The sequence below is a fragment of the Neophocaena asiaeorientalis genome, unplaced genomic scaffold (assembly GCF_003031525.2).
Source record: "Neophocaena asiaeorientalis asiaeorientalis breed wild unplaced genomic scaffold, Neophocaena_asiaeorientalis_V1.1 scaffold346, whole genome shotgun sequence".
In the NCBI taxonomy this organism is placed as follows: Eukaryota; Metazoa; Chordata; class Mammalia; order Artiodactyla; family Phocoenidae; genus Neophocaena; species Neophocaena asiaeorientalis.
The window spans coordinates 2,345,056-2,415,087 of NW_020175400.1; the positions used below are offsets into that span (position 1 = coordinate 2,345,056).

Consider the following 70,032-nt stretch of genomic DNA (forward strand, 5'->3'; position numbering starts at 1 on the left):
TTTCAGGATGAAACGTCTCCCTTTCCACAGCTCACTATCAATTATCTCAGTCTCAGCTATTGCCCAATTCTTTGTTTTCCCCACAAGGTCAGATTTGAGTGATACTGCTGCTAATCATCAAAGAAGTTATTTCTAAAACTTGTAGTTCAAAATCAGCTGTCTTTTATAGTATACTTGTGTGTTTGTTTTGTTTTTCAAATGACAAGGGCTGTTTTCCCAAAACTTGCTTTTAACAGTGGAAAAAAAAAATGGGGGGGAAACTCTAAATGTTCAAAGAGGTTAAATAAATAAATTATGTATCTTCATTTACTAAAATATTTGCAGCTACTATGATGATGTGAAATTTTATTTCTTAATACAGAAAAGTGTTCATAGGCATTATTGGATGGAAAAAAGGAAGTTTCAAAACACTATGTACAGTGTGATTCCAGTTTTGTTTGTTTTTAAAAAATCTTTTATATATTTTAACATACAAATATATAAATATATATATAAATTCTAGAATGATATGCAGCAAAATGTTGACAACAGTTATCTCTGGGATTTTAGGTCATTTTTGTATTCTTTCCTTTGTATTGGTAATCATGAGCTTTCTTTCCTTTATATTCGGGGAGAACAGTAATACTATTGTCATTTTGTGGAAAACATTAAAATTAAATGAAAGCACATTTCCCTCTAAGAACACAGCTCTGAAATTATGTGAATCAAATAGAAATGAGCAAGAACTAGACCTAATAAGAATTTGCCAGTCCTGTCTGTTCCCAAGCTCTCCCTTGGCCCCCAGAGCTGTCCACGCTCACTTGTCAGCCTGTGCCCATCCCAACGCCGCATAGTCCCAAGCTCTGATGCTCAGCAACCACCAGCCTGCCTGACCCCTCTCCCTGGGCTGGGCCTGCACGGGACCGGAAATATGTAGCAGCTCAAGTCCCAGCTGCTGCAAAGCCTGGGGTAGTGTTGCTGTTGATAAACCACGACCATCAAGCAGGGGTGAGGCTTGGGCATCTGTGTAAGCTCTGGGTACAGGAGTCCCTCCCTCCTGCCCTCCTCCCTTCCTTCTTCCCTCCCTCTCTCTTCCTTCCTGTCTCCCTCTTCAGTTCCTTTATCCTTCCCTTCCTCTCATCCTCCTTCCTTTTCTCTTTCCCTCCATTCCTCCCTCCTTCCTTCTCTCACTTCTCTACATCTCCAAACACCTACCAAGCACAAGGGACACAGTGATGAATCACCCTCTGTCCCCCCTCAAGAGACTAACAGTCTCTAGAAGGAAGTAGCCAAGTCCCAGAGTTCACTGCTGTGAACTCAGAGTCCTAGGGGAGGGCTTCCTGGAGGAGGTGGTACCTGTGGTGGATCCTGATAAATGAGGAAGAGTTGATCAGGAAAGAAAATGGGCAAGAGCTCAACCCTCATGGGCAAGTCTGTTGTAGCTTCAGGTTCCTGATTGGCCCTCCTGCTCCACAGAACCAGCCCTGCCCAGAAACCCTCTTTGGCCAGGGCAGGCTCCCTGGCCATCTCATGCCACTGCCTCCCTGGCAACCCAGCCCACCTGGCCCTACAATGGCAGCAGCCCTGACTACAGAGCTTGGCTTAGTTTCACTCCATAAATGCAACTGCATCAGGACTTGTCTTTGTGGTCAGGACTTCCCGGAAGGAGCTGGCCCAACTGCTCCTGCCGGGTCATGCCCAGGTTCTGAAGTTCTCACCATCAGTTTGGCAGTTCTTTTCTTATTTTAAGCCCAGATCCTTTCTGCTGCATTTAATCCAGTGTTCTTATTATTATAAGCAAAGGTTTAAAAACTGGTCTCTCAGCTCTAGATCCAGACCTTCTAGAAAGATGTGATTAGGTTTGTGTCTCCATCATTGTTAGCCACTTGGAACCACTTTAAGCAAAAGTGTGGGAGAGCAGGAATGTGTTTGGGGTTCTTTCTCACTACTTTCACCTCTGCCAAGGACCCTTCCTGAGTGTCCTGATCTACTTGCCATGTTTGGACCATAATTTGATAAAAGACCCATTCAGGGATGATTAGTCCATGTGGATAAAGCCACTACCCTCTCCAAATTTTCCTAGTTTTAAAAGGTGTTCCAAGCGAACATAGAGCTTGAAGAGATCAGTGTCAGTATGAGTCACCGTGGAAGCTCAGACATGGGAGCTGGAGACCAGGATGAGAGGTTTGGAACAAGGGCAAAGAGAGAGACCCACTGAAACTGTTTAAAGAAAGGAGAACAAGTAAACATGCATGGCTGTATGATTTAAATTTTTTTTGCCAATAAATTATATTCAAAAAGAGAGAGAGAGAGAGAGAGATGGATTGGAGGGAAACTGCTGGAGTCAACGAGAAAGGAGTGTGCACCATGGAGGCTAATTCAGAAAAGATGGAATAAGGTCGGAAGGGGCTTTCATCAGACGGGGCAGCATGGAGCAGAAACTACAGCTGCTGCCTGCGGAGACCTTCCACCAGGGCCAGCAGGGAAAGAGGGATCCTGGGCTGAAGGAGCAGGGCCCACGGAGTGTGGTCTAAGGTAGGGGGGATACGAAGGATGTTGGGGTCAGTGTAGCTACAGATGTCTCTATTTCTCTCCTTCCTTTATTCTATTATCACTGATGGTCCATCTCAAAGTCCTTAGAGCACATCCTGAATGCTCTCCAGTTTCAGAGCCCAACCTACCTTCCCGTAAAGGGAATTGGAGGAAAAAATGTACCCAGATCGTCAAACCACCCTAATCCCAGGCACAGCCTCACTCCACCAGGTCTCTGATCCCCAAGGCCAGAAATCCACTGGGAGTGATAGACAAGTAAATGTAACCTTGCAAGACTTACATGATGGTGTAATAAGACCAACCTTAAGTTCATTCATTCGTTCAGTGCTTACTGTGTGCTGCCCTGTGTCAGGCTCTGTTCTAATCTCTGAGGATAGAGTTGAGCAAAACAGACAAAAATCTCTGAACTTTTGGAGCTAACTTTTTTTTTTCTTTTGTATTGAATAATAATTTACATGTAGTGAAATGCATTAATCACAGGTGTAAAGCTTGATAAATTTTTATAAGTATATACGTCTGGGTATCTGTCATTCCCAGTCAATCACTGCCACCCCCTCCCCAAGGTAACCACTATTCCTAACTGCTTTCACCATCCGTTAATTTTGCCTGTCCTTGAACTTTATAGAAATGGAGTCTTTTGTGCCTATCTTCTTTCGTTTATGTTTGTGAGAGACATCTGTATGGTTGCATGTATACGTAGCTAGTTCTTTTTTAATTTCTATGTAGTATTCCATTGTGCAAATAATCCACAGTTTATTTATCCATTCTCTAAGTGATGTACATTTGAGTTATTTACAATTCGAGGTTTTTATGAGCAAAGCTGCTATGAACCTTCTGTATAATACATATCTTTTGGTGGACATACTCATTCATTTTTCTTTAGTATATCCAGTGGCATACCTAGAATACTGGACACTTGGTATTAATGATGACAAGAAAAACAACACAGAAAATGACATTTTAATTTTATTGCACTTCATGTATATGTCATCAACCAGTAAAAAAATTAAGAATAAAATAAATATCACCATAACCCCCCAAAAAGGATTAATATTTTTTAAGTATGTTAACTTTTTTTTAAAGGAGACAAAAACATATACCAGTTTATACTATTTTACTGTATTAAATTTTAAACACAGAAATGCCAATAGGGAATTCCCTGGCAGTCCAGTGGTTAAGACTTGGCACTTTCATTCACAGGGCCTGGGTTCGATCCCTGGTCGGGGAACTAAGATCCCACAAGCTGCTCGGCCCGGCCAAAAGAAAAAAAAAAGCCAATAATCACATAAAATAATGAAATTAAATTAACTTAGGCTCTGCTTCTTTGTCTTTAAAATCATTGTGCTACCGTTATTTATTTCAAATATATGGTTAGGTGCAGGAATATGTAATACCACGGGGAATGGAGAGAGGAACTGTGACTTGCAAAAGCTCGAATGATTCTGAATCTTTAGGAAATTACTCTCAAAATAAATACAGGTACAATGGAACATTATACAGCCATAAAAAGGAATGAAGTTCTCATGAATGTGATAATATGGATGAACCTTGAAAACATTATGCTAAGTGAAATAAGCCAGACATAAAAGGACAAATACTATATGATTCCACTTACATAAGGTACCTAGAATAGGCAAATCCATAGAGACAGAAGTATTAGAGGTTACCAAGAGATTGGGGAAGGTTGTAATGGAGAATTAATGTTTAATAGAGTTTCAGTTTGGGAAGATGAAAAAGTTCTGCAGATGGGTGGTGGTGATGGTTGCACAAAATCGTGTATGTAATTAATGTCACTGGATTGTACACTTAAACATGGTTAAAATGGCAAATTTTAGGGACTTCCCTGGTGGCACAGTGGCTAAGACTCCACACTCCCAATTCAGGGGGCCCGGGTTCAATCCCTGATCAGGGAACTAGATCCCACATGCATGCTGCAGCTAAGAGTTCACATACCACAACTTAGGAGCCCATGTGCTGCAACTAAGGAGCCGGCAAGCCACAACTAAGGAGCCCGCCTGCCACAACTAAGACCCAGTGCAACCAAATAAATAATTTTTTAAAAAATGGTAAATTTTAGAGTATTTATATTTTACCACAATAAAAACCTCACTAAATAAATAAATACACAGAATTCATGTGTGTTGAGGGTCAAGTGTGTATCTGGACATTCTCCAAATTAACTTCCATGTACAATGCAATGCTTATTAAAGGATAAGTACTATAGGGACTTCCCTGTTGGCGCAGTTGTTAAGAATCCACCTGCCACTGCAGGGGACACGGGTTCAATGCCTGGTCCGGGAAGATCCCACATGCCACAGAGAAACTAAGCCCATGCACCACAACTACTGAACCTGCACTCTAGAGCCCACAAGCTACAGCTACTGAAGCCCGCACACCTAGAGCCCATACTCTGCAACAAGAGAAGCCACCGCAATGAGAAGCCCATGCATCACAATGAAGAGTAGCCCCCGCTTACAGCAACTAGAGAAAGCCTGGGTGCAGCAATGAAGACCCAACGCAGCCAAAAAGAAGAAAGGATAAGTACTATAAATGTGCTAATTTGAAGCATATATATATATATTTAACTCAATGGTAATTGCAGCAATTGTTTAGAACTTAGACCAGGAAAATATGTTCTAGGGGGAAGAATATTTTGTAACTGACACTGTTTAGAATTTCTGGTCCTGGTGCATGGTGACAATAAAGCAGATTGACTTTTAGTCATTTTTATCACTGCCCTAAATTTTCTACAACATCATATCCCCTTATTGCCTGCACGCTGATTGAACTGCAGCTACTATCTCACCTTGGATATATGGCTAGGAGTGGAGTTTCTGGGACATAGGGTAGGGGTATATATGGTTTTTACCAATTTATTCTCCCACTAGCAATGTATGAGAGCTCCAGCTGCTCCGTATCCTTGACAACTCTTTGTGTTGCTGGTCTTTTTAATTTTAACCATTCTGTTGAGAGTATCATAGAATCTAATTGAGGTTTTATTTTGCATTTCCCTAATGACTAATGGTGTTGAGTGTTTTTTCATATGTTTACTGGCCCTTTCAATAGCCTCTTTTTCAAGGCTTTTGCCCAAATTTTTTTTGGTTTGGCTGTCCTTTTCTTATTGATTTGAAGAGATCTTTATATATTCAGGACATGAGTCCTTTGTCAGAGATATGTATTGTGAAAATCTGCTCTTGCCCTCTCACTCTCTTAATGACATCTTTTCATAAGCAGAGGTTTTTATCTTAATGAAGTTCAATTTACCAACTAGAAAAAAATTCTAGTAAGTGCCTTTTATGTCCTACTTAAGAGATCTTTGCCTTATCGTGAAGATCTCCTCCCATGTTTTCTTCCAAGGGTTTTATTAGTTGAGTTTCACATTTAGGTTATGATCCACGTTGAGTTCGTGTGTATGGTGTGAGGAAGGGGTCAGAGCTAATTTTTGTCCCTTATGAGTATGCAGAGAAAAATGCATTAGTTCCTCCCCAGAATTGCATAGGTGTCTTTATTGTAAGTCAAGTTACCATATATATGGATCTATCATGAGCAACTTCAGAGGTATTAACTTCCAGATCCTCAACTTCTCTCTGTCCTCTTTTTCTAAAATGAATCTATTTGCTTCTGCAGTCAAACATCAAGCCAGTTGTCCTTTCCCACTTCACTTACCTTTCCAAGTAAGGCTTACCTTTCACTCAATCTCAGTTGGACCATGGTCCATCATTTAGACAAGTGCAGACCACTATGGACCCAAACAAAGGAGCAATTAGAGAGTGCACACTTCTGAGGGAGAGATCCCCCTCAACAAAGCACAGAGAGCACTGGCTATAAATATTGAAGGGGCAGCATCTTATTCCATCTAAGGGACAAATGCTAGGTGACAAGGCTCTGTGCACTATTTAGCTTAGAACTAGAATATGAAAGTGAGATGGTTGTCACGGGGCTATGTATTAACGCATTTATTTGAATTGAAAAATGAATCCAGATTTTCTTTTGACAGATAGTAAATCTGATGGGGCTGACTGACTTGATGATGAATTCTGGCTTTGCCAATTAGCTTATATGGCAGACATTTCCCATAAATTAAATAAACCAAATCTGCAACCCTGAGGTTCTGGAGAAAATATATACAACATGCAGGAAATTATATTTTTACAGCTATTAAAACTATGATAAAAAAATTTAGATGTCAACTTAAAAATATGAAAGTATGTAGTTTTCCAAAATTCTTTTAGGGGATACACAGCATGAAAATTTAAAGAACACTGATCTAGGGCAGTGGTTCTCAACTCTGGTTGCAATTGGAATCACTTGGGGAGTTTAAAAGAAGACGACTGGGCTTCACTCCAGGCTCATTAAATCAAAGGAGTTGGGAGTGAATTTTTTTTTTTTTTTTGCAGTATGCGGTCCTCTCACTGCTGTGGCCTCTCCGGTTGCGGAGCATAGGCTCCGGGCGCGCAGGCTCAGCGGCCATGGCTCACGGGCCCAGCCACCCCGCGGCATGTGGGATCCTCCTGGACCGGGGCACGAACCCATGTCCCCTGCATCAGCAGGCGGACTCCCAAGCACTGCGCCACCAGGGAAGCCCAGGAGTGAATGCTTTTTAAAAGCTCCCCAGATTCAGCCAGGCTAAGAACCACTTGCTCCTTCCTCCACCCTGCCTTGTCTCTGTAAACACACAATCTAAACCCCTCTCCCTTCCTCACCCCCAGCACCCAAAGCTGTCTCCCTAACCCACACCCTTATCTAGCTCCAAGCCTAGACATTACCTCTTGGACATTCACAGGCCCTTCAAACACAACATGTCTCAAGCCAGCCTTGGCAACAGTTTTGATCGTGCATCAGTAGAAAATGTGGGAGGGGTGCACCTCAAAATACATATATTAAAAAATAAACCAGGAGGGTTCCCTGGTGGCTTAGTGGTTAAGATTCCTGGCTTTCACTGCTGTGGCCCAGGTTCAATCCCTGGTTTGGGGAACTGAGATCCCAGAAGCCTTGCAGCACAGCCAAAAACAACAACAACAACAAAACCCATATATGTATCCCTATGTTAATATGTCTATAAAATAGAAAATAAAAAAGCATGAGACTAGAACTTAATATAAATACAAGTTCTAACATTTTCTCTCCACATCTTATGGATGACCTCTGCTTTTGCACATGCTGGTCCTTCTTCCGGGAATTCCCTTCCCCCTTTGTCCTTCACTACAATCTTCCACTTATCCTTCAAGACCCAGTCCTCTGAGACTCCTCCACAGGTAGACCTTTCCTACCTCCATGGTGCCCCCAGGGGACTCTGTACAGGCCTCTACCTTTACAACTGCTGTGCTACGTGAATCGTTTGGTTGTCTCTTTAGTCCCTACGGGCCCAGGAACACGTTGAGAGCAGCACCTAGCATAGGACCTGGCTCATGGTAGGTTTGCAATAAATGTTGAATGATGGAGGGAGTGAAGAGGAAATAGCCAAAATATCTAACGGCCGGTATAGCAGTGGGGGGTGGCGGATGGGAGGTGGGGAGGAGGTTCTTGGAGGTTCTTCATTAGGAGAGTGTTAACCTTTTTTTTTTTTTTAATTTTTAATTTTATTCAACATTGGTACAGAAGTGCTAACATTTCCATAAAATAATTTCTGTGATACGGAAAGGAATATACTTTGCAAGAAATGTAGTTCATCTTAAGTCTCCAAATACTTTTAAAGGCTAATGCAGCAGCTGGCAAAATAACACACAGTACACAGTGGCTGGCTTGGGGGAAGCCAGGGCGTCCAGGTCAGCTGCGGTGGACGGGCACTCTAGTTTGGCCATACCACTGCTTACTGACTGTACTTTATTTGTTAACGGTGAATTCCTGGAGACCTGACTGTCCAAGGTCTCAGGGACTTTTTAAGTCTGAAGGACAGCATTTCCATCGGGGCTGCAGAGAGAACTCTGCCCTGTGTGGGTATGGAGGGGACGATCCCTGCGCAAGAGCCCTCCCTTTGGCACTCACTGTCTGGAATTCAGGCCTGGCCAGGAACCCTGAGGCCACAACAATGATCCATTGGGATTCCTCAAAGCAGTTGTGTTTGTCTCCGCGTTACAAGTGGGGACACTGAGACACTGGAAGGGGTGACCTTCCTAGGCCCTGCAAGTGATGATCAGGGCCTGGCCTGTCTCTGGCCACTCTCAGCTGGCCCAGGGGACTGCTGCTCACTGGACTCTCCAAGAAGAGCAGTCAAGGCAGAAATGGAGGCGAGGACAGTGTGGGAGGAGAAGCCGGGTGCAGCCGCAGAGATAGTGCAGAGTTCATGCCAGGGTTTGTCCACCTGCCCACCTCAGGAGGGAGCAGGCACAGCCCTCCAGTTAGGAGCAGAGCTAGGCCAAGAGCTACCCTTCAGCTTAGGGCAGGATGCAGATGCTTTACCCCAGTGGCTCTCAGCGGCAGGGATCTTGCCCCCAGACAAACGTCTGCCAATGTCTGGAGACATTTTTAGTTGTTTCAGCGAGGGGTAGAGGGTGCTACTGGCTACTGGCATACAGTGGGTAGAGGCCAGGGATGCTGCTACACATCCTGCAACGCACAGGACAGACGCACAACAGAGATGTATCTGGCCCCAAATGTCACTAGTGCTAAAGCTGAGAAACCCTGCCCACACTTTCCTCCCTCCACATCGTCACTCAAGCAGTCCCTTCATGCCTGGCAAGCAACAAACTAAGTCAGTTTGAGGGGACTTCCCTGGCGGTCCAGTGGTTAAGACTCCGTACTTCTACTGCAGGGGGCATGGGTTTGATCCCTGGTCGGGAAACTAAGATCCCACATGCTGCACGGTGCAGCCAAAAACAAAAACAAAACTAAGTCAGTTTGTCAAACCTCTTCATGACTGAGATCACGTCACCTCTTTCTCCAGATCTGCCATCCTCTAGCTGTGTGACTTTAGACAAGTGATGTGACCTCTCTGAGCCAGAGTTTCCACCTTGTTAAAAAAAAAAATCGCTCCTGCATGGTCAGCCACTGTGAAGAGGAGACACAGTGTTGTCCAGAGAAGGCCCAGCTCTGTGCTTGGCTCCTAGGAACGCCCAGTTCACAGAGGCTGCTGCTGTTGCTAATCTCTGCTTGTCTTCCCTGAGACCCCTGCATTTTGGTTTGTGTGTTTTTGGACTCCTGTACCCAGAACATACTCTGCAGTGGCATGAGCTGACCCCTCCATGAACTGTGCACACTGAAAGAGCAGGGGCTTGATGTCTTGGTGCCTAGTACAGAGCCTGGCATGGGGTAGGTCCTGAGTAAGTGCTGAGTCCCTGGTACATGCTGGCCCCTGTTCTGTACGGAACACAGGGAGCCCTGTGGGTTATGCAAAGTTTGAACTGTAATTGGGCAGAGTGTGTGGGTGGGACTCTCCTTGAGCCTATAACTCTGTGGTTTCTGCCCCAGGCCTTGGGGAAGCTGATTTTTCCTAGCAGATATCGGAGGTTCCCAGTGACAGCTACACAAGGGATTTACTTCAAACTTTTTGTTTACGAATTTTCAAGCCTACAGAAGAGTTGCAAGAATGGTGCAATGAACATGCATGTACCCCTCACCTGGATTCACCACTTTTGCTTCATCACACACACACACACACACACACACACACACACACATTTTTTTCAGAACCATTTGAGAGTTTACATCATGACATTTCACCTATACTCTCAGAACAAGGACATTGTCCTATACAAGTTGACGCTGATAAATCCCTTATCTAACCGTGGTTCTTGTTTAGATTTCCCCAGCTGTCCCAATAGTGGTTTTTTACAGGGTTCTTTTTGTTTGTTTGTTTTGATCCAGGAGCCAATCAAGGATCAATCAAAGCACCACATGTAGCTGTCATGTCTTTTTAACCTAGTTCTCTTTTTTCTTGTTGGTCATCCGGGACACCTACATTTTTTTTACGGAATGCAGGCCAGTTGTTTTGCAGAATGTCCCTCAATTTGGGATTGTCTGCTGCTTCCACATGATTAAATTCAGCGTGTATGATTTTGGTAGGAATAGCACAGATAGAATGTTGTGACCCTCTCAGAGCAGCCCACCAGGGAGCACAAGATGTCCCATGTCCCACTATCTGTGACCTCATTTTTGATCCCACAAGTTGTCATAGGGGAGAGAATTTTGCAGAAGCCTGCATCCTCTCCCCTTGCCCTGCAGGCCAGCCACATTGGAGACCGCCCCATGAGCGGGGAGAGGTGGCACTCTCTGTGGCTCTGAGGAGATGAAGGGAATGGGGTGTGGCCAGAACTGCTTCCCAGGGCAGTTCAGAATCACCTTTGCCCCCAAACCACAACTCCCCTCCTGCCTGCCCACGTGGCTGCCATGCCCTGCCTCTTTGGCTGGGAGGAAACCATCCTGTCCCGGCAATCCCCACTCATCCTCCCTACTTGTCAAGGCACTCACGTTTTAGGAGGAAGTGGCTGGCTCCTGTGGTAAACCTCTGCCTGGTCCAACAGACCTGAGCAGCCGGTGTCTTGAACCCTGGTCTCAGAGGAGAAGCCTAGAATCCCAGCCTGCTGGTGGCAAGAGAAAATACTGGGCCAAGACAGAGAGGTGGCCTGGAATCAACTGGTGGGATGTGGGTGAGTCAAGGGTAGCCAGAGGGCAGAGGCGAAAGGTCTACCTCTTAACTGCTCTACAAATCCCAGATCAGTTCTCCTCTTCCATGAAGCCCACCTTGATCACCTTGGTGCCCACCAAACTCTTCTCAACTGCATAGGAAAGTGCTTAATTCTGCTTTAACCACTGGGGCAAATTACTTGTGCCTCCTCTTGTATAGTACTAAACCTGAGGAGGCGGGGAGGGGGGTGCAACTTTGTGCAGCTATTTGGGCCTAATCCTGCATTGTGTATGCAGTAGGTGCTCAGTATATATTTTGATTAGCTAAATAAAATGAGAGTTCATCTATTCATGCATTCATTCACTCGAAAAATCATTAACGAGCAACTAACTACCTTGAGCTAGAATCTCTTCTAGGGGCCCTTGCTCTTGGGGACTGAATGTAGGGGGACAGACCACAGACAGATAAATAAGCAGATGATGTGAGGCCAGCGCTACAAAGAAAGAGTGTGTGAATGACTGAATGACTGACTGAATGAATGAATTGTAGATCGAGGAGAGGAGAAAGTGGATGAATGGCCCGGGGAGGGAGCTCCCATCCTCCTGCCATCACCCTGGGAGGACAGGCGCTCTGCAGAGAGTCTGGCCCTTGTCTGAGATGGGGCAGCCTGCTGGCCTGGCCTTATGTTAGCTGGAGAGAAGGTATTCTGGGAGGAGGTATTTTCCCTAGGCTTTTGGAGCAGTAGCCATTTCCCCCCAGGGGCACCAGAAATGAAACTGCTCGCCACTCGAGGGAAAAACAGAGCTCAGTTCACCAGTAAGACCAAGGGCAGCCAGTGAAGGGGACAGCTGCCCTGGGACATTCAGTAAAGTGCAATAGCATCAAAATGCTACTGAGGAGGTCATGTTCCCCAAGTTCAGGGGCGAGCTGAGACTAAAGGCAGCAGAAGAATCTCCTTCCTTCCTTCCTTCCTCCCTCCCTCCCTCCCTCCCTCCCTCTCTCTCTTTCTTTCTTTCTTTTTAACTGATGAATTCATAAAAGTGCTAACAAAAGATCAAGATAAAAAAAAATTAATTACATCGGACTGAGTGAAATGATGAGGATGATTATAATTTTTGTGACTTTCTGTTTGAATAAAATAAAAAAAAATCCCACAAGGACTCAGAGGCAAAAAATATACAAATCAATTTTCACTGCAAAGTAAAGGAGCTGTTACGGTGGAGGATTCCTGGACGGAATGTCAATATTATGACATAGTATGAGTGTGTTTCGTGTTTGGTAATTGCAATCATTGTTACTTTTGTTGTGGTCATCCATTTACAATGCTTGGTGTCAGTTGATTTATCTCTTGTAAAAATAAAATACAGTCTGTGTGTGTGTGAAAAAAAATAAAGGGAAAGCAATATTAAAAAAATAAGAAAATCAAATTTATTTTGACAAAATACGGACTAAGCAAAGATTTAACTTAAATTCCAAAGTTAAATTCTATCTTGACTCATATCAAGATCACTTATAGTAACCAATAGATAATGCCTGATCATAGTTAAATGAACTTGTGAAAAGCTCTTAAACTGTTCCTACAATCTTATATATATATTTTTTTCTTAATACCCTTTTCTTTGGGAATAATGTTAATTTACCTGAAATGTGCAAAGATAGTACGGAGAGTTCCCCTGTACCCCTCACCCAGTCCCTCCTAACTTGCATAACCAGGGTACGCTTGTCGCAACTAAGAAACCAACGAGGATACAACACTAGTAACTAAACTTGAGACTTTATTTGGGTTTCTCCAGTTTTCCCATTAACATCCTCTTTCTGTTCCAGGATACAATCCTGGGTACCACATCACGTTGATTTGTCATGTCTCTTCAGGCTTCCCTGGTCTGTGACAGTTTCTTGAACTTTCCTGGTTTTTCACGTACCCTGTGTGAATTTTGTAATCAGGAAAAGAAAGGCACGACGATGAAGAAGATGAAGATGAAGACGATGATGATGATGATGACTTATGCCCGGGAATGCCTTCATTTTTATCTCGGTGGGAGGCAAATGATCGGCTTTTTCTTTCTCTGTTCACCGGAACAGAAGAGGAAAGGCAGTGTTGCCCGGTATCTATGGGATCCACAGAGGCTGGACGCCTTAATCCCTGCCCTCTGCCCTCTCAGTCCCTACTCCCGCCACCGTCAACGCCACCCCAGCGCGGGGGCCCTTGGGCGGAGGGCGAGCCGCGGGCCGCGGGTCCCCTCCCCGGTTGGGCGAGCGCGCGGGCGGTCCCCGGATCAGCTGTTCCGCAACCGGACTCGGCCGCCCCGCCCCTGCCGAAGTCTTAAAAGCCTCTCTCGCCTCCGAGCGTCCGAACTGCCTGCTGCCCGTCCCGGCCAGGCGCCCCCTGCAGCATGGCCTGGAACACCAATCTCCGCTGGCGGCTGCCGGTCATCTGCCTGCTCCTGCAGGTGGCCCTGGTGGTCCTCTTCGGCGTGTTCGTGCGCTATGACCTGGATGCCGACGCCCACTGGATCGAGGAGAGGATGTCCAGGAACATTTCCAGCGACTTGGACAACGAATTCTACTATCGGTACCCGAGTAAGTCCCACCACCTTGCAGGCCCAGCTGCGGCATATCCAAGCTGTCCCCACCGGGCTGAGGGCCCCACCGGGCTGAGGGCCCCGCCTGGCCTCACCTCTGCAGCCTGCTGCTCAGGAACATGGGGCAGGCAGGCGGGAGCGGAGGAGGAAATGCTGCCCACAGGCCCCCTGGCCCGCTCCTCTTAGGCTCCCCACCAGGGGGACTTCCCAGTGTCTGGAGATCAAGCTTGGGAAGTGGCCCGATGTACACAAATTCCTTTCACCCCCTGAAAACTCACCGGGGAGAGCTCACTCCTTCCAGGTGCCGCCAGAGACCTCCAGCCTCCCTGTCAGAGAGCGCTTCTTGATATCTTCCAAAGACCTGAGTCTCATCTTGGTCACCAACCAGTGGGTGACTCTGGTTCCCTTGTCCAGCTGTGCCCATGCTTTCCATGTTAAGGGGGTAGTTCCAATGTCGAGGGCTGCAGGGGTGGCTCATTGGCCTACCAGCCCTGCTGCTGGGAGAGGTGTGGGGGACCACGGCACCTACCACCTTTTGGCTTGGAGAGGGAGAAAGAACACCCCTGAATTCTGTCGCATCTGTGGTGCTGTGGTTAAGAGCATGGCCCTGGAATCACCAGACCTCACCTCTATCATGGCTCTGCCATTAACCAGGTGGGTGGCCTTAGGCAAATGTCAACAATGCAGAAACTCAATTTCCTCATCTGTCCAGTGACGATAATAATAGATCCTACCTCCCAGGAGTGGGTTGAGACCTTGCACATAAAGTTCTGGCCTGGTGCTGGGCATGGAATCCTCACTTCATAATGGAGCAATTGCTAGAAGAGCACTAAACACAGAGGCCCTAGGATTCAGGAGTTAGAAGAACTGGTCCAAGGTCACTTGGGTCGGCCCAACCTCCAGACTCCCAGCCCAGGACTCTTTTCATGCCCTTGTGCTTTCTAGTTTTCCACACCATCTACCAGCAGCCAAAGACAATCTTTCTGACTGTTGGTGCTCACATAGTCATGGACTGTTGGTTTTGGAACAGTCACCTATAGAAACTGGTCTTCCCTCCATGGCTTGTACACCCTCAGTAATGGGATTCTACCCATCGTACTCAGATCCAGTTAAATAAGTACACACATTCAGGATGGCAGCCTGCATGAAAAGAAGTAGAGGTGGAGGAGACTGTAGGCCCCGTGGGAGCCAGCCACATTAAGTGCCTCCCAAAAAGCCAGCAAAATCACAGGCTTCGTTAACAGAAATATGGTGCCTAAAAGAAGGGAGGTGAGAGAAGAGGGTGCCCAGCGTTGGTGACACCACAGCCTCTACTGGGCTCTACTCAGGGCCATGTTTTAAGAGATCTTGACAGCTGTAGCCTTGGAGTTTAGACTCCAAATCTACCTTTCACATTGCCCACTTTTATGCTTCTTGGTTGGGGACTGACCCAGCAAATGGTGAGGCAGGCAAGCTTGAGACCCTCCTTTGCCTGTTTCACTCCTTCCCTCCAGCTCTTGCTTCTCTGTTGGCCACAGAGCCAGCCCCTTGGTAAAGCATCAGGGCCAAGGCCTCCCATGGGTGTTTATAGGTCCCCCATGTGTCTGTGCAGTGGAAGGTCTCAACACCCTCTAATAGGAGCTACAGAACCACGCCAGTAGGGGGTACAATCCTCACATCTCCCCAGCTCCTATCCCCACTCTCTCCACACCCACCCACTTCCTTGCATGCTCTACTTTTATTCACTCAGTGATCACTTATCTATAGGGTGGCCGCATAATTTATCAACCAAATGACACTTTGGAGAGTGAAGAGGTGGGAAATTTGTGCTAGTAGTAATTTGCCAGGACACAGGCATAAACCATGACTGTCTCAGCAAACCAGGGCTTATGGGCACTCTCGTCAGAGAGGTACAGCCCGACACCGCAGGCCTCAGCAAGGGGGTCAAGTGCTCTGTGCAGAAGAGATCTGTGACAGCTTCCTGGAGAGCAGTGGGATGGTGAGGAGGGGAAAGCAGGGCAGTTTAGGGGTCCATGGAAAGAGCACGCGGGTATGTGGGCTGAGCGGCTCAAGTTTGTGAAAAGACTGGGAGGGAGGTCACTAAGCGGGATGAGGTAGTCCCAGCCATCAATGAGGGCCTTGAGTTTCTCCTGCCACGGCCGGGACGCTCTTTGTCATCTGAGCAGGAAGTGACAGAGAGGAGAGGAGTGTAGGGAGAGAATCTCGGCCTCAGGATTCCTTGGCAAGGGCAGGAAGTAGTGGCAGCAACTCAAACCGAACATGCAATCTCTCCATAAGTCATCACCGCCTCTGCATGAGGAAGGCAATGTTATGACTCTCATTTTACAGGTGAGGAGACTAAGGCCAGAGAGGGGAAGTATCTTGCAAAATCACTCAGCTAGGAAACTAGTGAGCCAGAGTAGGAGCTCCGGGGACCTTAGCCCACCCTGCTACACTGCCCTCCTCCCCCTAGTCTCACCTTTCCCCTCTCTTCCTGCCCCTCTTGCTCCCAGTGGCCATGGTTAGGAGTTGGAGCCCAGGTGGGGCCCTGTGCCTGGATTCCTGGGCCTCAAGGCAATTCCCAGGGGCGGGGAGTGAGGGCAGCCCTTGTGGTACTTTCAGGATTCTTGGTTCCAGGCTGTCAACACCTGTGTGGGCCTCATTCCCGCCCAGAGGATTAGTGGAGCATCTGGGCATCTCGGTTTCCAGAGGAGTACTGCTCCAGCTGGCTCAGGCTGGGGCCCGGGAGTGCCTGAGGACAACTCCCCAAGCTGGCCCCTTGGCGGCAGGCACAGAACCAGCTGGGGAACTGCCCTGGCAGTGGCCTCAAAGGCCGTGCTGCAGGCACCGGCTGCTGAACACGAACTTCCTCCTGGGCTGGTGCTCTGGGGCCTGAGGGTCTCCAGGCAGTGTCTGGGGGAAGTTGGCCTGAGGAGGAGCCATCAGAGCCTTGGCTCTTGAAGCCTCCTGGGAAAACTAAGGGAGAAGGGAGATCACCCAAGGTAGAGGATGCCACAGTTTCAAACCTGAAGGACTGTTTCATGAAACTGAGGCAACAAGGCTTGACCTGTGCTCCTGGGAACCTGAACCTCAGATTCAACTCCATTTAATAAAAGACCAATGTTCCCACAAGCAGAGGGCAGTGTAACCTGGTGGTTGACTTTGGAATTAAACAGATCTGGGTCCATCACTAAATGGAGTAAGCCACCTCCTTAACTATGCTGAGCCTCAATATGCTCATCTGTGAAGTGGGAATGTTCTTTAATGCACAGGCTCTCCTGGAAGATTGAAGATGACGGGTGGCTGGGAGGGCACATCTCATGGCATGAAAACAGAGGACAGTAAATGCTGGTATCGAGCTTACTCAGAAGGGAGTGAGTGCTCTGTTGCTGAAGGTGTTTAAGTGCAGGCTCAGCATCCCTTTAGAGATGTGGCCGAGGAATGTCTCTTCCAATATTAGTTTGAACTATTATAGCATTTAAATTCCTTTGTGCTCTCCCCACTTACAAGTGCTTTCTGCATGCTCTGTCAGGCAGGGAGTGTATTTGTTTCTATTTTATGGTGCCGGTGATGGAGGTTAGAGACTTGCCCAGCTGGTCAGTGGCACAGGCAGGGGTGAGGCCAAGCCCTCCCACTGCACAGCCAACCAGCTTCCCCCAGTCTCTGCCGCATTGCTACTCCCCGGCCACCTCCCCAGGAGGTTTTGCAGTGATGGGGTGGTTCTTTGGTCAGCTCTGAGGCATGGGGGAGGTGGGCACAGGGCCTTGGGGAATTGAGGGGCTGGCCGGTATGTTTCAAAGGCAACAGGTTAGGCTGGGCTGGCCTATAGAGCATGGGAAGGGCTGGTACCCAGGCTGCTGCAGGGCACCACTCCTGCTGTGCTGAGGCAGCAGAGGAGGGAGAGCTGCCATAGCCCGTCAGCATGGGAAGCTTTGTCTTCAGGCTTCAGAGATTTTTGAGACTTGGCCAGCTTCAGGCCAGCTTCATTAGGGACCCATAGGGAAGAGCGAGCAAGGAAGCGGGTGCAGAACAGCTGTGTACTGGTGCCCCCTTGTGGCAGCTCTCAGAGCTGGACACCAGGTGCCAGACTCGCCCTATCAGGGACCTCCCAGTGGAGAGCAGGTTCTGGGCTGGGCTGCTTGAGTCACTCCAGGCTGGGGAAGGAGGGGGAAGAGGGGAGGTGTCTTAACAACTTACACTGTCCTCCAGCAAGTCGCCAACCCAATGCAAAGCACCTAGTCAGTCTTGAAAGAGAAAAAGAGAAGTATTACAGTAGCTAATATGATTGCACAACGGCTAAAGGGCCAGGCCTATGCCCAGGGCTTTGGTTGGATGACCAATTAAATATGCACCACACACCTCTGAGCTCTGTTACTATCCCCCACTTTACAGAAAATGAAACTGCAGATCAGAGAGGTATGTCCCTGCTGAAGTTCATGCACTCCGGACCTTCACACTATTATTTTTTTTTTTAAGATTTTTTTTTTTTTGATGTGGACAATTTTTAAAGTCTTTATTGAATTTGTTACAATATTGCTTCCATTTTATGTTTTGATTTTTTGGCCACAAGGCATGTGGGATCTTAGCTCCCCAACCAGGGATCGAACCCACACCCCCTGCATTGGAAGGCAAAGTCTTAACCACTGGACCTCCTGGGAAGTCCCCAGACCATTATTATTAAAAGCATTTTCAGTAGCATCAAACTTTATGAAATATAAGTTAATAAAGTGGTACTTCTAATGAGGACTTTGGGAGATAAAGAGAGATGAGCAAGAGAATGGATAGGGAAGGTGCCCAAGGAGAGAGAAGCTGGCATCTGTGTGCCTGAGGCGGGGGGAGGAGAAAGAGACACCTGCAGAGAGGGTCAGAGACAGAGGTCAGGACAGCCAGGGAGTCACATAGAAGGACAGAGAACTGGCCAGGTGGGGACAGTTAGGGAGAAGCCCTGGGAAGCTGAGGCCTCTCTTCTGCTCCACAGGGAGAACGAAGGCAGCCCTGAAACTACACATCACTCCCCAGGAAGGCCGCCTCCAGTGCTCTTCAGCCCTGCCCCTGCCCGCATGCTTCCTCTGCCACCAAACAGCTGACACCCCGCTCCTTGAATGGCCCCCACCTTCTGTGATGCTACCTTTTTCCAGGGGTTCCCCCCACCTCCTTGCCAGCAGCTTCCCTGTCTGGTCTGCTAGCTTCAAGGCAAGCTAGCAGATCCTCGGTTTCTGGCTCCCACTCACCATTCCCACATTCCAGCTGCCAGCTCTGTCTGCAGGTCTGCCTGATCTCAGACCCCAGCTCCAAGCCCCAAGGCCACGATCCATTCCTCCCACATTACCCTGCCCAACACTCACTGCCACCCGTGGGGTCATCTCAGACTCCCACAACCAGCACTAGTCCCAGCATCTCCCTCCCACCCCGGCAACCTCCTCTTCCTTCCCTGTGTTTACCCACAGCTCTGCCCTCCTGCCACGTCCCCTCCCTGCTTTTGTAATTGTGGTCTGAATGTGTCTTCTCCCTCTCTTTCCAGTCTGTCACCCATCAGTTCTTCCCAAGAATAACCATAACACCGTGTATGGTGCTTCACATACATTAGCTCAGCTTCCTCTACAACAGTTAGAAACGTGATAAACCATGAAACATGATAATACATGAAATCAGCTGCACACATTGGGAACCTAAGCTGAGCTGCTGTTTGTTTGTGTAGGTCTGCGCAAGAAGCGCAAAGCTCAGAGCACCATACTGGGGCGACACCCACAGCTCTCTTGCATCATCTGCTATGACCTCAGCCCTTACCCAGCAATGTGCCAGGGCCTCCTCTCTCAGCCTCGTCCAGGTGGCTGCTAGCCAAGGGGTCTATGGCTGAGGCCTGGGCCTCAGGGAAGCCTGCAGGGGAGACAGATGAGGGCAGATGGGGGCTGGCAAGCATAAGCATTGCCAGGCTGCTGTGGGCACCAGGGCCTATCTGCCCAGTGGGTAGGAGACTTTGGACGGTAGAAGGCCTGCAGCCTCCCCTGATGGTGAAATCCCACCTGGGCCCTAGGCTGGCATATCTGGGTGCTGCTGAGATCATGACAGTAACCATTCATTCACTCATTCATTCATTCCTGGATTTTTATGGGGCATCTACCTGGGCACTCTCATAGACAATGGAGAATACCAGAGTGAACGAAACAGGCTTGGCCTTCCCTTCTTGGAGCTTTATAGTCTGGTGGGCTAGACAAACAAACCTAACTACAAATTGTAATAAGAACTAGAATAGAAAGAAGAGGGTGCTGTGAGGGAAAGAACCAAGTTTAAACTCAGGGGTCAGGAAGGCCTCTGTGATGAGGTGACATTTTGCCAAGATCTGCAGGAAGAGAAGTTGCTTGGCCATTCTGTGGGAACAGCATCCCAGGTGGAGGGACCACCACGGGCAAAGACCCGGAGTGGGACCGAGCACAGGGGAGGCCAGTGACACCAGGGCACAGGAGGGAGGGGAGGACTGAGGAAAGGAAGAATGAGGAGGCAGGTGGGTAGGCCAGGTCTGGTGGGCTCTGCAGTTCACTTTTATTCAAAAAATGTTTTAATTTGGAAATCATTCCAAATTTACAAAAAGTTGCTAAGACAAAAATAGTACAAAGAACACTGTATACTCTTTAACTCCGATTAAGCTATCTGCTCTTCTCTCTCTCTCTCTCTCTCTCTTTTCCCACATAAACACAAGCACATACACACACTTACTTTTTCCCTGAACTACTTGAGAGTCAGTTGTACACATCATGGTCTTGTAGCCTTAATGACTCCACAATGTTTCCTAAGAATAGAGGTATTCTCTTCTTTAACCACAGTGATCAATTTCATAAATTTACATTGCACAGCACTTTAATATACTGTCCCTATATAATTTTGTCAGTTGGCACAGTAACAACCTTTGTAGCACTCCCTTGCACCTGCACCCGCCCCCCCACCCCGGCCAAGTCCAGGATCCAGTCTAGCGTTAGGTGTTGAATTTATTTGGCCTGTCTCTTTAGCCTCTTTTTTTTTTTTTAACATCTTTATTGGAGTATAATTGCTTTACAATGTTGTGTTAGTTTTTGCTGAATAACAAAGTGAATCAGCTATGCGTATACATATATCCCCGTATCCCCTCCCTCTTGTGCCTCCCTCCCACCCTCCCTATCCCACCCCTCTAGGGGGTCTCAAAACACCAAGCTGGTCTCCCTGTGCTATGCAGCTGCTTCCCACTAGCTATCTATTTTGCATTTGGTAGTGTATATATGGCAATGCTACTCTCTCACTTCGTCCCAGCTTACCCTTCCCTCTCCCTCTTTAGCCTCTTTAATCTGGACCCTTCCTGTGCATGTAAAGCACCTAGCACAGGGTCTGTCCCATAATAGATGCTCAAAATGGGCAGCCTTTCTTTATCTTTTATGATATTGATTTTTTTCACGAATACAGCCTCACCCCTTTCTAATAGCATGTTGCCCATTTTTTGTCTGATGTTTCCTCATGGTTAGAGTGGGATTATGCATTCTCAGCCAGAACACCACAGAGGTGATATGTCCTTTTCAGAGTATCTTCCTGAAGGAGCACATTGTCCATCTGTCCCTCACTGGTGATGTTCATTTTGATCACCCAGTCAAGATGTTGCCCAATTTCTCTGCCATATAATTACTAGGTGCTTTTTCCCCTCCCTTGCAACTCATAAGCAGTCTATAGGGAGACCCTTTTAAGACAAGGCAAATGTCCTGCTCTTCATAAAAATTTGTCCCTGGATTTCAGCATCCACTGATGGAATCTTTGCTGTGAAAATTATGATTTTCCAACTTCAGCGCTCATTCCACATTTAACTGTCAGGCTGGCAGCATTCTGCTGTAAGCAAGAGCCCCCCCTGCTATCTCATTTATTTATTTACCTATTCTGAGTTCCTATATTTTTATGGTTTTAATTTGTTATGGTAACCTAATTATTTTGGTGCTCAAATTGTCCCAGAATTGGCCATGAGAGCCCTTCCATCTGGCCCCTGTGTCCTGTGACACCTGTGGTAGTTCCTTTTAGTGCCTTATACTTTTGTAGCTGTCTTTGCTTCTCAAAGCTCTTTGCCTTCTGTTATTTTCTGGGAATCTAGAACCATGCAATGTTAGCCCTAGGAGGACACTTGAGATCATTCTAATCCATCCCTTTAGTTTTATCATTGAGAAAACTGAGGCTCTGAGAGGGGAAGTGGCTTGTCTTTTCTTTCTTTCTCCCTTCCTTTCTTTCTCCCTCCCTTCCTTTATTCTTTCCTTCCTTCCTTTCTTTTTTGCTGCACCATGCAGGATCTTAGTTCCCTGACCAGGGATCGAACCCATGCCCCCTGCAGTGGAAGTGCAAAGTCTTAACCACTGGACCGCCAAGGAAGTCCTGGAAGTAGCTTGTCGAGGCCACACTGTGAATTGGTAGAAGGGTTGGGTCAGAACTGAGAATTAGACTATACCTAAGTAACAATAAATGATAATCAAGTAGCAATAAATAATGACATGCCCATTTGGAGCATCTATTATGGGATAGACACTGTGCTAGGTGCTTTACATACACGTCTGCATTTAATCTATGCAACATCTGTGAGTAAGCATTGCAGAAGGTGCTGAGGATCAAGTATGTTAAGTGACTTTCCAGAGACATCTAATTCAGGTCTCAGTGATGCTGGAAGGTGTGCTTGCTGGGAGTGGGGGTGGGATGTGGCAATGTTTCTGGGGGTGATCAACCGATGTTCATGGCCAGTCAAGGGACTCCTAGGCTAGATAAGACTAACTTCTCCATAGTAAAAGAATGGAGCTGAGGGGGCAAGGCCCTAGACCCTGGGTGTAATCCACAGCCTGGCCCCAGTTTCAAATGCCTAGCTGCCCACGCCCACCCTTGGTGAGAGTGGTGAGGGGGAGCTGTCATCTCCTGAGGGGGGGGCTCAGGCATTTCTTGGCCTTAAAACCCAGTGGTCTAAGTGGTCTAAAGTCGGGGGGCCCACCTCTGCTCCCCTAGACCAGTTCACTCCAGAAGGTCTTTTTTTTTTAATTGAAGTATAGTTGATTTACAATGTTAGGTTAGTTTCTGGTGTACAGCAAAGTGATTCAGTTATACATATATATAAATATATTTTTTCTTTTTTTTTAATAAATTTTTTTTAAAAGGAATTTATTTATTTATTTATGGCTGCATTGGGTCTTCGTTGCTGTGCTCAGGCTTTCTCTAGTTGTGTAGAGCAGGGGCTACTCTTCATTGCAGTGCTTGGGCTTCTCATTGTGGTGGTGCAGAGCACGGGCTTTAGGCACGCAGGCTTCAATAGTTGCACCACGTGGGTTCAATAGTTGTGGCGTGCAGGCTCAGTACTTGTGGCTCACAGGCTTAGTTGCCACAAGCATGTGGGATCTTCCTGGATCAGGGACTGAACCCATGTCCCCTGCATTGGCAGGCGGATTCTTAACCACTGCACCACCAGGGAAGTCCATTCTTTTTCATATTCTTTCCTTTACGGTTTATTACAGGCTATTGAATATATTGAATAGTTTCAATATAGTTTCAATAGTTTCTATTCAATATACTGAATAGAACTATTGAATAGTTCCCTTTGCTATACAGTAGGACCTTGTTTATCTGTTTTATACATAGTAGTTTGTATCATGACTTGATGGGGGTAGTAGTGGCTCCTCTACTTGCAGTAGAGCCATTCATTACTGCGCCTAGCCTCAGGATCCAGATGCGGCCATGGCGGGACCGGCTTCGGGGGCGGCCCGCCCCGGCCAGCGGCAGGGAAGACACAGGCTCTGTGTCGGGCGGAGCTGGCCCAGACCTAGGGCTATGGCGGGTCTTCGCCAGGCCGCCAAGACCCTCGGCTGCGCTTTCCCCCCAGGCTTCCAGGACGTGCACGTGATGATCTTCGTGGGCTTCGGCTTCCTCATGACCTTCCTGCAGCGCTACGGCTACAGCGCCGTGGGCTTCAACTTCCTGCTGGCGGCCTTCGGCATCCAGTGGGCGCTGCTCATGCAGGGATGGTTCCACTCCTTTGACGGACGCTACATTCTCTTGGGCGTGGAGAAGTAAGCGCGGCGCCGGTGGCGGGGCGAGCACAGTGGGCGGGGCCCCGAGTGAGGGGAGGGTCCAGGGGCGGAGCCCGGGGCTTGGGGCTGTGAACTGGGTCCTCATCGTCCAACCAGGGTACCCGGGGCCCTGCGACATACACCACACACACTCGCTCACTCACTTCCTGATCAACGAGTCCCCAAGGTGGGAGTTCTAATGGTGTCCAAGTGCTGTTGGAGGCTTTCCCTCCTCCTAAGACGCGGGCTGCAGGGACACAAGGCCAGGCTTCTTCTCTCCAGGGGCCAGAGCCAGACCCTCCCCTTTGACACATCAAACATCAAAATTGCCCTGAGAGACCTCAGCCCATGGAACCCATGGAGGCGGCGGTGTTGCGGGTAGCAGAGGAGGGGAAGGAGTGTGGGGCTGCCTGAACCAGCCTCCTAAGGTTCATTGTGGACGGAATGGAGTGCTTCTCCCTGACTTGCCGGTATCCCCACCCACGGCAGGTGTGGAGACCTAGGACTGAAGCCCCTCCCTGCCTCAGCCTCCAGGGGGCACCTTATCCCCATCTCTTCTCACCACTATCCACATCACTTTTCTGTGATAATCTCTTGGTCTGGTGAATACCACCACCCGCTCACATCAGGTAACTCAGCCCCTCCCTCTGTCTGAGGAGACCTCCTAGGAGCCTCAGTGTATCCCTCCCCCCAACACTACCACCAGGTTATACAATAAATTTGCCAACTTGCCAAAAACCAAGTTGCCAAGCAGTCACTTCACTGAATGTCTCATTTATCAAACTCTCTAGGCCATGGCAACTTGTGAAACCTATAGCAATTTGTGTTGCATGGGAGAAAATCAGAAAACCAAGTCTACAGAAAGGGTTTAGAGGCAAATTGTTATAAACCACGTTTAAAGTGCAAATCCCTGCTGTCACATATAGGGCACCAACCAGGTATCATAAGCCAGGTGCCTGAAATTTTAAACATATGCCAAGTATTTGCAAAATATTAATTCACTTAAGCCAATTAGTGACTCCATGAATTAAGAGAAACAGGAAAAACAGTCGACTAGATAGGAAATGTTTCAGAACCAAGAAGTCAGTCTTTTTGTATATAAAATCCGTGACGTGCATATCACTCTACTGTTTAAGATACACAAGAAATTCTCATTCCCAGAGCCATAGACCCAAAGCATAAAAATATCTGTAATATATTTAATTGGCCACCACAGCAAAATAGTTATGGCTAAATGCAAAACAAAAGTATTTTTTTAAATGTTCAAAGGGAATTATTGTAAACTTTTGTGAGTTAAGTTTTTTGAACCAGTTATTTAACAAGTTAGTCACTTGACAACTTGAGTTTTGGCAAATTGGTTTTCAGGGAAATGATTTTCACCAACTGAGCCAGAGCTGATCTCTGGTGCCCAGGGCTGAGATGAGCATGTCGCCCCCAGACCTGACCTGTGGACCCTTCTCCTGGCTTCTGTCCTGTCCCTGCTGCCGAGTCCTCCAGATCGTACCTGTCACTCCAGGGTAGTTCCCCTCTGCAGGCCCTGCCTGAGAGGTGAAATCCAGATCTCCATCTCCTGGGAGCTGATGGCCCAGGTGTGAGCTTTGGTACTCTCCCTCTCACTCCTTCCTAGTGGTCACCTCTGTCAGATGGTCTTCTGGCTGCAGTTATGGGAATTGGGGCAAATAACTCGGCCTCTCTAAGCCTCCATTTCCCATCATTGGTTCGGGTGTGGTACAGGAGGGCCTGAGCAGTACTGAGCAGGCATTTAGGTGCCTGGCACTTAGCAGCTGTCATTGTTCATGCAGCCAGGCCCTGGGGACTCAGCAGTGAACAAGGCTCATAGTGAAGCATACATTCCAGTGAACATCCTTTGTCTGGGGAGGGACCCAGAGGGAACAGTGCCCTGCCCCCACTCCACGCACTGACCCTACAATCAGCTGGCTTCTTACTTCTCACCTCCTGATTCACACACACACACACACACACACACACACACACACACACACACACACACACCTGAACATGGGGGAGGGGCACTCCCCTGGATGTGACTGCCTTAAGGAAGTAGTAGCCCCTGCTGTCCTTACACGAACTCCAATTAACAACGCTCATGACTCGGAGAGCCACGCTGAGAGTCTGCCTTGGAATCCAGGACAGAGTTGCTGCTGGCAGGGCCCACGGAGGCCTGGGTTAGGCAAAGTGGACACACGGATGGAAACAGGGTCTCCTCTGACCACATGATGTCTGCCTCTGCTGGCTGGCTGGGCTTTCAGGGTCCACACTTAAGGAGCGCCTATGTGCCCTTCTGCCTCCATTCTCTCTGTTGGCCTTTCTGCCCCCTCCCTCCACCCAGCCTCCGGCTCCCTACTGCCTGCAGGAAGGCCCCTCTCTCTTCCCTGGACACATATCCTCTCTCCCAAGTAGGGTGACGAGGAGGTCACGATAACTCAAACCCAAGCAAGGCCCTGGTAGCCAGCAGGAGAGGTGTGTGCACAGTGAGAGATAAGGATTCGGAGGCAGAGACCACATCTGGTTAGACGAATTGGGGAAGGCTTCCTGAAGAGGAGGCAGGTGAGAAGAGGTTCTGGAAGGGCAGGTAGAAGATGGAGGGCAGGGCAAGGCCCCAAATATGGGCCACATTCAACAACAGCAGCCAGACCACTTGGATGCCTTAAACGCAAGCTGCCTGCAAGGAGGGGTGGGGGCCTGAGATGGGGCCGCAAAGGAAGGGTGTGGCATCTAGTATGTACCACTGCTGTGCTGGATACTTCACATGCTATTTCTTTCAATTCTTTTTTTTTTTTTTTGCTGTACGTGGGCCTCTCACTGTTGTGGCCTCTCCCGTTGCGGAGCACAGGCTCCGGACGCGCAGGCTCGGTGGCCATGGCTCACGGGCCCAGCCGCTCCACAGTATGTGGGATCTTCCCGGACCGGGGCACAAACCCGTGTCCCCTGCATTGGCAGGTGGACTCTCAACCACTGTGCCACCAGGGAAGCCCTCTTTCAATTCTTAGAGTAGCTCTAAGATGCTATGTGCCCATTACCACAGATGATGAAACTGAGGCTCAGAGAGTTTAGACCGCAAGCCCAAACCCACAAGTGACCAAAGTCTAGGTTCAACCTAGACTCCTAGACTCCCCAGGGCTTGGAGTGCCACTTCTTGCTGTGGCCTCAGCCCCTCCCCTGACCTGTCTCCCCACAGCCTCATCAATGCGGACTTCTGCGTGGGCTCTGTCTGTGTCGCCTTTGGGGCAGTTCTGGGCAAAGTCAGCCCTGTCCAGCTCCTCATCATGACTCTCTTCCAAGTGACTCTCTTCTCAGTGAATGAGTTCATTCTCCTCAGCCTGCTAGAGGTGAGCAGGGGTCAGAACAGGGATGGGGGTGGAAGGGACACTTGGATGGGGGCAGGAGGGGGACAGAAAGAGAGAGCTGAGGAGACATGCCAGCTGAATTCAATTCAAGCTTGGCAAGTCACTTAACCTTCTGAATCTCAGTTTCCTCATCTGTAAAGCAGGAGTAATGACATTTATCGGGCAGGAATGATAGTCTACCTGGTACATCAGTCCACCAGCTACGCAGAGAAGTGGTTCCTCACATGCTGATTTTCTCTCTTCTTTCTCTTTCCTGTATATCAGATGGAAAGAATGGGATGTTCCTGCACATCCTCTTCCACACACATATTCCCAGATTGCTCTGCCAAGAAAAAGGCACAGTAAATTGAAGGGGCAGATCAGTAAGAAAAGTTCCCAGGGGAGTGGCCAAGGTGGATATGTATAGCTTCACAGGTTGCACAACTCCAGAGGTGCCATTCACGTGGACCTCTATGGCAGGAATGATGCCCCCTGGAGTTGGCCAATTCACTGGCCCAGGTAAGGGGCACCTTAGGCTGCTGACTCTTGCTCAGACACCTCTTTGGTATATTTGCAGGTATAGGGATTATTCAGGGACCCCATCCATTTCTTAGCCCCCAGCTCCTCTATATTTGGACTGTGCCTGAAAACCCCCAGGATTTTTGGGGTTTTTTAATACAAAAGTTTATTTCTCAGAAGCAGGGAGATCAGGGCTTGTATAGTGGTTCCTCAGTATCATCTGGGATCCAGGACCCTAATCTTTTTTGTTCCACTATTGTGAGCACATGATTTCCATTCTTTTTCTTTTCTTTTTTTTTCGGCCATGCTGTGCACACAGGATTTTAGTTCCCCAACCAGGGATCGAACCCATGCCCCCTGCAGTGGAAGCACAAAGTCTTAACCACTGGACCACCAGGGAAGTCCCACTGACAGGGTTTTTGTTTTCAGGCCACCCTACATTCAATCATTCATTTTGTCATTTTTTTTCAGCCACCAGACTATTCCAAGCCACCATATCCCTTCCTCCTGACTCATCTCCCTGTCTTCATCCTTTTTTTTTTGGCCGCGCCAGGCATGTGGGACCTTAGTTCCCCTACCAGGGATTGAACCCATGCCCCCTGCAGTGGAGGCACAGAGTTTAACTACTGGATGGCCAGGGAAGTAAGTCCCTCGCTGGCTTCATCCTCGCCCCACCCACCACCTCAGGCTAATCTCCACCAGCAGCCATGGTGCCCTGTTAATAATGCATATAAGACCATTCCCCGGATTAAAACCCTGGTTTTTAAAATTTCACTTCAAATAAAATCCAAACTTGTTATAAGGCCCTACATGTTCTGGTCCCAGCCTTTTCTACAAGCTTATCATCTACTCTCTCCCCATCTTTCTGTGCTCTGGCCATACCTTGCTGTCTGCTCTTCAAACACACCAAGCTTGGTCCCACCTCAGGGCCTTTGTACTTGCTGTTCCCTTTACCTGGAATGCTCATCCCCCCCAAGTCCTTTTTTTGTGGTCTAAACTGGAATCTCACCTATTCAGAGAGGCCCTCCCAGATTCTCCTACCCAGTGTTGCCTTCTACCTTACCTCTTCCCAGTCACTCTCTCTCTCATTGCCTTAATTTATTTTCTTCATAGCACGGTTTCCTTATCTGATAAGCATGGGAAACCTTATCTTATCTGGACCGTCTCTATTCCCGGCACCTGGCCCAATGCCTAATAAGTTCTCAAGAAATATTTGTCAAGGGAATGAATTTTGGAGTCTAACTGCATGTCAGGCAATGCTCCAGGCACTGGGATACAGAGGTGAGCAGGACTCTTGTTTCCATCCCAAGGAGCTCACAGTCTAGTGAGGGGGCCAGGAAGCAAATAGACAGTGACCATGCAGTGAGACAAGGATTGAGCTCCAGGGCTAGGTGGCCTGAAGGGAGGGGAGGAAGGCCTGAACCAGCACCTGGCAGGTCAGGGAGGCTTCCTGGAGGAAGAGATATCAAAACTAGAAGTCAAGTAGGAGATAACCAGGCAAAGGAATGAGCAAGGGCATTTGAGGCAGAGGAAACAGGGTAGGGAGAGGAACATGGATCTTCAGACTTTCAGAGGCTGTGTTAAAGAGTCTCAACTTTATTTTTTTGTTTGTTTGTTTTTGCCTGCACCATGCGGCATGTGGGATCTTAGTTCCCCGACCAGGGATCAAACCTGAGTCCCCTGCATTGGAAGCGCAGAGTCTTAAGCACTGAACCACCAGGGAAGTCCCAAAGAGTCTCCACTTTATCATGAGGGCAGTCGGGAGCTATGGAAGGTTTCAGGCAGGAGAGTGACACGGTCAGACACATGTAATGGAAATGTCACTTTGGCTGTGGTGAAGAGAACAGTTGGAGGCAAAGGGTCCGGTTAAGAGGCTGTTTTAGTCACCCTGGTGAGAGATAATGGGACTGGGTTAGTACAAGGAGAAGAAAGTGGATGATACAAGAGTTATAAGGAAGGTGAACAAATAGACCTTGGAGACTGATTGGGGTGGGTAGAGAGAAAGAAGTGAGGCTTAGGTGAGGGGGTACACAGTGGGGTCAACAGATGAGATCTGAAATTGGCTGAGAAGTAGTATCTTGGGTATGAATTTAGAGGCAGAGAAGGCTCCTTTGGCCCTCAAAACCCCTCCCTGATCTGCTGCAGAAATTCTTTCAGTGCATGACAGTCTTCTGGCCTCTCTTTGAGCCAAGTTTAAACACAATAATGACTGCTGACAGTTAAGGAGCACTTGCCCTTGCCTGGGCCCTGCTCTGAATGCTTCACATGGGTTATCTCATTTAATTCCCATCTCTGAGATGGATACAATTATTATCCCCATGTTACAGATGAGAAGACTGAGACTCAGAGAGGGTAATGGGCTCCCCCAAGGTCACATAGCTAGTAGAGGCACCCACTAAGCTGGGAGTCAGGAAACTCAGCTCCGTCAACTATTCAACAGCTAGCTCTGTGACCTTGGACACAAGGTTGGGTTTCCCATCTAAAGCGAAGAAGCGAGTCTGTGATTCTGATAGGGATTTCCTGAGTGGGGAGGACGAGGAAGATGAAGAGAGGGGAGGTTGGGGGCAGGGAGGAAGACTAAATCAGTCAATCATCCACGCCTGTGGAGTGTCACATGCTTGCCAAGTGCTTTACACAAGTTGTCTAGTTTCATCCTCAAGACAGCTCTGCTAAGTCACTAGGACCTGCCCCACTTTGTAAAGGAGGAACTTGGACAGATGGGGAGGGCACCAAATCTGCCTGCTCTGACTCTGGGGGACAGGAGAGAGGAGAGGGGATGGGGCGGATGGTGGGAGGTTGGCTGGGAGGTTGGAGGGCAAGGAGCATGATAGGATGCAGGGGAGATGGGTAATGGCAGTCCGGATGGGGTGGTGTTGGGCCAGGAGTGGTGTGTAGGAGGAAATGTGGAGAGGGGAGACCCCAGAGGGCAGCGGCGAGGTCCCAGGAATTAAGATAAGCTGGAAACTAGTGGGTGACAGACTGGATAGGGCACTGCCCTGGGTCCTAGCTTGGCTTTACCTCTTCCAGCTGTGTGACTGAGCAAGTCCTTTCCAGGCCTGGGTTCCCCATCTGGCCATAAACCTCATCTGTTAGGTGAGGATGCCCTGGCATTTTGCTGACAGGCTTACAGCCTGGGTTCATGGATCCCCCTCTTTATTTTTTTATTGAAGTATAGCTGTACAGGGGATCCCCACTTTCTCCCCTTGCCAGTTGATTGATCTATAAGGGGCCCTAGGCTCCCTCCTGTAGCCTGTGGAGTCAAAAGACAGCTGAACTTCTGTCTGTGGGTAGGGGGAGGTGGGAGAGTGCTCTGAGGAGGGAGAGAGAGGAGGTGTCAGAGTCTTACAGGCCCCTTGTACCCCAGGTGAAGGATGCAGGGGGCTCCATGACCATCCACACATTCGGCGCCTACTTTGGGCTCACAGTGACCTGGATCCTCTACCGACCCAACCTATATCAGAGCAAGGACAGGCCAAGTTCTGTGTACCACTCGGACCTCTTTGCCATGATCGGTGAGAGCTTCCATAACGATTGAGGGCCACCGTGATGACTGAGGGCTGCCATGTCGGGTGAGGACCACTGTGACGGGTGAAGGTCACCATGAGCAGTTCAGGCTGCCATGTTCACAGCTGATCCCCATGCGCCCTGTGAGGTGGCTGCCAGCTCCCTTTGGAGGAAGTGCAGAGAGAGGTCGCCTATAGACACTTCCAGGATCCCAGATACTTGTCCCTTTCCCCCATGGGGCTGGAAGAAGTTGGTCAGTCATCCTGTGTGTTCCCTAGGATGTCCCAGGGCAGACACAGTGGTAACCAGGAACTGTTCACTCCATCCCTAGGCTAGGCAAGGTGTACATTCTTATTTCCAGTGTCCATTCATTCCAGAGAATACGTATCAGCCACCCTCTCTGGTCTCTTAAAACCCAGCCCTGACTCCAAGGAGCGCCTCACAGTGTAGTAGAGAGATGGCCATGCCACCAGATAATCTCCCTACAGTGGAGAAAAAGATTCTCCCTCAAGGTGCTGTGGAAGCCGGTGGGAGGCATTTTGCCCAGTTATGGGGTCAAGGTAGACTTCCTGGAGCAGAGTGGAAGGCTCAGTGGGAGTTAGGTAGTAAGTAAGGCAGGGAGGGCCTTCTAAGAAGATCCCAGCATGAATAGATCTGCAGGGGTGGGAAATAGCTGGGGCGTGTGAGTCATTTGACATCTCTGTAGCTAAAGGACAGGATGCCTGCCTGAGCTCCGTTGGGCCCATCTAACACCTCTTCTCCCGGGCCCACCGGCCCTGTCTGGTCTGGCCAGGCACCCTCTTCCTGTGGATGTACTGGCCCAGCTTCAACTCAGCTGTGTCCAATCACGGAGACGCCCAGCACCGAGCTGTCATCAACACCTACTGCTCCTTGGCAGCCTGTGTGCTCACTGCGGTGGCGCTGTCCAGCGTCCTGCATAAGAAGGGCAAGCTGGATATGGTGAGCGTGGGGCGGGGGAGCAGTGGGGAGCCTTGGGGGGAGCTGCGGCCATGACTGCCTGTGCCCAGTGGGCACTGATCACCACGCTCCGCCGACAGCGCTGTGAAGCAGGCAGCATAAGGGTTATCGCACCCATCTTGCAGATGAAGAAACGGAGGCTCCGGCATAAATGATTTGTCCAGATGACATAGCTGGCTTTAGGCAGAGTCCAGAACCACATTCTTGGAGGTTCTATTATGCCGGCTGCTCTGGATGAACTGGCTCCTCTCGTTCTCCTCCCCACAGCCTGGGTGCTGACAGCTCTTCTGGACTGAGCACCTCCCCTCTACAAACTTCTGATCCTCCAGACACTGGCCCTCAGCCCTCCTAGCACTGCTTTCACCTGCCCTATCCCACACACCAAAGGGGGGAATCCCTCTGATGCATTTGGGAGGTTTGTGGGAATGTGGTGTTGCCCAGTGTCCTTCATATCACACCACTGGGACGTGTTTCTGTCATTAGCGGGAGGGGCCAAACCCCATGGGTGTTGGTAGATTTTTCTGTAAAAAGACAACCACCTCTCTATTTGCTATTCTGACACTAGCTTCTAGACATGGGCACATGTGTGTCGAGACACTGCCAGGAGTACCCGTTATTCCGGGACACAGCCTCGAGCCCCTGGATGCACTGGCCGATCACTGCACAGAGAGGTGGGGACTCAGGAAGCAGGGGGAAAAGAATCAGACACACTGACGTGGGCACATGCAGGGAGGGACATGGAATAATGTCAAGGTCAGGGGCTGTGGCTCCACGAAGACCTGGATCAAGACACCTTTCTGCCCCTTGCTAGCTGTGTGGTCTTCAGCAAGTCCATTAACCTCCCTGTGCCTCAATTTCCTCATCTGCAAACGTCAAAAGATAACTGTACTTACCTCCTGGGCTTGTTTTGGAGAGGAAACAACATCTCCCCAAGCCAGTGACACAGTCCATGGTGCAGGTAGGCGCTCAGAGAGTCAGCTGGTGCTGGTGTAGGCTCACAGAGTCTGACATGGATGCGTGTGAATGAATAGGCCCCAGAGGTGCCTGACGTTGGCACACGGGCACGTAGAGAACATCAGACATGCAAACCTGGGCACACAAGGATGTGTGGCAGCCAGATACAAAGGGAACATGCAGGTGTGCTGATGGAACTCATTGGCATGGACACAAGAACACTGATTTGTGCACACGGAAAAAGCCCAGAGCGCTGGTGTGGGTCGCACATGTGCAGAGAACACAGGGGTGGCTGTCCGAAGCCTGGGCCCAGGCTGGAGCCCTCCGCAGTCTCCTGGCTTGCTGAGATGCACTCTGAGACATCCCTGGCTCCCAGGTGGCACCCACGCATAGGAGGTCAACTTGGGCTATGGGTCAGCTCCTCCAGGACGCTACTCTGGGAGAGGACTGAGTTCCTGCCCGCTCTGCCTGCCCTGCTCAGGTGCACATCCAGAACGCCACGCTCGCGGGAGGGGTGGCCGTGGGCACCGCCGCCGAGATGATGCTCATGCCTTACGGCTCCCTCGTCATCGGCTTCATCTGCGGCATCATCTCCACCCTGGGTTTTGTGTACCTGACGGTGAGGGCCCCCGGCCAGGGTCTGGGGGCTGGAGAATGCTGGGGTCTCTGTGTTCCTGACAGTGGGGGGCGTTCCCTAGGGAGGGGGTGTGGGACTGGGGAATCCGGGGTCTCTGTATTTGGAGCCTCCAGAATCCTGGCCTCCCCACATTGTGCCATAGCCCCATGCCTGAGCAGCACCTATCTCCCCTTTCCAGCCATTCCTGGAGTCCCGGCTGCGGATCCAGGACACGTGCGGCATTCACAACCTGCATGGCATGCCCGGCATCATAGGTGGCATTGTGGGTGCTGTGACGGCAGCCTCCGCCAACACTGAGCTGTATGGGCAGGAAGGGTAAGAATGGAGGAGGTAGAGGGAGGTTGAGCTCCCTCCTTCCTTCTCCATTCCTCCTTCCTACTGTTCCTTTCGGGTCCAAGACTGTGTCTCTATCCCCTTTCTTGCCCAGTCTGGACCACTATTTCATGGGCCTTCTCTCCTCAACCTCTGTCCTTCCATAAGGATCTTAGAGATCATCTGATCTTTCCAGTGCCCCCATTTTGTAGACAGGAAGGCCCAGGGGTCATTGAGCCTTGGTGTCCACTCATGTGTGGGGTGGCAGCAGGCGGTGACTTGGCCTCTCCGTAGGGCCCTGACCTGCCCCCTGTTTCCACCCCAGGCTTGCCTTTGCCTTTGGCTTTGGAAGTTCCACACTGAGCTGGAACGCAAGCACACAGGGCAAGTTCCAGGCTGCTGGTCTCTTTGTGTCGCTGGCCATGGCCCTGGTGGGCGGCATCATCGTAGGTGAGTGGGACTGGCTGGGCCAGAGAAGGTGGGGCCTGTGGTTGGGGGACCTAAGAGTGTGTGCCAGAGGTCAGCTGAGGCTCCCAGAAACCCTTTGTCTCTGCACTTATAGCGGTGAGACTGAGGGGATTTTTCCGTCAAGGGAAAGGGCTGGGTAGGTAGAGAAGAAGTTATCCCTGACCTCCAACTTCCTTTAGGGGTCATTTTGAAGTTGCCATTCTGGGGACAAGCCGCTGATGAGAACTGCTTTGAGGATGCAATCTACTGGGAGGTGAGTTTTACTGACTTGTCCCCCCACACAAGGGCGGCTGCATTCCCCTCTCCCTGGACCACATCAGCTGGGCTGGGGCCTGAGAAGCGGGAAGCTGAGGGTTGGGGGACAGAGCCTGTGTCATCCTGCTCCTTTATCCAGGAGGCTGTGTCTCCTGGGGGTTGAAGGCTTCATTCTAGAGCATTCTAGAGTAATTCCCAAAGCCTAGTCCCCTGTGCTCCCCAGAGCAGAAGCACCACCTGGGAACTCCTGAGAAATATAAATTCTCAAGTCCCACCCAAAGCTCCTGATTTCACAACTCAAGAGGTGGGGCCCAGCACTGTTTACAAGCCCTCCACCTGACTCTGATGAAAAACTCATCTGTGAACCACTGCCCAAGACCAGTGGGTTTGGGTCCTTACATGCACATTGTAATCACCTGGAGAGCTTTAAAAGCTTTCCAAGCACAGGTCTCAGCCTCCAGCGACTTGGAGTTAATTGGCCTTGTGAAGGGCCTGGGCATTAGAATTTTTCAGTACTTAAAACCTCCCAGGTGAATCTAATATACAGCCTGGGTTCAGAATCACAGTGCAGTGCTTAGCTTCTGTATCCATAAGAACCACCTGGAAAAACTCAGTCTCCCAGAGGCTAGCCCAGAAATTCCATTTCAGTAGGGCCTGGGACTCAGCATGGGAACAAGCTCCCAGGTGGTCTTATACTAACACTTCTCCCAGCATCCAGAGAAGTGTTAGTACAAAAATCCAACTTGAGAAACATTGTTCTAGAAGCTAAAAGTAGTAGAATGTAACAGAACTCAGTCTCTTTAAAAACATGCCACAGGGCTTCCCTGGTGGTTGCAGTGGTTGAGAGTCCGCCTGCCGATGCAGGGGACATGGGTTCGTGCCCAGGTCCGGAAAGATCCTACGTGCTGCGAAGCGGCTAGGCCTGTGAGCCATGGCCGCTGAGCCTGCGCGTCCAGAGCCTGTGCTCCGCAACGGGAGAGGCCACAACAGTGAGAGGCCCACGTACAGCAAAAAACAAAAAACAAAAAACATGCCACAGTCTGGGCTTTCTGTGACTTCAGGATGGCCTTCCTCCCCACGAATCATTATTAGAGGTATTTACCTGCATTAGGTGATGGAGGATGACACAGAGGGCACTTCTTGCCTCCTGCACTTCCCCCTCCTGACAAGGGCAAGGACCTAGCCTGTGTCTGTGGCCCCTGAGACAAGGGTCTGCCCATCATGGTCCTTCATTTGGCTTTGTATTATTTTATTACTGAAGTATGGTTGAATTACAGTATTATATTAGTTTCAGATGTACAGCATAGTGATTCAATATTCTAATAGATTATACTCTATTTAAAGTTATTATAAAATAATAGCTATATTTCCCTGTGCTGTATACTATATCCTTGTAGCTTATTTTATACATGGTGGTTTGTACCTCTTAATCCCCTACCCCATCTGGCCCCTCCTCCCTTCCCTCTCCCCACTGGTAACCACTAGTTTGTTCTCTGTATCTGTGAGTCTGTTTCTGTTCTGTTATATTCATTCGTTCATTTTATGTTTTAGATTCCACATATAAGTGATAACGTACAGTATTTGTCTTTCTCTGATTTATTTCACTAAGCATAACACCCTCCAGGTCCATCTATGTTGTTACAAGTGGCAGAATTTCATTCTTTTTTATGGCTGAGTAATATTCCATTCTCTCTATATACCACGTCTTCTTCTTTATCTGCTTATCTGTTGTTGAACACTTAGGTTGCTTCCATATCTTGGCTATTGTAAATAATGCTACTATGCACATTGGGGTGCATATATCTTTTCAAATTAGTGTTTCCATTTTCTTCAGATATATATCCAGCAGTGGAATTGCTGGATCATATAGCAGTTTTATTTTTAGTTTTTTGAGGAACTTCCATACCGTTCTCCATAGTGGCTGCACCAATTTTCATTCCCACCAACACTGTTCAAGTGTTCCCTTTTCTCACATCCTCACCAACGTTTGTTATTTGTAGACTTTCTGATGATAGCCATTCTGACAGGTGTGAGGTGATAGCTCATTGTGGTTTTGATTTGCATCTCCTATGATTAGTTGGCTCTGTATTTTTAAAATCATACCAGAAGTTTTCAGGGTAATCCAATTTTATGTACATAACTAATAAGCCTTTTCAATTCACTCTCTTTAAATTATTTTTTAAATTATAACATGAATAGAAGCTCATTAAAGAAAATCTGGAAATAGAGAAAAATAGAAAGAAATCCCATCACCCTCATTCAAGCACTATTAATAGTCTCGATATATTTCCTTCCAGCCCTTTTTTTAAAATCGGCATTGATTTTTCATACATAGCTGAGATGATATTATACTCGATTTGGTATCCTGCTCTTTTTCTTTATCTCTCTATCATAAGAAGTGTTTTGTGTTATTACATTCTGAATAAACTTTATTTTTTTAGCAGTGTAATTATTTTCATTCTATATTTGAAGTCAGAACTTAAACTATTTCAGACACCACAATTAGAAACCACACAGATTTAATGCTGATGAAATAAACTAAAAAACATTATCAATTCCCACATGTAGAAGTTCTCTCTTGTTTTATTTTTTTCTTTTCTTTTTTTTTTTTTTTTTTGCCATTGCACAGCTTGTGGGATCCTAGTTTCCCAACCAGGGATTGAACTGGGGCGGCCGCAGCAGTGGAAGCTCCAAGTCCTAACCACTGGACCACCAGGGAATTCCCTCTTGGTTCTGTTTTGATCTTTATAATTTATTCTAAGTTCACACCTTCTCCGTGCTGTATACTCTTCAGCAGTGCTCAGTTTGAAGTAATATAATTCCATGTCGATGGAAGTAAGCCACCATCAAGCCATTCCCATGGCCCCTGGCCTCTGGGTCGTCTACCTGGGAGATAAGGTGGCTTCCCAGAGGACAGAAGTGAGACAGATATTCCCCAGGACAACAGATGAGGGAGTCTTTAGGATCAAATCTGAGCCTTGAGGCCAAGGTTGGGCTGATCTGCCCCACCCCTACTGCACCTACCAATCCACTTCTGGCTTCCCCTGCATCTCCCCCTACCTCACTTTTGGACCTGCCTGCGCTTCAGGGAGCTTGCCCTGCTGCCTCTCACCCGGCACACTACTACTCCTCTTTCAGAAAGTGTGTTCAGCACAACTGGAATCCCCCCAGGCTGGGTTATCAGTCTCTTGCGTGCATTTACAACTCTTACTGCCACTGTGCACTTCACTTGAATGCCTTCCCATTGCTCTAGTGGGTCAAGGACTGTGCCTTGGCCTTGCAGTGCCCTAGCACCCTGGACAGTGGCTAAGTGAACTGGGAGCCAGATACCTGTGCGAAAGACTGCCCTGCTTTGCGGCATGCAAACTGCACGGTGATCACAAGGTGGCGCCCGCCACACACCATTTGCTGCTCCTGACTTGCCCAGGCTCTTCTAGTTCCACCAGGTACACCTGCCCGGCCTGGGGCAGGGCCCTCGGAGCTGCCTCCTCTCTCTGCAGATGCCCAAGGACCAGAAGAGTACTGTCTTCCGTTCTGAGGACCCCACCCTCAAGCCCTCAGAACCTTAAACTCCCAGGGCAAGTGAGAAGCAGGTGAGCATGGGCTTGGCTTGTCAGTGGGGGCCCAACTCTGGGAATCAGATGCCACCAGCAAAGGGGCAAAAAGAAAGCATCAAGAAATGAGGATGTGAGCTCCCACACCCCCCTACCCACCCACCCACAGCGGCATGCTGGGGTTGGTGGGAGAGGCACTCAGAGTCAGACTCTGCGCCTACTGGACAGACACGGTAATTTGTGGAAAGCACCCTGGACTGGAAGAGTGACTTTGAGGAACTCTTCACCCCAGAGACTGAGCCTCACTGTCCTCATTTATAAAAGTGGAGATGAGAAGGTCTGGCTCTGTTCAGTAGATCAACTCAGGCGAGACCCTTCCTTCCTTCCTTATCTCTCTCTCCTTCCTTTTTTTCCATCAACGAACATTTCCTTGCTCCCTCTGTGGAATGCACCAAGCCCTTTCTCATGTCTTTTGCATCTGACCCTTCAGAGATCTCTACAGACAGGTGCAGTTACTTCCCTCTTTTTAATAGATGAGGAAATTAAGGCTCAGAGAGGTTCAGGATCTTCAAAGCCACACAGCGCAAGTGGAGGAACTGGGGTCTCTCCAGGTCACTATCATTGCTCTTATCGTAGTTATCTGACCTCTTCAAAGACCAGAGTTTGGAAAGAGCTGTGTCTGGGACACAGGCTGAGTGATGTGTCAGGAGAGGATGCTGGGGTCTAAGGAAAGAGAAAAGAGAGGCTGTCACCGGTTGCTTCTAATGCTGCCCATCTCGTTCAGAAAAGGAAAAGGTGCCCGAGGGGCTACTGCAGAACATGACAGTGGCCCGCTGCTGTTGGCTCTCCCTGCAGGCTCCACAGACTGTTCCAGCGTTCCCCAAGGAGCCAGTGCTGATCAAGCTGGGAACAAAAGAGCAAGGCGAGCGGCACTCCACCTGCTGGCCCGGTCCAGGGTGCCTCCATCTCTCCCTCCGCCTTCATCCCAGGGGACCTGCCTGAGAATGGAGGAGGAGCTATAGACAAAGTGGGCATCCAAGCCAGGTTCTGGCTGCAGGAAGCCTGCCACCAGGGGTCTTGGTGGCCACATCCTGAGAAAAGCAGGCAGGAGTGGGGCTGGGGGCTGGAAGTGGACCCGAGCGCTCCTACGAGACAACGTAGCTGCCAACCACCGACTGCTGGGCTCTTCCACTCCCTTCCTGCCCCTCAGCCAGTATCTCCCATGCCCCCTGAAACCTCCAGGCCTCTCTGTGCCATGCAGATGGTAGCCTCCGTGAATAAAACGTTCTTGGTGTTCTTTGTAGAATGGGTATTAATGCTCCAACAGGGCCAGTTTGAGGGAGAAAAAGACCCAGGAAACCTCCCGTCTCAGTCCTGACCTCCCACCGCAAGCTGCCACTCACACTGCAAGGAAAATCATCCCAGGCTGAAGAGGAAGAATTCAGGGTGCTGGAGTCTGCCCAGCCTGGAGCCCGCCCCCACCCTCCCCCAGCAGGGCTCAGCTTTTGTACTGGGATCTTTCCCCAAGGCCCCTCCTTACTTCACATCAGCCACCCCAGAAACACCCATTTTGTGAAACTACCATGCCCACTGTGCCCTCCATGTGACCCGGCTCCCTTTCAAGGGCACTCAGGCAGGTGAGAGGGTAGAGAGATAGGGCTTTTGTGGCCAATTCCCCTCCCCCAACCCTTCCCGCCTTCCTCCCTGCCATGCCAGTCCTGCTTTCCCTCCAGATTGGGAGAATGTTGCAGTAATTCAGATCTTCCATCACTTATTAAGGCCTGCCACCACACAGAGTTCCTGCCTTCAGGGGGCTCACAGTGTAGCTGGGGGATTAAACTGACATCCAGAATCCACCCTGAACTCTGGCAGGCATTCAATACCCAGGTGGCTTACCAGAGCGGGCCACCTGTGCAGGGTTTTGGAGGCTGAATAGGAGTTTACCAGAAGGATGGCAAAGGGACAGCATGGGCAGAGACCCAGGGATGGGAATCAGCATGGCAAGGTTTGGTATGGCTAAAAAGGAGGTGAGGCAAAAGTGTGCCAGCTGGAGAATAAGCAGAATCCAGATCCTTTGTGGAGCAAAGACTCCAGGAAGAAGGGGTGAGGGGAGAGGGAGGAGAAGGTCTCTCCTGCCTCCAAATCGCCCTCCCCGTCCGCCTCGCAATTCACACGTACATACGCACTCAGGCCTTCATTCCGCTTGCCAGAGGAGCGGGAGGAGGCGGCGGGGAGGAGGAGCTGAAATGCAACCTATTCATGTTCCCGAGATGTAACACCCCTCATTTTCCATGCTGGGTAAAGACAAAAACCCTTTACAACCTGTTTCTGGAACTTGTCAGCAGCTGCCAAGAGGAGCGTGTTAATTAAACGTCGGCAAAGATGGAAGCCGGAGGCCCCGGCTCTAATTGGACAGTTTGCTTCACCGGATTGAAAAACATTGTGACAAAGAAGGAGGTGCGCGGCGGCTCGGCAGGGGTGCGGCGTGGCGGGGAGGGGAGCGGCGGCTTTGATTTCAGCTGATCCTCACCCCAGCCTCCCTCCCCCTGCAGAGCTGGCCCAGCCCAGCCCAGCCCGGCACGCCCACGGAGGGCCTGGGAGGGGCGGCGGCGCCGGAGAGGTACGGGTGGAGGAGATCCCCGAAGCCTGACGGCCCTGAGGTCCCGCTGGCAGTCCCGCCCAGTAGTAGGCCCAGACAAGGACCAGGCTTTGGGGGCTCTGGGGGGGCCCCTTCCCCTGATGACACGACCTGGGTTCTGGGGGCTGTGCAGGGAGGGCACCGAAGGCAAGGGTCCGGCAGTCGCCTCAGGGTAATGTCGAGGTTGCCCTGGGAGCCCAAGCCCAGGCAGGCCTCAGCAGGGAGAGACCTCTGAGTCTGGACCGACCCCTGTTGCTCAAACTAGCTCTGGGTCACGTGATTGGAGATGAGGTCTTTAAAATGTTGGCAACTGGGAGGCTTATACTGGGAGGCTTATCCTGGAGGGCACAGCTGTGACAACGGTTTTCGCAGGACCCTGCAGAGCCCAGATTCCTGCAGGGCTGCAGGGGCACACCCAGAGACTGTCCCCACATCTGTTGTTTGGTGGCTGTACCCCAAGTCCCCTCCTGTTTTGACTCACAAATGATGACAGCAGCCATGTATTGAGTGCTGACTATGTGCTGGGCACTGTGCTGATCTTACAGGCCCTGTTATTTAACCTCCCAGCAGCTCCCAGCATCTCACAGGTGGGGATACTGAGGTCCAGAGAGGATAAGTAACCCGTCTATGGTCACAGTGTTATTAAGGGTGGTGCTAAAGTGACACTGGAGCCCAGGTCCCTCTGATTTCAATGTCCCGACCTGGACCCCATGTTTCCCACTCTCTGGTTCCTGGCCCAGCCAGGAGATGAGGGTCTTCAGGACGGTGTGAGAAAAGAGTGGGGCTCCTAAGTGGAGAACCCTTTCTCAGGGCCTCCAGGTTGAATGGCCTGAAAGATGGGGTGCAGCAGCCTGGGGCTCATCCCTGAGGGCCCTACGCATGTCACCCACCCATACGTACATGCCCGTCTTGCATCTCTTGGGGTAGGGGTGGTTAGTTAACAAGGCCAGAGCCTCCTCTTCTGTCCTCTTCCGCCTTGGGCCAGCTTTGTCCCCCGCCCCACCCTCACCCTGCGCTGCGGTCCAGGAGGGCGCCGATTGGGGTCGGAGGCTAGGCTGGGGCCTGTGAGGACCAGGAGCAAGTATGGGAAAAGGGGCCATTGTGGCTCAGCTCCAGGGATTAAGAGCTAGAAAGTGGATGTGGAGAGCTGAGGCCATTGACGGTAGCCCTGCGAGCTGAGTTCCCAGGGGGGGCGGCCCAAGCAGCCTGTGCCTGAGCTGTGTCCAGGCTGCCTGCTGGGCCTAATCCCCTGGGAGCTGCAGCCCGAGAAGCCCTGGAAATACAGCTGCTGTGGAGAGAGGACTGCCCTTGGTGGGGTTGGGTATCTTGTCCTGGATGGTCAGAGTGGCCGCTCTGAGGAGGGATGGGTGGTGGGGAGGCATGCCCATGGGGTGTGAGTGTATGCATGTGCCCCTGGCCTGGGCAGTGTATCCGAGTGGGACACTCTAAAGATAGGTGACCCAAGATATAAAAAACAAGCTAGTGGTTACCAGTTGGGGTGGGGGGAGGGCAATTTGGGTGGGCGAGAGGGAAGTACAAACTGTTGGGTGTAAGATAGACTCAAGGATGTATTGTACGACGTGGGGAGTATAGCCAATGTTTTGTAATAACTGTAAATGGAAAGTAACTTTTAAAATTGTATTAAGAAATTAAAAAAGTAAAAAGATAGGTGACCCAGTGTGTTAGGGGCAGTGTCAGTCCCCTTGTGTGTCAGGTTTAGGGCCTGTCTTGAGGGGAATGGGGCCTGAAGGCAGCGACTAGGACAGCTCAGAGGTCCTCAGAGGTCCCTGACTAAAGAGGTGAGCCATGGTGAGGAAAGAGGCAGCGCCTCCACCAGCAGACCTGAGTGGGTGCTAAGTGTGTGTGTGTGTGTGTGTGTGTGTGTGTGTGTGCTCGTGTGTGCACCATCGAGCAGGATGCTTGAGAACGGCCCTTCAGAGGCGGCTGGAGGGGCTCTGCAAGTTGTAATCAGATTAAGGGGGCCAATCACTTAGGGCTCTTGAAAAGGCCACAAGGTTTCTAATCAGCCCTGAGCACCAGGCCCACAAAGCCCAGGAGGAGCTCGGCAGGAGCTGCCCGCGGGCTGCTGTGGGAGCCGGGCGGCTTTCTTCCCTCTCTGTCTCTCCTAATTATGTCAATTTGCTAGCCAAATTGTTTGCTCAAGTGGACAGGGCGCCTTGTGGCCCATTCATGTGGTAATGTGGGAACTGGCAGGCCTCCTGGCTGGGAAAATAGGAGGTACTGGGACCCTTTTCGAGGGAGCAGACAGGCTGGGAGTGTGGGGCACCCAGGCCTTGGGAACTCTCCCCTAACTAGTGTGGGGCTTTTCCCCATGAATTCCAGAAACTTCCAGCTTGGGTTGTGCTCTGGGATGTCCTTTTTGGCCTGTCAAGATGAAGGATGGGGAAGGAAGCAAGGACCCCATAGAGGACAGAAGAATTGGCCTCCAGTTTCCTTCACGGTGAAGATGGGCAGCTTTCTGTCTTTATGCCTGATCCTTTGAGGGCCAGGCTGAGACTTGAGTGGTTTGGGAGCTGGATAGAATCTGGGAGGTGCCGGAGAGATGGAATCCTGAAAGGGTAAGTTGAGTCACAGCAAGCGGACACGTTGGGATGTGTAGAGACTCAGGAAAAGTTCTTATCAGTTTACTGAGCCTTTATGCAGGCGCCAGCCACTGTGTCACTACTTTGTACACAGCAGCTCATTGAGCCTGAGAGCAATCCAGGGACGTAGGCCCTGGGCTTCCCATTTCACAAAGAAACTGAGGCTCAGATAAGCTAAATGACTTGCCCAAGGTCACACAGCCAGTAGGTGAAGAGCAGAAATTTTTTAAAATTAATTTATTTTTTAATTTATTTTTGGCCGCGTTGGGTCTTCGTTTGTGCGCGCGGGCTTTCTCTAGTGGTGGCAAGCAGGGGCTACTCTTCGTCATGGTGCATGGGTTTCTCATTGCAGTGGCTTCTCTTATTGTGGAGCACGGACTCTAGGCGCGTGGGCTTCAGTAGTTGTGGCACCTGGGCTCAGTAGTTGTGGCGCATGGGCTTAGTTGCTCCGCGGCATGTGGGATCTGCCCAGATCAGGGCTTGAACCCGTGTCCCCTGCATTGGCAGGCAGATTCTTAACCACTGCACCACCAGGGAAGCCCCAAGAGCAGAAATTTGAACCCAGGTCTATCTGATCCCTTTGTCCCTTCTGCCCCGGCCCCACCACAGGCGTTCATTCCTTCCTTCAAGCAGCAAACAAGAACTGACAGTCAGCCGGGTTCTGTTTGAGGCATGGAGGATGCAGAGAACTAAGATGACCCAGGAAGTGAAACCGTGCACCTCAGATTGGGACCTGAACCCCCGCGGCTGGGACTCGAACCCGGCCAAAACCCAGTCTTTCAACTGTGATCACACACCTGGTTTCAGGACTTAATGAAGCTTAGATTCTTGATGTCTCATCGCAGAAGAAATTCAGTGAGAGACAAAGTGATAAGTAAGAAGTGGATTTATTTAGAGAGAAACACCCTCCACAGACAGACTGTGGGCCATCTCAGAAGGTGAGAAAGGCACCAGGGTTTGGGGTTGTCAGTTTTTATAGGGGTGGGTAATTTCATAGGCTAATGAGTGGGAGGAGGATTTCAGCTATTTCACAAAGGGGGTGGATTTCCAAGAATTGGGCCACCGCCCACTTTTTGATACTTATGGTCAGTCTTGGAAATGTCATGGTGCCTGTGGGTGTGTCATTTAGCTTGCTAATGTGTTTCAGTGAGTGTATACTGAGGCTCAAGGTCTACTGGAAGCCGACTTGTCCGCCATCTTGGACCCACTTGGTTTTAATTAGTTTATGTCATGTCCTTGGGCTATGTCATTCCTTCAAATGTTGTGCCCTGTCTCCTTCCCTCCTGTTTCAGAAGGGCATGGTCATGGGGCCCTTAGCACGAGCACACTGGTGTGAGCTGCGGTCACCCTCTACAGTCAGCACAGAGCTACGGCCACAAAGATGGTCAGACACTGGATGCATTGCTTGGGAGCCATGGTGGACATTAAGAATAGTGACTGTCAACAGTCCAGATACAAGTTATTTCCCTGTCCGGGGCTGCACTGGCTGCATTCCCCTGCCCTCTGGGCTACCCTCCCTTCCTCAGGCCCCCCTTCAGCATGTGAGGACCCCTCCCATCTCCCTTAGGTGTGGCAACCTAACACCTCTGCATCTCAGATGATGGGGCCATGTCCACTCTGGTCACTCCCCACTGGACCCACCTGGCTTGTTGGTGTCCCTCTGAAAGTGAGGAGCCCCCTCCCCCCACAGATGCTCACAGGGCTGCTGCCCACCCCTACCCCCCACCCCCTACCCACCAGGTGCCTCCTCACTGTTCCATTCAGGGCTGTTAGGATCTGCCCTACCCGGAGCTGTCAGGAGGCTGGGGTGCAGGGTGGCACTGGGGGTTGGGGCAGGGAGAGAGATCCAAGGGAGGGTCTGCAGGTACAGCTCGGCACCCCTCACTCCCCAACTGGGAGGAAAGGCCAGAGTCTATGTTTATCCCTGAATGAGATGATGGCCAGAAATCTTAGATCAAATCCAATTCACTGGGCAGTTGCCATTTGACCTCTACTAGGCCAGGTGCTGGAAGACAGGGGTGCAGGGAAGCCCCGGGCACTCCGACTTCAGGTTCCACAGCCCTATTCAGGAGGCAAGTCTAAAAGCAATGATACAGTAACTGGTCAGGCCAGGAGAGGACTAAAGACCAATAACAGCAACACAAAGCACCTACTCTGTGCCAGGCACAGTTCTAGGTACTTTACATATATTAATTCATTTAATCTTTTTTTTAAAGATTTATTTATTTTATTTTTATTTTTGGCTGTGTTAGGTCTTAGTTGCAGCATGCGGGATCTTTTGTTGTGGCGCGCAGGCTCCAGAGCATGTGGGCTCTATAGTTTGCAGCATGCAGGCTCTCGTTGAGGTGCTCGAGCTCAGTAGTTGTGACTCATGGGCTTAATTGCCCTGCGACATTTGGGATCTTAGTTCCCTGACCAAGGATCAAACCTGCATCCCCTGCATTGGAAGGCGGATTCTTTACCGCTGGTCCCAATTCATTTAATCTTCATAACAATTCTATGAAGGGAGTAGAGTTATTATCCTCATTTTAACTCATGAAGAAACTGAAGCACAGAGAGGTTGAGTAACTTGCCCAAAGTCACACAGCTAAGTATGTAGCAAAGCTGGCATTCAAACTATGGCCCCAGAGGTCCAGCTTTTAATCACACACTTTTAGTCACAGCTAGGCTGTTACCACTCTTAGGTCACTGGAAGAGACAAAGGAAGGGAGGGTTTGAAGATCCTGGATGGCGGAGGGTTATGTGGAGAGGGCTGTCTCAAGCAGATCAGTGATATCTGTCAATGGCCATAGCCAGCTCCAAGTGACCCTGTGAGGGAGGGAGGAGAGGAGACCATGGAACAATGACCCATCCTCACTCCCCTCCCTCCTGACAAAACCTGCATGGAACCCATGGGTTTGCAGAGACAAACAGGAGAATATTTAACCCAGCTTTCCAGAGGCCATCATGTCTAATCTGTGTCCTGAAGGACAAATAGGAATTATTCAAGCAAAGGGTTGGGGGTGGAGAAACCAGCTTCTGGGAGGTGACAGAACATCTGGCTCAGGAGTGGTCAGGCATGCAGCCAGAGGGGAAGACAGGAGTCTACCCAAGGGCAAGTTTAGATATTATACTAAGGGTTCTGAGAACAAGTCATTGAAGAGTTTTAAGCACCAGGAGTGACAGGATCAGGAACGGTATTCTCCACTCCCCCTTGCTGTTCGGGATGCCAGCCTCAGGGAATTCACTGAGTTCTAGGAATTAGTCATACAGTTCTGCCTCAGGGCCTTTGCATAGGCCATGCCCTTTGCCTAGAGTGTTCTACACACCCTGCCCCATTGCATTGACTCCCTGTGCACTGCATTTTCTACTCATCCTTAAATTTCAGAAAATATTGCTCAGAGGAACTTTTGCTGAGCCCTAGACCAGGACAGGACCCCTAGTTATATGCCTTTACTGTACCCTGAACTTTTCTTCATAGCATTTACAGAGTCTGTGATGATGTATTTCGTTGTGTGATTAGTTAACTATCAGTTCCCCCAGTAGATATAAGTCCTATGAGAACAGGAATCCATCTTCCTAGGGCTGAGCCTGGCACATTGCAGGGGATTGATCAGTACTTGTTAAGTGAATGAATAAGTGAATGAATGAATTTTGGCTACACTGGGAGAATGAGGTGGAGAATAGCAAGCAGAGAACAACCATATATGTAATAAACTATTCAGTAAACATATACCTGTATGTATATATACTATATGGAGACAAACTCTTGAGGTGGCCCCCATGACACCCACTTCTTGGTATTCATGCCCATGCAGAATCCCATCTCCTTGAGATTGGGCAGGACCTGTGACTTATGTCTAAACAACAGGATACAGCAAAGGTGATGGGATGTATGTGATTACATGTATATGATGATGTGATTACATCACGTAAGACTGTAGTACCCGGGAACTTCCCTGGCCGTCCAGTGGTTAAGACTCTGAGCTTCCACAGCAGGGGGCACCGGTCCGATCCTTGGTCAGGGAACTAAGATCCCACGTGCCACATGGCGTGACCAAAAAAAAAAAAAAATGATTGTAGCGCCCATCTTACTAATTCTCTCACTCCCTTGTTGGTTTTGATAAAGCAGGTGGCCATGTTGCAGCCCACCTGAAAATGGCCTCTGGAAACTGAGGACAGGTGACAGCCAGCAAGAAAATGAGCCCTCAGTCCTGTATGTGCAAGGAACTGAATTTGGCCAAGTGCTGCATGAACTTGGAAGTGGACCCTTCCCCAGCTGAGCCTCCAGATAAGGCCTCAGTCCTGGCCTGCACCTTGATTACAGGCTTGCAGAGGACCCAGCTAAGCCATGCCAGGATTCCTGACCTACAAAAGCAGTGAGATAATATATGTTGTCTCACACTGCTGCATTCGTGGTAATATTGTTATACAACAATAGATTAGGGACTTCCATGGTGGCGCAGTGGATAAGAATCCACCTGCCAGTGCAGGGGACACGGGTTCGAGCCCTGGTCTGGGAAGACCCCACATGCCGCAGAGCAATGAAGCCCGTGCGCCACAACTGCTGAGCCTGCGCTCTAGAGCCCACGAGCCACAACTACTGAAGCCCATGTGCCTAGAGCCCGTGCTCTGCAACAAGAGAAGCCACCTCAATGAGAAGCCAGTGCAACACAACGAAGGGTAGCCCCTGCTCTCAGCAGCTAGAGAAAGCCCACGCACAGCAACAAAGACCCAACACAGCCACCAAAAATAAAATTAAATCTTAAAAAATACACAATAGATTAAAAAATATATATATACCCAATATACACACATATATGACATAAATGATATATGTAAACACCCACACAATACACACGTTAGGCCAAGCATGGTATGCCATCCCCTGACCACAATTTTTGGCCAGATAAGGGCACATGGCACAGGCTAAGCCACTCAGACTCCTTCCCTGGGATTTTATATATGGAGGCAGGGAAAAGAGGAGCCTTCTCTTTCCTCTAGGCTTGCTCAGATGGTAGGATGTAAGCCTTATGGTTGACAAAATCCATGCTCTCCTCCCACTGCATAGAGGAAGTGCCCCACAGCAGGACAGAATGCAAGTAGCTCACAAAGGGGAGACCTGAGCCACATTGAAAAAGAGACCAATTGACATCATTTGAGTAACAGGACTCTGCCACACCTGAAGCCAGCCCATTCCTGGATTTCCCAGTTGCATGAACCATTAAATTCCTTCTTTTGCTTCTCTTGGCTCCCCTTATCCACTCTGAGCTCCTGGAAGTCAGGGAATCTGCCAGCTTCCTCACAATATTTCCTATTATGGCCCAGCCCAGAAAGCTTTTCCAGAATAAGTGCAGTAAAAGGTGGCTGGATGGAAGAGGGCTATGTGTCAAGTGCCCAAGTAAGCACTCACTTATATGATCTTATTCAATCATTAATGGATCAGTTACGCAGTTTGGGCTGTGAGTAAAAGAAGACCTCAACAAAAAATGGCTTAAGCCATATGAGGACTTATTAATTCACATAACAAGAGTTCCAGGGATACACCAGGCCGCGGGCATGCTTTCCTGTGATTCTCATGGCTCCTCCCTCCTTGCTATTGGCTCCAACGTCAGGCCAGTATAAAGGTGGCTGCAGCATCGCGTGCAGACGCGGCAATGTCCAGGGCAAGAAGAGCAACCATCTACCTTTTCCTTACCTGTCTTTTTTCCCTTCAGTCATCTTTTTAAGTGAAATTATACACACACATAATTTGATTAAGTTTAGTTTTTGTGTTTTGGGAGGGAAAATTAATGTTATTCTTTATCTTTTGCAGCTCACACACCCCTTGTCCTTTGATCAATTTCAGTGTATTCTCTAGTAGAGAGAGTCTCTAATTCAGGGGTTCTCAAAGTGTGGTCTGGACCAGCGGCATCGCCATCACCTGGGAGCCTGTTTGAAATGCAAAATTCTTGAGCCTTCCCTCCCCCAGCCTACAGAAACTCTGAAAGCAGGGCCTGACAGTCTTCAGGTGATCCTGATGCATGCTCAAGTTTGAGTCATACTCTCTAATTTATTTAACTATTCCCCTGGGGGTGGACATTCAAGTTGTCTCCAATTTCTTGTTATTAAAACTTATGCTGTGATACATCCCTTTATATGTGTTTTTGTGTCCTGTGAGAACACTTCTTCTCTCTCAAAATTTTCTTGGTTCATTTTTCACATTCGCTTTTCCAGATGAACTTTAGAATGTTTCTAAATTCCAATCTCAGTGGTATTGCATTGTATTTATACTTTAATTTAGGAAGGATTGACATCTTGACAGTATTGAGTTTTCCCATCAAATATTGAAATTCTACAGGATTTTAAGTATAATTCACATAATTATATGTAATTTAGGCATGCTTTGTTATGATCCCAAATATAACAACTGCAGGAGATATTATTATAATGGTCTCCTTTCCCTGAATTTTATGAAACTAAGAATATAATCGTAAAGGGTCAAGCGTATGATCATCCCGTTCTTCTTGGGAGAGTCTCATTTCTTATGTTGGCCTCTCAGTTGTGATTCAGTTAAGCCCATGTCTCTTTTGGGGAGCAAAGAAACCTTTCTTAGAAATCACCCCCCAACAGACTTCTCCCCATGTTTCACTGGCTACAGCAATTTTAAAACATGCCCCCACCCCCAATTCTTCCATATTCTTCTCATCAAGAGGTGAGGTCTGTGCCCTCCCCTTGAATCTGAGCTTGGTGACTGCTTGCCCAAATAGAACAGGACAAAATGACACAGTGCCAGCTTCCAGGCCCAGACCTTAAGAAACGACAGCTTCTCTTTCCTGCGTCTTGGGACCCTTGTTCTGGGAACCCAGCGTCCATGTCTGAAGAAGTCCAAGCAAGGAGGAATGGAGGCCCTTGGCCCGCAGGCTAGGCTGAGTGACCGGCCCACAGCCAGCCCCAGCTTCCAGCCGTGTGATTGATCCTCTAGCTCCACTCAAACTGCCCAGTTGATACCATGTGAAACCTAGATGAGCCATCCCACTGATTCCTGCCCCAATCACAGATGTATTGAGCAAAAGAAATGATTGTTGGGACTTCCCTGGTGGCACGGAGGTTAAGAATCCGCTTGCCAATGCACGGGACACGGCTTCGAGCCCTAGTCCGGGAAGATCCCACATGCTGCGGAGCAACTAAGCCCGTGCGCCACAGCTACTGAGCCTGCGCTCTAGGGCCTGCAAACCACAACTACTGAGCCCACTCGCCTAGATCCCATGCTCTGCAGCAAGAGAAGCCACTGCAATGAGAAGCCCATGTACTGCAACAAAGAGTAGCTCCCGCTCGCCGCAACTAGAGAAAGCCCACGCAGCAACAAAGACCCAACATAGACAAAAATAAATAAAAAAGGAAATGATTGTTGTTGTTTGAAGTGTCAAGGTGGTTTGTTAGGCAGTTGTGCCAATGGTGCAATATGTTTCAACGCCTAAACCAATCACTGACAAAGGGACAAGGACTTAAATCTTCTGGAACCCTCCCCCGGAGGCTGGGACCGGGGCTGGAGCTCGGTTCCCCCTCCCTGAGCCAGGGACAAAGTTAGAGTCGTGCAAGGACAAAGAAATGCCTGCTGGTGGGTGACCAACAGCATCTGCTGTGGATGTTAGGTCCAGTGAGATGAGGTAACTAGCCCGAGGTCCCACAGCTAGTATGTGTCAGGGCCAGGCTTTGAACCCAGGCTGTCTCCCAGACATCAGGAGCAAGGCTGAAACTATTAGTGCCCATAACCTCTCCTACTCCCCCTCTGAGAATTTCCTCCAGTGTCCTCTGCTCTACAAAGCCTTCCTGGATGCCATTTCCCCATGGACACACCTCCCCTATAACACACATCACAGTATATTCTCATCATGTGCCTATACGTCTACCCCCAATAGGATACAATATCCCACAAGGTGGGACCTTTGTTTCTGTCTCCCCCAGGGCATAATGGGGGGCTTGGCAGAGAGGAGGCAATAGGCACAGTGGAGTCTTATCTTTTGTGGGGTTAGAGTCATTACTTAAAGTCAACATCCAGTATAGTCAAATTACCCCTAGTGGGGGACTTCACTGGTGGTCCCATGGTTAAGAATCCACCTTCCGGGACTTCCCTGGTGGCGCAGTGGTTTAGAATCTGCCTGCCAATACAGGGGACACGGGTTTGAGCCCTGGTCTGGGAAGATTCCATCCCACATGCTGCGGAGCAACTAAGGCCGTGTGCCTCAACTACTGAAGTCTGTGCGCCTAGAGCCCATGCTCTACAAGAGAGACCACTGCAATGAGAAGCCCGTGCACAGTAACGAAGAGTAGCCCCACCTCGCCACAACTAGAGAAAGCCCATATGTAGCAACGAAGACCCAATGCAGCCAAAAAAATAAATTAAAAAAAAAAAAGAGTTCACCTTCCAATGCAGGGGACATGGGTCCTATCCCTGGTCAAGGAACTAAGATCCTACATGCTTCGGAGCAACTAAGCCGGGGCAACTAAGCCCACGCTCTGCAACTAAGCCCGTGCGCCATAACTAGAGAGCCCGTGCACCGCAGCCACTGAGTTCACACACCACAGCTAGAGAGAAGCCCACATGCTGCAACTAAGACCTGAAGCAGCCATAAATAAATAAAATATTTGAAAAAAAATATTACCCCTAGTGAGCCTGTAAAATTTGCCCAGCAAGTCAGTATACATGGTTTTATATATATAACTCTGAACAGTAATATACATGTATAAATGGATGTACTAATATGTAGGATACAAGAAAGAGTACATTTTCAAATGTATTCAGTATTTTTAATTAAAAATATTTTGAGTGTCTATACACATAATTAAATGCACATGAGATAAACATCACTGTAAATGCTTGATAGAAGAAGATATCAGTCATTAAAGACACAAAGGAATGGGTCTGGCCCATCTGCTCATCTTTCCCCTCAAACCTCTCCCCTGTCGGCCCAGCACTGTTTGTCTTTCTCTTGTGCCTGGAATTTCCCCCCTTGAGTCACTGAGCACCAAGGCACACAGGTCAAGTGTCCCAAAGACCACGCTTATGAGCAGCACACCAGTACCCAATATGTGTTCTAACCTTTCTGGTTGACTATTACCAAGGATTGTAATGAAAGGTCACCTAGCTGACCCCTCGGACACACCAGGAGCCACACCTGGAAGATGGGTTGTGTGTGCACGTGCACGTGTGTGCTTGCACATGCTTGTGCACTTACATACATGGGTACTTGTGAAAAGCTGCCTCACTAAAGACCTGGCCCCTCTGTATGTTCCTAAGAGATGCCACCAAGGGGTCCTGCAGGCAGAGCTGGCACGAATGCCAACCCCAGTAGCCCCAGTCCCATGGGCCAAGGAGAGGGAAGGCTAAGGGAACCACTTGTGAATCTGGCTTAGAGGGCTCCGGATTTGAATCCTGTCCCCTAGAAATGTGTTTGGAGATGTTGCAGGGGAGGAGAATTTTTACTCTTTGCTTGATCTCCTCCTATGTTGTCACGGCAAGGGTTTTTTCTTTATCATCTTAAAAGCTTAATAACATTTTCAAAAGGATTTTTTTAAGAATTTGAAATTTTTGGTCTCATCCTTCCCAAATAAATGTAAACTCCTTTGACAGGTGGGTGGGGCTCCCCATCTGCAGCACCTCCCTGGAGTCCAGTGAGAGCTGCCCTTCTGCCTTTCAGAGCCCTCAGGACATGTCGGCCCTGGACTGGAGTCTGTCGCTTACCAGCGTAGAGGTAGTGCCGGCTTCCCCTGAGCTTCAAATGCAGGTGTGCACAGCCCCAGGGTTCAGAGCAAAGAGGGAATCGTCTCGGAGGGCTCTGATTCTTGCCCCTCAGAGCCTCTGGGAACTGCGGAGACAGTCCTGACAAGGGAAGCCTGGGGAAGGGGACCTGGGGGCACCTGGGAGGGGTGTCCCCTACCTTCTCTCCTCTCCTGCCCTTCTCTCCTCCTCTCTTCCGCGGTCTCTTTCCATGTCTGTCTGTAGGTCTCTCTCTGACTCTCTCCACCTGTGTCAGCCTTGTCCCCTGTGTCACTCCCCATCTCTCTCCTCTGTCTCCACCAACATCCTCTATCTCTCTTGTATCTCTCTCTGATTTTCTTGCTGTTTCTCTCTGTGTATCCGCCTGATTCTCCCTCTCTTTCTCTCTCTTTTTCTCCTTTTTCTCTTTCCTTCTCTGCTCCCTCACCTCCCTGCTCTTCTCTCTCTGTGGCTGTCTCTCTCTCTCTGTCTCTCTCCCTCTCGGTCCTCCCCCTCCCCATTGACCCCTCAAGAGGATGATCTGTGTTGTGGGATCATGCCAAGCCCAAAGGGAAGGTCAGGGCACCCCGCAGAGACCAGCACAGACTGCCATTAACCTGTCACTTCTGCCTCCAGTGGGGAAAACAGCGGGGCTCAGGAAAGGCGAGGAATTGCAGTCATTGGAGATGGGACGTCTCAGCTGGGGCTGACAACTGAAAGCAGAAGCCACCCAGTCAGAGGGCTGCAGACGTGCACCAGGGCACCGAGGACAAGTAGAGTGGGTTTCTGGACACCAGTCCGCATTACAGACTGCTTTTGACTTCTGGGCCGGGGGGACCTGTGCACAGGGAGAATCTGCACTGGTGGCCACATTCAAGCCTCCCTTGTCTGCAGTCTTGGGAACTGAGGATGGGGGATCTCAGTGAGGTCAGAAGCAAAGGTCTCAAACTCAGCAGCCTGAGGGCCATGTATCCCATCACCACCCTGCCCCCCAGTGGCTCTAAAATATGAATGTACATTTTTTAATTGGCAAATTTCACATTTTTTGACATCTTTATTGGAGTATAATTGCTTTACAATGGTATGTTAGTTTCTGCTGTATAACAAAGTGAATCAGCTGTACATATACATACATCCCCATCTCTCCTCCTTCTTGCATCTCCCTTCCACCCTCCCTATCCCACCTCTCTAGGTGGTCACAAAGCACCAAGCTGATCTCCCTGTGCTATGCGGCTGCTTCCCACTAGCTATCTATTTTGGTAGCACATTTTTTGGTAGCTACATAAAATGGTAGCACTTTTTTTTTTTTTAATCTAAGTTTCTTTTCTTTTTTTTTTTTTGTCTGCTTTGGGCCTTTGCTGCTGTGTGCAGGCTTTCTCTAGTTGCGGTGAGTGGGGCCTAGTTTTCGTTGTGGTGCGTGGGCTTCTCATCGCGGTGGCTTCTCTTTTTTTATTTTTGCGGTACGCGGGCCTCTCACTGTTGCGGCCCCTCCCGTTGCGGAGCACGGGCTCCGGATGCGCAGGCCCAGCGGCCATGGCTCACGGGCCCAGCCGCTCCACGGCATGTGGGATCCTCCCGGACCAGGACGCAAACCCGCATCCCCTGCATCTGCAGGCGGACTCCCAACCACTGCACCACCAGGGAAGCCCTACCGTGGCTTCTCTTGTTGCGGAGCTCGGGCTGTAGGCGTGCGGGCTTCAGTAGTTGTAGCATGTAGGCTCGGTAATTGCGGCGGGTGGACCCTAGTGCATGCGGGCTTCAGTAGTTGTGACTCGCAGGCTCTAGAGTGCAGGCTCAGTAGTTGTGGCGCACGGGCTTAGTTGCTCTGCAGCATGTGGGATCTTCCTGGACCAGGGCTCGAACCCTTGTCCCCTGCATTGGCAGGCGGATTCTTAACCACTGTGCCGCCAGGGAAGTCCCAAAATCTAAGTTTCCTCTTGAGGACGTGGCAACACTGGGCTATGGCTGAGCAGCAGTGTCCGTGGCAGACCCTTGCACACCCCTCTGTCCTGCTGGCCCCTTCTCCTTGAACCTGGATACCTCCTCAGTTACTTGCCTGCCTCTGTAAGCTCAGGAATGTGTTGCCTGTGACAGCAGAGAGTCCTCTGGGCAAGAGTAGGGGCCCAAGTGCTACCACCAACTTATCGTGTGACATTGGGCAAAGCATGCCAGCTCTGGGCCTCAGCTTTTCCATCTGTAAAACGGGAGACTGGATGAGCCCAGCAGTAAGACTCACCTTTTGGAGCATCTGATGAAAGCTATGGACCCTCTCCCTAGAGAAAAGGACCTGTGCATAGATTTGCCTACCATTTGAGAGGTTCACATGCCCCTCCCCCTGGGGGGCAGGGATGCCAGGCTAAGAACCCCTGCTGAGCACCAACGTCCCTTCCCCTTTTGCCTCAGCTGCCTGAGTCTGGGTCCAAGCAGACCCACTCTCTCAGACCTGACTGGCCAGGACCACCCCTCCTCTGGGTGAGTGGGGCCTCTCTGGATCCCCAGTGGCTGTCCCAGCCAGGCTGACAGCCGCCCATCGATATGCAGGAGGGGTCCAGACTGGCGCTGGATTAGCATAACGCACTCCAGGAGGTAAAGGCCCACCAGGCGGCCTCTGTGTGCAACGCCTGCCTTTGTCCTGGCCCCAGGACCAGGTTAGGACGGCCCAGGCGGCTCATACACTTTTGACTGCCAGATGAAAGGGGGCGACATAAAAAGGCTGCCTGGGCTGAGCGTGGGGGCGCTTTGTGTCTCTCCAGACGGAGTTACAGACGTCTGTGAAACGTCAATTACAGCTGAATAAAGACGTCTGCTCGGTCCAGACATGCCTCCTTTCAGCTGGGGAGGTGTTTCCAGGCCAGGCCTGGGATGCTTTGGCAACATAATTTGGCGATTGTGACTCTATAAGCGGCCCTGGCATTCATCATGCCCAGGGAGGATGGGAACAGGCTGGGCTGGCCTGACCCAGCTCTGGGAAGTGTCCTGGAATGCGGGGTGGGGTAGGGGTGGGAAGAGAAAGGAACACCTCACCTCCCTTCCTTTTTCCCCAGGCCAGGCCAGGGAGGGGGGCAATCTGGGAACTACACAGTCCCCCTGTATGAGCCAGGCCCCTTTCCCAGGCCTTTGTCGATGCCACGGTGGCCCAGTGCCTCTAACAGCTACTGGGTGGGATTAGTGTTCACTGATCCTTTCTCCTGATGGGCTAGTGTGAAGCCCTGTTGAGGGGACAGGATTAGGAGAGCCTAAGGTTCAAGTGCCAGGGTGACCAGAGATGCTGAACCCTGATGTCACTGAGCCACCAGGCCAACCTGGGGATCACCACCCTCTTACTGTGTGAGATGAATAGGACTTCATTTGTTTAAGCCCCTGTCCTGTCCATCAGGCTGTCAGTTACTTGCAGCAGAAACGATCCTACCTGACACAGTAGGACAGCCCAGGGCTCATATTCCTGGTCTTGCACTTTCAGAGTGACTGAAGGGGTTGTGCCACTCAGAACTTCCTTGAGAGGAGGTGACATAGCCGTGGTGGGGTGTGAAGACCTGGGACAGAGCAATGATTCTGGGCATAGTGAGCCAGGCTGTCCCTTCCCAGATGGTGGTGGCCCATGAAGTGCCCTCGCCCAAGGAGACCTCATCTCTGGGGGTCTTGGGCAGCAAAGGGATTTCCTGAGGACCCCCATGCTTCCTGGGACACCTGTCCTGACACTTGCCCAGCAGGACTAGACAACTGACCCTTTGGCCACCATGTGTCATGTCCTGAGTGAAAGCCTGTGAGCTGCCTCTTATAGGAGTACAGAGCAGAAACGGCCATAATAATGACTCTCATGCTTACTGAGCACCTCTTGTGCACCTCTTGTGTTTTTCATGCACAAACACCTCAAAAAGCCCCTCAAAGCTGAGAGGCGGCCCCCTCGGCACTGTGGGGACAAGCATAGCTGCTGGGCCACCCTGACGGGTGTGATCCTGGCTCTGCCACTTACCAGCTGTGGGACCTTAGCAAGCCAGTCAACTTCTCTGTGCCTCAGTTTGCAGACCTGCCAATGTTGATGACACATCCTAGAAAAGCACTTGGCACACCAGGAGCAAGCAGCAGGGCTGGGCTTTGTATCTGTGTGGTCTGACCCCTGAGCTCAAAGGCTCACTACTTCTCACAGTCCCAAGGGATATGGAGCCTCATTCCCCACTTGGGTCTAGGCCGTGGGAGGTGATAGCCTGGGATGGATGAGCCCAGTTCTCTCGGTTCTTCCAGCCCTCCCTCCGAGTTCCCACTCACCACTCCTCAGTGCCTTGGTCCTGACTGTGGCTGAGGGGGCATCCCTGACCTGCATATTGGCCCAAGCAAGGCCTATGTGCCCAGGTGTGCCTGTGCGCATGCAAGCACATGTCGTTTGGCTGTGTGTATGTGGTTGTACGTGTGCCTGTGCCATGGTCACGTACGGCTGGAGCAGAAGCCTTGAACCACTCAGATGTTCCTAAGTGCAAGACAAAGGTGGGCCCATACCTGGATTATGGGGTGAGTCTCAACATGAGACCAGCTGAGTAAGAGGCCAAGGAAGCTGGGGGTATCCCTGAGGAAGGAAAGGGAACTGCAGGTCTGTACCACCTCCACCCCTGGCTGCCCCTGCAGACAGGCCACAGGTGGTTTCACCTGACCTACACCTCCCACAAGAGCGGGCACCTAAGAGAACCCACAGGGGTGGTGACATTTGTATGAGCCTGTACCACACCACCAAGAGCATTTCAGATCATTCGTATTTAATTTTTTGCAAAAGCTGATATTTTCACCTAGTATAAAACTAAAAGGATTTGCTGTGAGAAGTCTCCTTCATGTCCTGTCTCCCATCTGCCCTGTTCTCATGACTCCCTAAAAAGGTAATAACTGTTATTCATTTTTTTGTATCCTTCCAGAGTTTCTTTATACATAAACAAGCCCATACAAACTTGTATTCTGATTTTTCCCTCATTTTATACAGCTTCATAGGATGACATTAATCAGTCCTCTCTTGAGGCTCGTTTGCCTTGTTTCAACCTTTTGCTTTTACAGATGTCACTGCAGCAAATAACCTTGCTCATAAGTCATTTCTCACAAGTGTGAGTGTATCTATAGGACAAATTCCCAGAAGGGAGACCGCTGGGCCAAAGCTTACATGCCTTTGTCATTTTGCTATATCTTGTCCTTCATGGGGTGGGTGTCACCCCCTACCCACAGTATGTGGCTGATAGGATCTTAGTGAGGATGGATCACTGTGTAGTTAGACGCACCCATCGTGGCTTGGCCAGCAGGGCACTGGCCTGTCAGCCTTCCCAGCCGGTGCTCTCATGCAGGGATAGTGCGTGACCACACATGGCAGCCCTGCTCACGCTTGTATCTGCTGTTTTTCTCCCCTGCCTCTTCCTCTGAAACCCTTACAAAGGAGGGGACGCCCCCGCCAACCACCAACACCACACACACATACACAAGTCGGTTCTGGAAAACAGAGCAGCAGAGCCCTACAGGAAGAAGTATATCTGCCCATGTTTACTCATTGAACAAATCCATGAGCATCTACCGTGGGCCTGGCATCCTCCTAAGTGCTGTATGTGTGATATGTGATCTTGGCCACTTCCCTTAACCTCTGGGCCCCAGCAATCTCTTGAGTAAGATGACAGGTATGGACGTGGGGCTTCCAAGTCTCCTAGCACTAATGAGGTACCATTGCCAAATCATGTGGTCAGTCCATGTATGTATCAAAGGGAGGAAAGGCTTGAAAAACACTTCTTGGGCTGATAAATGGTGGTGCTTTGTAGAAATGCAAAGCATTTTCTGGGCCACCTTCACATCTCTCTTAGGTGGCTATTGTGAACATTGAATGAGATCTTGTTACTAAAGAGCTGGACACATTAGAAGTACTCAGCAGGGACTTCCTTTGTGGTCCTGTGGCTAAGACTCCGTGCTCCCAATGCTCCCAATGCTCCCTGACCAGGGACTCCGATCCCTGGTCAGGGAAATAGACCCCATGTGCCACAACTAAGAGTTCTCATGCCGCAACTAAAGACCCCATATGCCGCAACTAAAGATTATGCATGCCACAACTAAAAAAAAAAAAAAAATCTCGCACGTGGCAATGAAGATTCCGCATGCCACAACTAAGACCTGGCACAGCCAAATAAATAAATAAATATATATTTTTAAAAAGTGCTCAGCAAACGTTATCTGCTTTCCCGGGAGTTTCCAAGAGCACTTGCGCTGCCACCCAGGGTCAGGCTTGGAGGCAGACCCTCCCAGAGGCCCCAGGCCACTGGCAAGTGCGGCACTCAGAGCAGGGCCCTGCGTACTCTCCAAGGCGTCTGGACAGGCCGGGAGGCAGACGGGACGAGTGACAGCTGGGAAGGTTTAATTGCTCCTCAGTGGCTTGGGAGCACCTCCCTCCCTCGCCAACGATCTGCATTTCAATGTGAGAAGAGTGGAAAGTAGGATGCTGCTCAAAGGGGTTACAATGATTAATCATTTAAAAAGCAAGATCTTAATTACAGGCCGCAATTTTTGCTATTTAAGGAGTCCATTAGTTGCCAGAAAGAAGAAGAAAAAATTATCACAGGTTATTCTCCTCCGAAAGTAGAGAGGGGGGAGGGGTGGTGGGGGAGAATCAGCTGCCTCTCCTAGCTGGGGTTGGGTGCAGGGTCCCAGCCCAGGAAGAGGCCTGGCGGGCAGCAGGATGGGCCCTGTGTGGTGTGGGAGCGAAGTGAGAAAGACGCTTCCTGGAGGCCTTGTGGAGGGTGCAGGGGGTGGTTGAGAGCTGGAACCTCCTGTCCTTCTCTCTCCAGCTCAGGCCTGGCTGGAATCCCGCCTGTGGGGGCCCCTGGAGGCCTCCTCTTGGGCATGGCAGCTGGTGGTCAGCCCCTCCCCCCACCTCAGTGACCCCTGACCCCACCCTGCTCGGGATGTGAGGTTAATTGCCAGGCCGTCCCCTCTGACCCTTCTGTGGGTTTTAGTCCTGTCTGTTCTCTCAGCCCCCAGGGTGTATAAAGGAGACTCGGGGGTGGGGGTGGGTGTTGAGAGTGAGATAAAAAACAACCCAACCTCTTTAGCGGATTAATTTACTGAGCCTCAGGGGGCTAAAAGATCAAGAGACCAAGCCTCCACCCCTACTCCCCACCCCAGCCCTGTGGCCCCAGAGGCTCTCGTGGCAAGGGATGTGGACATCTTCCCTGTCCTGGTCACCTTGAAGCCAGGGCACCATCCCACCTCTAAGGAGGGCAGTGCTGCCTGACCCTGAGTTCTGGATCTGCAGATCCAAGCCTCCTCTTGAGCCGTGACTGGCAGCTCCTGAATCCCAGAAAACAGCCCCAGAAACAAAGGGGCTCCACCAGCGCAGGACCAGTCACAGGAATGCAAGAAACCCAAATCAAGATGATCGTGTGCATGATGGTACCAGTGCCATCAAAATTAATAACTCAGATGAGTCAAGAATAAGTGTGAGCTGGAACCAGGCCCCAAACTAGCCTTATTCCTATGATACCATAGGTTTAAAATAAGCTTGCAAACAAGTCACAGAGTTTACCAGCCTACCTAGAGGAAAGGTTTATTCCCTGCAAAGCCTCCTTTATATTGAGAGTAAAATAAATGAAATCACTTCTATAAACTGTCCCTCCTGCCAGACTGATTAAGTGCCTCTGGGTGTGTGTGTGTGAGTGTGTGTGTGGGGTGTGTGTGTGTGTGTGTGTGTGTGTGTGTGTGTGTGTGTGTGTGTGCGCGTGTGTCCATCAGCCTCACTGTTCTAACATTTAGGCCCCCAGAGGGTAGGCCGCTAAATCGGATTGAATGATAATCCCAGGGATTTCTGGGGGAAGGTTGGGGCACAGACTCACAATATGGGTTTGAATTCAAAATACCAAAACTGGTTTCATGGTGACTCTACCCTGGCCCCTGCCTCCTCCATCCTCAGACCCCACCACCACCCAGGAGAGGGAGAGTGTCTGTCCCTTTAACTGTCAGGTTCCCCACCTCCTAGTGGGTAGGCACACAGACCCTTACCCATCTTCTCCAACCATCCCTCTACTCCAATGCTGATTAATTTCAGGGTTGGGCACCCCAAACCGGCTGGACCACATTATTTCTGATGTTGGATCTTTTCACTGGTCACTGCCTTGAAGCCACAGTAATCAGCAGCTTTCAGCTTGTCACTCTCCTGATACTCTTTACTTAGACCAGGAAATGGCAAATGTGATGGAAATAGAACTTTATTATCTGTCTCATTCTTTCCAAGAGAGGAGGGTTGGAGGATGGAGAGGAGGGCCTAGCATCCGGAAGCCATGTCTGCAGGTGATGCTCAGACCATGGGGCAGATGGATGGTGGATCAAGCCCAGGGCCCGGGGCCTACCAGCAGCATCTCCACACACATCACCTACCCAGGTTCCTCATGGGCAACTGGGGATGCAGATTCATGCCTGCCTCAGAGACCTGCTGAATATCTATGCCTGGAAAAGTGCTCTAACCCCAGGAAGTCCTGAAGGGTTTCAGACTCCAGGCTGCCTCTCTCCTGATAGGGCCTGCACCCCAGCTCAGCTGCCAGCCCAGACAAGTCTTGTGTGAAAATTAGGAAAAGGCGCCCCCTCTGGGCAGCACTTGCAGGGCATACAGCTTGGGGATTGAGTGCAGGCTGGATTTTAAACCCACTTCCCCACTTGGTCTTCATGACAAACCCTAAAAGTTTGTCTTACACCTGGGAAAACTGATGCTCCCTGCTCTAGGGCACACAGCTGCAAGGGGCATCCCAGGGCCTAGAACCCATTGTCCTACATCTCCTGGTAGGCTGCCAACCCACTCCCACAAAGTCGTAGAGGAGCATCCGGATCCAGCAAGGAGAAGGAACTGATGACCCCCAGACAGCCCAAGCACCCCTGTCCCCAGCAGTCTGGGGAGCTCCAGACCCTGGACAAGGGTGCAGCAGGAGCCAAAGAGAGGCCAGTAGCTTTTGTTAATACCAAACACTGCTTTCTGTTTGTGTGAAGCTTTCCCATTTTCAAAGCACGTTCACATCCAGGATCTTGTCTGAGCCCCTCAAACCAGCATGCCGGGGAGCCAGGGCAGGACCACAATGTCCATTTTACAGGAGCAGCCCAGAAGCTCAGGGAATGAGACTCACACATCTCTTGATGAGGCTGAGGCTAGGACCCAGCGCTAGTTTGAGAAGGTCCTGGAGCCCGCTGGGCTGGGACTTAGTCCCTGATGGAATCGGGGACCTGGTGCCACACTCTGGTGAGAGAAGCATCCCAGATCCCCCCTGCCTCTCCACGCAGACCCAGTTCATTTACCTCGCATTTTCTCAGAGGTGGAACGTGTGATAGAAGACTTGGCAGGAAAGTGCCTAACCTCCCTGGGTCTCGGTTTCTTCACCTGTGGAATGGGCTTAATAATAGCATTTATTATTAATTATCAGTAATAGAACCCAAAGGGTCATGGTGAAGAGTCGCTGAAGTGTTGTGTGTAATGCATTTTCCACTATATCTTGCACACAGGATACACTCATTACACTCATTAGATAGTAGCAATTTGTATTATGGGCCTAGACCCGGGGATGCAGCTGGGAGGGGACACATGGGCTCCGCCCCACCCCCGAAGCCTTGTGTCCCCTGGGGGAGAGACAGCGTGAGGGTGCAGTGAGGCAAGGCCTGTGTAAGGGGAAGCCCGATAGAGGGGCAGCTAACTCAGCCACTGGGGCCTCTAAGCCTTGGTGCATGCCCAGGAGCAGTCCAGGCAAAGAAGGAAGAACCAAGTTCTGGCCAGAAGAAACAGCAGATGCCGAGGCAGGTCTGCTCAGGGCACTGCAGCAGCTCAGTGCAGCTAGAGCAGGGGACGCGTGGAAGGATGGAGAGGCCGGCTCCTAAAAGGCCTGTGTGAGCCCTGCTGGGGAGTTTGGACTTCTGGGGGTGATGGGGATAGGGGCACAGCTGAGCTCAGAGAATGGGAGGGTAGGAGAGAGAGGAAAGGCGGTGGAGAGAGGTGACGGTTAGAAGAGAAGACAGGGGGTGGAGAGGGGCCAGGTTACCAGGGTCACCCAGCTCTGGGGTGCAGAAAGTCTGGGTGTGTTAGGGAAATGGGTCTTCTTTTCTAACTCAAATGAAGATACCATGTAGGTTAGCTCTGGTGCTGCAGGGAACCCCCATGAGCATTCTGGACCCAAGCCCTTGTCCCAGGAAGAAGTTGCCCCCAGTCTCCCGATAGCATCCTCTAGACTCTGAGCTCTCTTGGGCTGGAGACCCTGTATGGGACAAGGAAGGGATCCCCTGGTGGCCCTCCCTGAATCCTTTCCACCAACAGTCAAGAGCCCTGACTACCTATAGTCTAATGTTTGAACCACAGAAGTCCCTTCCCTTATCTGGACCTCAGTTTCCTCATCTGTCAAATGGACCAGTTTTCTTCCTCCTCTCAGGCCCTGAAGTTTGTACCCATTTAGTCTGGGATGCTCAGCAGGCCAGCAACAGGGGATCCCTGCTGCCTGGATCCCTTAATTCCCCACCCCCAGGCGTCCTGTGACCTATGAATGCAGGGGACACCATGTGAAGGGCAAGAACCTGGTTGCTGGACCAAGAAACCCCCGCTTCCCCTGCAAACCTGCTGCTTTGCCCCAGACTGGCTCAGCTGGGGTCAGGCCCTCTAGGGCTGGCAAGAGGCCTGAGCTTAGTGCCTTCCCTCTGCAGGGGTTAGGTCCTTGTCCTCCCACATATGACAGGCCCCCTTCTGCTCCAAGGGGCAGCCAGAGGTTGGGGATGTCTCTGGCTGCCTGCCTCCCTCCTTCTCGCCTCTTTCCCACAGCTGTGGCTGTACTCCCTTCTCTGCCCTGGGCTTCTGCCAATGCCGAATTCATGTGACATCTCAGAGGGAGGGCTCCTGGGTGGGCAGACAGATGGAAGGGGAGATGCTCTGAGCCCCCTACCCCCGTTCTCCCAGGATGCTCCTCTGCCCTCATTTGCAAGTTCTGAGCAAGCAGGACAGAGTCCCTGGGTGGAACTGATGGCAGCACCTCCGGCAGGAGCAAGGTGTGTGATGGGGCTACAGGACTGGGCTGGCAGAGGACAGTCTAGCATAACACAGAGGCCTCTGCTTGGCCTCAAGCAATGTCTGAGAGAGTCAGTGACCAATGGGTCCTAAGCAGGAGAGAGCTGGAGCAGGTGATCCTAGCAGACCTCATGGTCAGAGTCTGAGCAGATGTGGCTTGAATCTCTGCTCTTCCACTTCCTCGCTGTGTGACCTTGGACAAGTAATTGGACTTTTCAGTGTTTCAGCTCCCTGGTGCAAAATAAAAGGAAATAGTGATACCTATTCTAAAGGGTTGCTATCATGCAATAGGTACAAATGCCTAGCACAAGACCTAAAATTTAGTAGGTGCTCAATAAATGGTGCTATGATTCTTTTTATTCCCATGGACAAGTGGCCACATAGTACTTTAGTGCCCTGGGCTTTGTGACCTTGGGCAAATTGCATCCCGTCTCTGGGCCATCTGTGAAATGAGGGGCTTGGAGGAGAAGAAACCCAAGGCCTCCTTCTGGTGTGAGCTATATGGTTTGTGGGCACTCTGGGTTGATGAGAGGAAGGTTGTGCTGACTATATCATTTATGAGCTTCAAATCCTGGGCCCCTGGAGATGTTTGGAGGTAGGAGAGAGTGGAGGAGGGAGAGAAGGAGGAGAAGAAAAGTGTAGGAGAGAGGGGGTGAGGAAGAGGAAAAGGAAAGGGAGAGGAAGAAAGAGATGAGAAGCAGGAAGGAAAGAAAGATGGGAGAGGAGAAGGGAGGGCAGAGGAAGGAGGGGGGAGGGGGAAGAAGGGAGGGAGGGAGGAGAAGAAGAGGAGGAGGAATGAGAAGGAAGTTTCAGCTGGGCTGCTCCCATCTGTGCAGAGGAGACCAGGAATGAGTTAGCTACCGGGATGCCTGAAGGACTTCTGGCTTGTGGGAGGTGGGGCATGGTAGGCTCTTCCTAGAGGGCTGATGTCCAGAGTCTGGCCCCTGGGGCTGCCCTTCTGGATTCCAGGGACAGACCACTAGACCTTGAGTCACTGCCTCCCCTGACCTAGAGGAAAACAGGTCAGGTGAGAGCCATTGGCCTATAGACGAGCCATTATTTCCCCCGCGAGCACGCCCAGGGTGTGCCTATGCGCCCGGGGGCAGTACCCCTTCTCTTCTTTGGAGGCCAGGGGCAGACAGAGAGGCAAGAGATCAAACCAGGGTAAAAGGCTTTTCTGGCTCTTTCCTGGAAGGACCAGAACCTTCCCACTAGGTAAAGGTGGCCACTCCCAGGGGATCGCTGAGGCTGGGTAGTCTGGACAGATGGGGCCAAAGCAGCCAGCCCCAGAGCAGGCTCTTTGGCCATGGCCATGTAGTTTGCCCCCTGGTTGGCATTCCTGCTCTCTCTCCTGAATTGTAGTAAAAAGCATGGCCTTAAGGATCAGAGACCCATGGCCTTAAATTTCACTTTTGAGCTGTGACTCCTTGAGAAAGTCACTTCCTTCTCTCAGGCTTAGTTGTCTATAGGAAGGGGTACTACTGGGGGCACTGAGCACCATTATGTGAGGCCAGGGCTCGGCATACCAGTGCTTAAAGGAGGAGGTTAAGATGTACTGCCTTCCTCTTCCTTTCTTTCATTTTTTTTTTTTTTTGCGGTACATGGGCCTCTCACTGTTTTGGCCTCTCCTGTTGCGGAACACAGGCTCCGGACGCGCAGACTCAGCGGCCATGGCTCACGGGCCCAGCTACTCTGCGGCATGTGGGATCTTCCCGGACCGGGGCACAAACCCGTGTCCCCTGCATCGGCAGGCGGACTCTCAACCACTGCGCCACCAGGGAAGCCCCCTCTTCCTTTCTTTACTCTGTTCTTCCTCTGGCACAGGGCAGCCATGCATGTGCTCATGGTGGGTGCAAGTCCCCACAGACAGGCCTCCGGCCCGCTTCCCCACCCTACCCCATTTTCCAGCTGCCTCTTGGGGAGGCCCACACCCAGTGCATCCTCAGCTGCCTGCAAGTCAGCAAACCTTCCAAAAACACTTTGCGGCAGGTGAATGGAGCAAGCCACATCTTCCTGGAGTCTCCCCCAGCGTTTAGCGCGGGAACTGCTTGCTGTGTGTGTCCCGATGTGAGCACAGGAGGGACAGGGAGATGGTGGCCAGTGTGAATAGCTGGGCCCCGGGGGCAGGGGAGCCAGTGCAGGCTAGATGAATGAACAGGTCTGGGACCCAGAAGTAGAAGGTCTGAGTCTCTGGCTTACGCAGGGCAGCCTGGGAAACCCTCTCCCTGCTGAGCCACAGGCAGGGGTGGGAAGTCAGGGCCCGCAGGCTCTTTGTACCCATACAATCGCAGCCACTCTTCTGGATAAAGGGGTGAACAAAGGGGCCTTCGGAAGTGGCCACGCTGCTCAACACCCGGGGAGGCCCCAGGAAGCCAGCTCTCACTTGCCGCCCCATTACAGGGGCCTGCTGGGTCCCAGTCACCCACAGCCTGGGCAGCTGTGCTGAGACTTAATGAAAGCTGAGGGAACCCGCCCCCCTACACACACACACCGGCCAAGGGGCCCGGAAAGTACGAGAAGAGTCCCCACCAGGAGCGAGGGGGGGAGCTAAAATGCTGCCTTCCAGGACAGCAACAGGAACTCGTGATGGATGAGAGTGGGCTTCAGAAAGGCCTTCAGCCTCTGATGAGAGATGGACCCCCTGAGAGGTTGCTGGTTTGCAAACCAGGGGAAGCTCCAGGAGGCTTAGAAACAGCTCCTCTTCTGAGTCGTCCCCCCCACTGGGACTATGGGATACGGGAGTCAGCATGCCTGGGCTCTGCAGCTCTGGCTCTGTGATCTCAACGGGCTTTATAACCCACTGAACCACAGTTTCTCCATCTCTAAACAGTGATTGTACAGAAATTAAGCTTGTAGGATGGCATGTGCATTATATGAGGTGATGGGAGCAGGCCCTGACACATAGGATATGCTCTATAAATGGCAACTATATTTCTTAGGCCCTGTTTGAACACGGAATGATCATTAATTCTAAATAAGTTGTATCCAAAAGTAGCATTCAGACTAAGGCTTCCAGCGTTCTTAGTAACAACCGTTGTATGTTGGAGCGAAAGTGTTGCACAATAAGGGCTCCTTCTATAGTATCCATCTGGCCTTTTTTATTTTTTATTTTTTTTTGCGGTACATGGGCCTCTCACTGTTGTGGCCTCTCCCGTTGCGGAGCACAGGCTCCGGACGCGCAGGCTTAGCGGCCATGGGTCATGGGCCTAGTCGCTCTGCGGCATGTGGGATCTTCCCGGACCAGGGCACACACCCACGTCCCCAGCAACGGCAGGCAAACTCTCAACCACTGCGCCACCAGGGAAGCCCATGGCCTTTTTTAAAGTAACTTTTTTATTTTGGAATAACTTTAGACTTACAGAAAAACTGCAGGTAGTACAGAGTTCCGTATACCCTTCATCCAGATTCCCCAAACATTAACGTCTTATACAACAATGGTACATTTGTCAAAACTAGGAAGTTAACATTTCTACAATACGATGATATAAACTCCAGACTTATTTGGATTTCACCAGTTTTTCCACTAATGTCCTTTGTTCCAGGGTCCACTCCACATTGCCTTTAGTCACCTACTTTTGTTGGTTGGTTGGTTGGTTGGTTGGTTGGTTGGTTTCGCCGCGCTGTGCAGCTTGTGGGATCTTAGTTCCCCAACCAGGGATCAAACCTGCACCCCCTGCATTGGAAGCATGGAGTCTTAACCAGTGGACGGCCAGGGAAGTCCCGCCACCTGTTTTTTAGTGGATGAAAGGACGGAAGTGTCATTCTTCATCAGCTTTTCTTACTCCCCGAAGGCAGAGCTTCCAGTAAAGCTGTCTCCACCGTGGGCACGGGACCCACACAAGCTGTCCAGTTGATGCTTCAGCATCTCCCTGATCTGCACGCAGGTTTCCTAAACACAGGACTGCGGGTAGAGCTGCCCTTCTCAAAGCTCTGGATTCGTGAAGGATTTCGGTAGCTTCTTGCTAGCTTGGGAGTCTGTAGGGCGAATTTCAGAGCTGTGCCAGACCACACAGATGGGAACTGGGACCCCAGAAGCATCTGAGAAGCCCTGTGTCCTGGCTGCTTGGTGCCCACACACCCTCAGCCCCAAGTCAGGCCATCTTGTAGCTCAGAGGGTGTTTTTGAATCCAGAACTCTTTCTCCCCACACTTGAGCACATGAATGAGAACCAGAAGGAGTCCCAGCCCATCCCCCAAGCCCTCTTCCCTCAGAACTGGGTCTTGGTGCCTGACGGTGGGCACCCCTGGGTTCCAGCATACCCTGGGAGCAGGGAGTCCACTGGGCCCCCAAGAGCAGGGGAGGAAAGACCCGTTGGCTCCGGTGAGGAAGGGACAATGCCCCTTTTTTCTGGTAGCTGGCAGAGCCTGCCAGGCCCTGAGCTTCTGAATGCCCATTGGAGCCAGACACTGGACTCTGTTTCCCAGGCAGCCCTGTGCCAGGCCTGACACGACCCAGAGAGAAGGAGCCTTTCTTCCGTGCTGGCCAAAGCCAAGGCTCCCAAAAGAGCATCAGCGGCAAGGGGGTCTGACCTTTGTTCAGGAAGCTGAGGCTTCCCGCTACCCCCCGCTTGGGAACCTCAGAGTTGGAAAGGGAAGTGTGCCCCCCACGCTTTGTGATTCGGGTCTGCTCCCTCCTGACTCTGAAGCTACAGGATTCTCAGCCTGCCTGGCTCACTGCCTCCGGCCCCCATCCACCCCCTACCTATTCATCAACTACTCTGAAGACCTTTCACGAGGCTCATCCTGTTAGCCTTGAAAGGGACTTGCAATGAAGCCTGCTTAGGGCTGTGTTTGGAAGGAGGGAGAGATTCCAACTGGAGTTACTGTGCCTACTTTGAAGGTAGTGGAACTCAGGCCCAGAGGGGTGACTGACGGGCCCAGGGGAGGGGCATGCATCGGGTCTCCAGACCCAGGATTGGAGTCCCATGTGGCTCCTGGGCCACTTGCCCTAAGGACTCATGCCCCTAGCTCTGTGAAAGGGGTGGACCGAGGTGACTTCAAGAGGGTTTGCCCACTGCCAGGGTTATTTGCTGTCCACTCCTTACTGCCCAATTTGGGGGTCCGTGGATGAGCAAGTGCAGGGCTAGCTGGGGCTTTGGAAGGACTGGGAGTCACTAGGAAGACCGTCTCAGGCAAAATGTCAGAGACTTTTTGGTGTGGCTTTTGGGAAAGCCAGGCTATGGGGTGCCCTCTCCCACCAGTGCAGCTCTGGGGGAACCCTAAGCCAGAAATTTGGGGGCAGCAGCAGCCTTCCCTATGAGCCCATCCACTGTGGCACCCCACACACAGGCCAGAGAGGAGGAGTAGAGATGGAGACAGTCACCATGTACCTACCCCACACACCATACACACACATAGAAACTTGTACACAGAGACACCAAAACCCCACCACCATCAGAACCATGGAGACACAAAGACGAGAACCCCCAAACAAGCACACAGCAGATAACAGTTGTTGGATCCTCATCATAGGCACTGTGATGGGTCCCTGATCATCTCACTGTAGACAGACACGCAAATATACACACAAAAAGACATAAAGAGAGAGACACACACACATTAGAAACCCAAACACTTCACAGACTCAGACACAAAAGAGGGACAAACACACCTTGGACCCACGAAGATAAACACAACAAAGTTGTCCCAAGGGATCCAGCCTGGAGGCAGGCAAGTACCTTGTCTGTAGAGAACTTGAAAACCATAGTAAAACACACCTTCTCTCTGCTTCCCCCCCCCCCCCCCCCCCCCCCCCCACCCCCCCCCCCACCCACCCCACCCCACACCACATACACCCACCACACACCCACAC

General features: G+C 50.4%; 1 protein-coding gene across 2 annotated transcripts; it reads left to right on the forward strand.

Annotated features, from left to right (window-relative positions):
• The first annotated feature begins 13,386 nt into the window (after nucleotides 1-13,386).
• On the forward strand, nucleotides 13,387-39,533 carry RHCG (Rh family C glycoprotein). Of its 2 annotated transcripts, none has more exons than XM_024766552.1 (11): nucleotides 13,387-13,675; nucleotides 23,516-23,702; nucleotides 26,902-27,052; nucleotides 30,933-31,080; nucleotides 31,866-32,032; nucleotides 33,486-33,623; nucleotides 33,820-33,956; nucleotides 34,279-34,403; nucleotides 34,601-34,674; nucleotides 38,177-38,269; nucleotides 39,086-39,533. In XM_024766552.1, exons 1-10 carry the CDS (start codon nucleotides 13,489-13,491, stop codon nucleotides 38,243-38,245), a joined length of 1,383 nt encoding a protein of 460 aa, XP_024622320.1. In that variant the 5' UTR covers nucleotides 13,387-13,488; the 3' UTR covers nucleotides 38,246-38,269; nucleotides 39,086-39,533. The 2 variants fall into 2 exon arrangements, with proteins under 2 accessions (XP_024622320.1, XP_024622319.1); XM_024766551.1 differs by having other exon boundaries at nucleotides 13,457-13,675; nucleotides 38,114-38,269.
• The last annotated feature ends 30,499 nt before the right edge of the window (nucleotides 39,534-70,032 follow it).

Excerpts from the sequence above, each read along its gene's own strand:
- RHCG (XM_024766551.1), top strand. The coding sequence starts at position 13,489 with ATGGCCTGGAACACCAATCTCCGCTGGCGGCTGCCGGTCATCTGCCTG. Across the intron at positions 33,957-34,278 it reads GAGCTGTATGGGCAGGAAGG|GCTTGCCTTTGCCTTTGGCT; the intron begins GTAAGAATGGAG and ends TTTCCACCCCAG. Across the intron at positions 34,404-34,600 it reads GGTGGGCGGCATCATCGTAG|GGGTCATTTTGAAGTTGCCA; the intron begins GTGAGTGGGACT and ends AACTTCCTTTAG.